This window comes from Cygnus atratus, chromosome 1 (assembly GCF_013377495.2).
Source record: "Cygnus atratus isolate AKBS03 ecotype Queensland, Australia chromosome 1, CAtr_DNAZoo_HiC_assembly, whole genome shotgun sequence".
Lineage (NCBI taxonomy): Eukaryota > Metazoa > Chordata > Aves > Anseriformes > Anatidae > Cygnus > Cygnus atratus.
In genome coordinates, this window is record NC_066362.1 from 197,901,188 (window position 1) to 197,973,276 (window position 72,089).

A 72,089-nucleotide genomic window follows, 5' to 3' on the forward strand; every position below is an offset into this window, starting at 1 on the left:
GGATTTGTTGCTCTGTTTGGATTGTACAAGCAGCCATGCCAAGCCTGTAAGTCAATTCATAGAGCCACAGAATGGTCTGGGTTGGAAGGGACCTTAAAGCCCACCCAGCTCCACCCCCCTGCCATGGGCAGGGACACCTCCCACCAGACCAGGTTGCCCAAAGCCCCATCCAGCCTGGCCTTGAGCACCTCCAGGGATGGGGCATCCACAGCTTCTCTGGGCAGCCTGGGCCAGGGCCTCACCACCCTCTGAGGGAAGAATTTCTTATGAATACCTAATCTAAATGTCCCTTCTTTTAGTTTAAAGACTTCCCCTGCTGTCCTAACACCGCACCCCCTGACCAAGAGTCCCTCCCCAGCTTTCCTGTAGCCCCCTTTAGGTACTGGCAGGCCGCTGTAAGGTCTCCCCGGAGCCTTCTCTTCTCCAGGCTGAACAACCCCAACTCCCTCAGCCTGTCTTCACAGGAGAGGTGCTCCAGCCCCTTTATCATCCTCATGGTCTCCTCTGGACTTGCTCTAATACTTCCATGTCCTTCTCATGCTGGGTTCCCTAGAGCTGAACACAGTAAATTCTACATCTGTTGCAGGAAATTCAGAGACAGGATGGTTTAGGACTGTTTTTTGCAAACACTGGTTCTCATAAGATAAGTGGGCAAACACATTTTTGATAAATCTGTTTTAAGGCCCCTAGCATTGTGGCTAGGAGTAGATAATAGGAACAAACTGATGGGTTTGTTGGTTTAGGAAGTGAGTCTGGAGCACCGTGTGTCAGTGTCTAGGGGTGTTGCTCAACCCACTAATGGAATTTAGATGTGGTACATTAAATTACAGCCTATTTCTAGATTTGAGGGTGTCCATGTGATCAAACAGTACCTCAGACACAGTGATTAAATAACTGAGATCTGAACCCTAGAGTGAGGAAAAGCCAACAGTACTCTCCCACATCACCTTGGCCAATTCAAATGAGCTCCACCAGGAGCAAGCTTTAACCTAGCACTTTCCAAGCAGCCTGCTTTCTGGGAAGAGCTTTGCTAGCACAAGACAGCTGATGTGAAATCTAGTGATTAGCTGTTTTGCATGGAAAGACATGAAAAAGGTTGTGGAGATATCCCAAACCCGCCTGGATGCCATCCTGCGCAACGTGCTCTAGGTGATCCTGCTCGGCAGGGGTTGGACTGGCTGATCCCCAGAGGTCCCTTCCAACCTCGGCCGTTCTGTGATTCTGTGAGAAAAAGTGATTGTAATGATGGAATTGGCTGCTGGAGGTCGTAAAGCTGCATGGGAACATGATCCCATGATCCGTATCATAGGGGCTCAGGTCCTTCCTCTGGGGGGCCACGGGCGGACGCAGCAGGACCGACTCCCAAATGGAGCGCGGCACAAATGGGGGCTGCCACATCCAAAACACTTTGGTGACTGCTGTGACATACCCCAGACGTAGCTCCCCCGGGGCTCATCTCATTTGACAGTCTCTGTTTATGGCTTCTTCCTCCTTCACACCGCTGTTTGGTCTCGCTGTGAATGACCGTGTGGTGGAGGGCTCGATTCTGTGCCCTGCTGCACCGCCACTAAAGCAGCAGCGAGAAGGGGATTTAGGCCCTCTTGGGGTCTCTGACCACAGCAGAAATTTATCTGCCTTTCACTGGGTAAGTTTAAGCCATTGCTTAAGTCTACACATTGGGAAAATGAGAAAACTGTGCCTGTGATTTTTCACGTTTGCCCATTTTCGTGCTGATTTGGCAGCGTTTTGTCGCTGCTGTATGCATCCCTCGCTGCACTGCTCAGCGTGCCCACGGTCTCCGTGCTGCTCCTCCCTTCCTAAATTTCCCACACAGAAAAGAAGAGAGTAAGAAATGAAGTAGGAAGGAAATGTACTAAATAACCAACTTTCACCTGAGTCACTTTTACATGTTTCTCTTCGCTGCCATTCCACTGACAGCCCCATCAGCACAGGTTTTGGGAAGCAAATAGGGCAGCGGTGGCCTGGCAGCTCATCTCCCACCAACTATTCTGAAATTACATCTTCCTGAAACATGTTGGCAACTGTGTGTACGTGACCTCTGGTTTTGCTTCAGCAACAAAAGGCTGGTGGCAGTTTGAACCATTGTGCTCTTTATTTAAAACAAGCCTTTCAAGTGGGAGCCAAAAAAATGCTTTTTGGTGAAGCTTTGAAAAATTATAAAAGAAGTCCAGCAGCTTGCAAGAATTTTCCATTGCCAGCTATTCATAAAGTAGAAACCTTCTCCATCTTTTGACTAATCCTTAGCCCCAGAACACTGCACCTTGTCCTGTCAACTGAACTTACAATTAATAATTCATTTCTTTTTCATTTTTATGGGTACTTTCAGGCGTTTATAAGCCTTGGAGCTGTATGATGATTATTTTTTTTTTTGACGCTACATCTTTAGTCCCTGTTTGCAGGTATATCATTTCTCAGTCTTTATTGTTTCTGCCGTCCATCATTCTTTAACATATTCTTTAACATCGGCTGTACAAACATAGCTGCTAGCTTAGCAACTTCTGCAGATTTGGGCCAGCGAAGAGGAAGGTGGTATGAGCAGGTGGTACGAGCCAGCCCTGTGACCCGTGCTGACTCTGCACGTTTTCGGTGGAACGTGCTCCATGCAGCGAGGACCGGGAAACAAGGCGGCTGCTCGGGCACATGTGCTTTGGGGCTTTGGTGCTTCTCACGTGGAGTTTATTATACGGCATTACACAAAAGCCAGGCTGAAACTGCCTCTGTTATTTCATTAGCCAAAGTCAGGAGCTTGGGCAGGTCTTGAAAAGCTTTAGAAAAAAAAAATCTTATTCATTTTTTGATAATTCCAATCATTCATTCTACATAATCACACAGCCCTGTATCATGAGGGGGATCCTTGGGTAGTTAGCTGGACTCAGACAGATTTCTTTGAAGCTCTGGGGCATACTGACTTCTTGCTTGTTTAAGTCTTCAGCAGCAAAAGAATCCGGCTAACTGGCTAATATCATTTTTTTTCTTCTTCTGCCCTTCTGAAAGATAACATTTTGCTGTCTTTTTGCTGCTGCAAATCTTTCCCATCTTAAAATTAAGCTTTATTTACAGAGGTTCCTAAATTTCCTCATTAGTCCTTTTAAAACACCCAGATGCCTCTCTCCTTAGACTGAGGACACATATATATTTAGTTTGTTCAGATGTCCTTTCATCATCTTTTTATTCAGCCTTTATTCCTCCAGCTGAGTCTAGAAATTTCCCTGAATTTTGCTGTAAAGGATCTTTGATGTCCTCATTTTCATTGCTCATTTTATTGCAAACTGAGCCAAACTGGTATTTAAAATCTTGGTATTTTGTGTAAGTGTGATGTAGTATATTTTGTCATAATGGAAATATAACTTCCAAAGACAATTTACATTTTTGCTGTGGTCTTGAATATTAATGAGACTTCTTTTACTCACACACTGGAGCTGTTTGACAGTCTGGCATTATTTTCATCTAGATTTTTCCAGGAAGTTGGCAACAGTACATGCTGGAAAGCAGCACTTCAGCATCTCTTTCACTGAAATTGGTGGTTCATCAACACTGTCTGTAATTTGTTTTGCTTACACAGCAACAGAATCCAGTTTGAATTGCAAATAAAAGGAATCTCAATATTATGCAGTTTTTCAGCAAAGAATCACAGAACCACAGAATGGTTTGGGCTGGAAGGGACCTTAAAGCCCACCCAGCCCCACCCCCCTGCCACAGGCAGGGACACCTCCCACCAGACCAGGTTGCCCAAAGCCCCATCCAGCCTGGCCTTGAGCACCTCCAGGGATGGGGCATCCACAGCTTCTCTGGGCAGCCCGTGCCAGGGCCTCACCACCCTCTGAGGGAAGAATTTCTTTGGAAATCTCACAACAGCAGAGCAGAGGGGGACAATCCCCTCCCTCACCCTGCTGGCCACGTTGCTTTTGATGCAGCCCAGGGTACATTTGGCTTTCTGGGCCACAAGCGCACATTGTCAGCTCATGCCGAGCTTTTCATCCACCAACATGCCCAGGTCCTTCTCCTCAGGGCTGCTCTCAGTAAAGCATATAGAGCTGAACTAACTCTGTTCAGTTTTAAAATGTTTTCCTATGTTGCAGAAAAATATAAAGAATTTAGGCCCTTTCCTAAGACTCATCACAAGTTTTCTGAAGTAAGTTTCTCTATTCCAATGTAGTTAAACAATGTGCCGACATACTATCAAAAGAGGTGCTTTTGAAGATGGGATTTAAAAATCATAAGTATTAATGTAAAGCATAGAAAGCACCCGAGATCACTGTCCCAAGTGAAGTCTATGGGTCTGGCAAAAGGAGTAATAGGGATGGCTTCAAAGTATGTTTGTGCTTTGTCTGCTTGTGTTCCTCCCACAGAATGGCATGGCTTACACCATAAAAAATGAAAAGCTCAGACTTCTCATTCCAAGCGTCCCAAGGGCTATAGAATAGCCAAGAATAACCAGAGCAAAGATTAGCTCTTTATGCTAGGAGCTATGACACGGCTAAAGGTCCCTATTATTCTTCTTCTGTGCGATCTAGAGAATTTCTCTTGGCTGACTATATTTTCGAGGGAATGATTCCACTTATTAGCCCTCTGTACATCACAGAATTGAAAGTGTCTTCATTTACAGTGCTGCAACGGGGTCTCAATTTAACTATGTGAAACTAGCCTGTGTATTTTGTAATATGTCTACAGTACAACATTTTGTAGTGTAGTCCAGTTGCAATATACCCAAATCTGCAGGATAATGATTGTCTTACTGAAGCCTTCATGTTAAAATACTTGCAATTTGTGATGTGCCTAAAGACATTAAGAAGACAGTTGCAGATTTTTAGTTCTAAGAAATTCTGGAGCGATTACGTGTGGTTTTATTTTTTTGATTGTGTGACTGGCTTAAGTATGCCTGCTTTGTTGTAGCATGGCATATTTCTTTAGAGTGTTTTCAGAATGTCTCTGCAGTTCTTCAAGGTGTGAATTTAAACGTTCTTCAAACTCTTTTGTGTGTTTCTCTTCCTCTTGAAGGAACTTTTCTGTTGTTGCAAGGACAGACATCTCAGGAGAAGACTGAGAAACACACAGAAAGAAATAGTAAAAAACAGAAAGTTCAACAACGTGCTTGCATAATCAGTTTTTAAACTTAAACACATCTTAACACAGAGCAGCTAATAACCCTTTAATGCTTTATACATCTCCAAGAAAATATGACTTCAGGCATACGTTTTTAAATGCACTCAGGTGGCTAAATAACATAATGTGAACATGATGTTTAAACACCTCTGACATTCACAGCACTGGGATGTAGATTTGCCATTAAAAAATATAAATATCCTGTTAGACAGAATTAAGCTGCCTCAGAACCTCTTAAATCTTTGGATCAGCTAAAGGTCATGTTAGTCATTTGTGTAATTTAGACCAGGACAGAGGACAATAACCTGTTCTTTGGAACTACAAAATATAACTAGTGTTGGGTACTGCTGATTGCCTCCTGTAATTTTCTCCCTCTGCCTCTCTTCCATCTCATGAGATGCTTTCTTCGGAAAGGAAGAAAAACTGTACTCAGTTCAGCACTGTCTACTTCAAGTCCTGATATTCCGGAGAATGTACTAAACTTTATTCACTGCAAGTAGTTCACTGAAAAATTTTATTCCCATTTAATGAACATTTAGTAGACAGAGACATAAAACATATGAAAATCAGTCTTAAAATGGTTGTCATGGGACTCAGAGTTGTATAAAGCAAAGGACATGAATAAATCTTTGCTGGAATGAGTTCTAAAACTGTAAGCAGCATTCTTTGTTAATTCCTTTTGCTAATATTTAAGATCCATTCATTGGAATGTCTGTCAAAAAAAAAAAAGAAAACAAAACCCTTTTCTCTGTCTAAAGATAATTTGCTTGTTTAAATATATTCAATGTTTATTTGTAAAGATAAATATGATTCTATGACATGAATTTTTAACAGTCAACTGAGAAAAAACTTCATACAGGATCTGTAAAATATTAAGAGAAAGATATTTTTCTGTCTTTATGTGACCATATATTGAGTAAGAATATTAGAAATTATTATCTTAATTAAACCATGTGTTGAAATATTTTTAATAACTGTTAGAATTGTTAGTGTAGAACCTCTACTTTTGTTTTTCCTAGAATGTAAAAAGGAGACTGCCGGTACATCAGATAGGAAGGGCCTCAAATAATTTAAATATCCAAATGGTTTATGGAAAATGCCAATTCTATTAAACCTGTAAATGTTTATTCTAGGATCCGTTATATCAGAAGGGGGTATTCCCTATTTCCACAGCAACTACAGGCAGACTCGGTTTTTGCTTCTGCCTGCTTTAAAACTGCCCTTAACAGCTTTTCAGGCCAGAAGATATTAACTAGAAAATATAGAAATGCTGTAAAGCACTATTCTATTCAAAAGGTTTGAAGCAGACCTTGAGATGAAATTTAGGGATTTCCCATAGGAAATCCCCTTACTTTTCACAGTACAGCAAGAAATAAATTCTGGATGTAATACCACCCTTCTAGGCTGAGCCAGGCTTTCTGGACATACAGGGTTCCTAAAGTGAAATTCACAGATAAAGCAGAATTTTCCTTTACTCAGTGCCTCAAAAGTAAGTGTTTTAATGGGACAGAGAAGAAAGTGACTTAATTTGCCAGGTAGGAATAAGGGACCTAAAGGTATTGGTTTACCTTTTCCCACAACACTCTTCTTGCACTAGCAGGGATATTCCAATGTTTGAGAAACTCTGGAGGGAAATCACCCGCCTTTTGTTTTTCCCCTGGAAACACGTGCATGATTCCCCACCCATAAATCACCATTGTTTTCACAGAAAGAGATTTTCCTGAGATTTCGAATGCTATGGCTACATGCAAATTTTTCCTCCCCTCTCATGGGCTAGGTCACATAAACATTTTCTTGTGATGTTTGGATTCAGTGATAGAGTTGGCGGTACTACTTTGAAGTGTTTTAAGATAGCTTTGCGTTATGAAGAAGACACTGTACGTGGAGGCTTTATTTAAAGCAACACCATGTTTCATTTACTCTAAAATCACTGAGTCAATACTGAGCAAATAAAACACTTCCAGAGAGAAGCAAAGGAAACCAGGCAGATGTGCCAGTCTTCAGAAATATTACATCAAGTTACAAGAGGGTCTCAGAGATTCATTACAACAGTGTTTACAATTGCTGACTTGTCAGTAGAAACATACCAGCCTCGCGATGAAGCTATCTTCCTAAAATGCTACTGTCCTTTGCTTCAATTGGTACTTACTTTGATGTGTTTTTCTTGAAATACCGTGTGAACCCCAAATGAGACATTTCTGAATTTCCTCAGAGGAGAGAAGAATGTTTACCACTTAGAACAAGCAGATCGTGGCTCCTCACAGCCTCTTACCCTGAGGGTTAGACATCACTGACTATCATTTTAGATAGGTCCCTAATGCACTGTGTTTATGCACTTTGAGAGAAGGTTGTATCTAAACAGGTCTAAAAGGCAAAATTGCTTGTTAGCAAGTAAGCTTTGTTTTCCCAGCCTGTTCTTTCACTATGTCCTATATTATCTTCACTTTCTGTGCCTGAGGAAGAAAAACTATAAAGAAACTGCTTTAATCCCTGTCTCAGATGAGACTCATGGTCCCTAGTTTTGGATTTGTTTTCCTCAGATAACACTTCCTTTATATCCTTCAGTTTTCTAACTGGAGCTGCACAGAAATGGGTCCATTGGTAAGCTTTCAGACTAACTGGTCGGGTAGTGAGGCAACAAGGACTCTGCTTTTTCATTACTACAGTGTCAGCTCCCCCCATGTTTCCTTGGTGTACACCAATAATGGGAGCCACCTTTTTGCCTCATCAGTTGCTGGAAATGAAGGAGGGCACCTGATATACAGATGCATATCTCCACGTGATATATGTTAAATATGTCTTTTCCTTAAACTGCTCAAAATGCTTATGAGTTATGAAACTGGATTGCTGGGCAGAAGCACTCCAGGAAGCCAGGTCTATTCTCTCTCACAGAGTACCTAGTTAACTTTACTAGTGTTAATCTCTTTCTTGCCCCATGAATTGTCCCAACATTCCTGGATGCACATTTAGCAGTGCAGCAAGAAAACATTGACATTCAGGATAGTCTAATGTTTAGTGGTGAAATCGTGCTCCCAGAGCATTAAAATCTTCTCATGTTTAGCCCTTCTACTTCTCAGGAAAGTTCTTGTCACACCAAGACGACAAATTGATCTGGCTAATTTTAATTTTCTGGGGGCAGTTTCCTCTAACCCTGCACTGCAATACATCTTAGGCAGCAAGTACAGATGACTGTCTTCTCAGAAGAATGTGCTTCTGCTTGTATATGAAAATTGAAATTCCTGGGATAACTTCAAGCCACATAGGAATGCATTTGGAAGACCTAAATACCTTAGTAAGTAGGTAACAGTATTACTTAAAAGGCATGGACCACAGTGTTCCTCAGGGTAGGATCAAGACTGTCAGAATCATTCCTAATAATGTCCAGTGCTAGAATTTCCACAACGATCCATTGTAATTTATTTATTAAGTCATTTCCCATCCTTAAAGTTAGAAAGTTTCCTAATGCCTAACTAATTTTTCCTTGCTACAGCCTAAGTCTTTTTTGTCCTACTAAGTTTTGAAAGCAAGAACACGTGATGTATGTCCATCATCTGAAGGGAAACATGACAAAGTATTTGTGACTAAAAGTCACAAATGAAGATCCAGGTTGGGAAGCACAATGAACATAACTGCTTGCTCCAGCTAATATAGAGAAATTGTATAGAAATAGACAATTCTGAACCTGCCAATAATCTTCTTGAATAAATATATATGTATATAAATGATGATTTGATTTTGTTGATCTTCTGAACTCCTACCTGCTTTTATCCCTCTCATTTGGGCTTAGACTATGCATTGGAAACATCCCTTGCTTTATAGTTTCATTCTGTACTTTGCCCACACACCAGCTGGAAATGTTTTCCTTTCAATCTAGTCAACTGTCTTGGCATCGACCCTGTCCTGAGTGCCAGCTGGGAAATAGTTTCCCAGCAGCTTGCAAAACTGTCTCAGAATGGGCATTTTCCCTGGGCTGGCTGGAAATAGAAGCTTTGTGCCCTGCTATCTCTGTCTGACACTTCTGACAGAAGAGAGGATGAGAACTGCTGTTTACCAGACTTTTCCCGAAAAAGTCCAAACAATTCTTTTTGCTACTAGCAGTTCAAAGAGGAAAACTTCCAAGCCAATGAGAAACCAAAAGCCAATTACTTAAAATTCCTATGCGATGTAAAAATGGAAATGAGGTCATACACCCAGGACTAGCTGGTTCACTCTGACTGCTGGGACACAGCTGCTGGGAGCACAGGCAGTGAAGGGCTGCACTGCAACTCCTGCTTCCCAGGCAGGTAATCAGCATGTCGCTGCTCACCTACCGGGAGCTTCTGGAGCATCTTCCAGCAGCTACATTTCTGATAGGAAAGGATGTGTGCACATTTATGAAGTGAACAAAAGAACTGGGGCATGACCAATGCAACCTGCCTGAAGATGGCCATTGGTGTCACGATGCCTCTTCTGTCCTAATTAACGTGCCATGTGGCAAGAACATTGCCTACTGGTTCTCCCCATTAAAAGCTGAATTAGTCTTCCCTTTCTTCTCTCAATAGGACTCAGGCACAAACAGTTTGGGATCTCCTGGGTACAAAGATGCATATATCACTGTTGGACAGAGAGATGGCCACAGTCCATTCCTTACTAATCTGTAAATTCTATTAAAAGTTGGTGTGGTTGTGTGGTTTGAGGTCTGGAAAATGAGTGCTAAATCTTCTAGTGGAAAAAAAAAATAGGGGCCTGTAGTAGATGCCTAAGGATGGAAAAAAGATACTAAGGAAGAGTATAAAGCTCGAATTTGAAGAGAGAGCTGAAGTCGAAGAATTCTGGAAAGTTTTTCCTAAGAAGTTGCCAGAGCCAAAGTGGGATTTATCCCACTTGTCAATGGAGGTTGGTAATCTGCACCCTATGAAGACTGAAAGAAAGAATGCTGCACTATTACTCTTTCATTTCAAGAAAAATAAGGATTACGGCAGTTATCATTTCTGTTCCTTTTCAAATACAATAGCTAACACACAGAAAATAGTTGCTGCAATTCCTCTAATTTCATCCATCAATCAAATGCTGTGGAAACCGGATTTGTCTAACAGCACTTAAAGCGTAAGTTTGCAGGTATTATGGAAAGACATTTAAAGCAGTGCCCCTACAGAAGGCAACATGAAGCAGAGTGCCCCAATATAGAAGGCAATGAGCTAAAATGTAGAAGTCTCTCCCGCAGTCACATAATGGCAGGTAATTATCACCATCGTTACTAGTACAGAGATATGGCCCAGTAGGGGATGTTTAATCTTCAGGAAAACTGTGGTTATGTTAGGATAAGGTATTTACAGTTTTGCTGGTCTAGCACTGAATAAATAACAGTGACAACAGGAATAATCTGATTTTTGGTTCCTTCAGGATTGCATTTGGTCCACAGATGGATGTGGACCACTAAAAGAAGCTTTGAAAATATCTACGTTACTGTTAAAAACAGTTACTTACTGATAATTTGATTTCTTCTGCATCATAAGCATGGCTTAGTAAACCGCCTGTTGTGCCTTTTTCAGAAAACAGCCCGCCAAAGCACAAAGGATACCCCACTGGTGGTGATGGAGATTTATCATCCAGTTCCTTTTCATGACCTCTGTCAAGTTTATAAGATAAAGCGATACCATTTTTTGAGCCAGTGATATTGCCTTGGCCATATAAAGTAGGGCTACGGTTTCTGTGGCATCCACTGGCTGTGAGCAGAGCAGTCTGTTGAGCTTTCATGTGCCATTCATCTTCATTTTGGAAAGTTCTAAAATAGCAATAAAAATATAAAATCAAAATATGAAAACCAGTTAAAACTCCAAGCTATCAGAGCAAAGCCATGCTTTTTGTTCATTTGTGCGATTTTGATTACTCAACTGTTCAAACTGCTTCCTGCACCCAGTTATGGGCATAAGATTACGCATTACCAAGCTGCAGCAAAAACACTTTCCACCTAACTTATTGTGATTGTCTGAGTGTGCATTCTTTGTCTGCTTCAGCTGTAACTTAAATCACACTGATTTAAACTCTCCCGTCGGAACTTAAGTTGAGTAACCTTGCCATATAATTTTGCAGGATAGGATCTAAACCACAAACTTGCTTCAGTATGATGGGAAATAGATAGAACTTAGCCACACAAATACTAGAAATAAAACGTCGAATTATAAGAGAGCTGAGATTATTTGTGGTCTGGATAATTAGTCAGTTTTGATCTAATATAACTTTAAAGAACTATATTTGAATAGCTAGAAATTAGAATAAATGTTTAAATCAGTTAAATAAAAAGAATAGTACAGGAAACTTTGATCCTAAATCTTTACTGCAACACTAATTTTGCTACTGATTTAATGATAACCCACTGGAAATTAATAAAAGAAAATACACTGGAAATTAATAAGGGAAATGATGAAATCTTTAAAATACATTTTTTTTTAATTACACAAGAACATGCTTTTGTAAAAATAAGGGCAATCTTCAGGTTTATTGAATTTTTAAGTATTTTATTATGATGTTCCATAACTCTTGAGTCCCGCTTATAGTGATCAGAATGGATGTATGAGCATATATTTGCGTTCATTTGTAGCTCTGTGAAGCAAAAAACTTTTATGGTTAACTGCAACTTAAAAAAAAAAAAAAAAACGAAACTCCTTGCTTCCCATTTGAAATTTCTTCTGACAGTTAACCAAATAACTCTGAAATTACATAGATTAAAGAGCAGAAAATTTTGAGACTTGCTTGCCCAGATGTCTGCTGAATTAGACTAATTTTCAATTGGATCTTTACTTGTTTTATATACCAAAACATGAAAAAAAGACAATTCAATTATTTCAGATTTTATTACATTTCTGTGACAACATTTCTGGCTATAGTAGAAATTGCCACTGTAGGGAGGCCTGTGCTTATGATGAAGTAGAAATTTCACTCTTGGGAGGTAACTACTGTACTTAAACATGATAGATGTTTGAAAAGATGCTATCATTGAAAAGATCCTAAAACGCTTTACTAATTTGAAATGCAGCTATAAAAGCTTTTAAAGATCAAGTTCTCTGCCACTAAAATGTGATTACTATTATATCTAAGAATATGCAGTGCTACTCAGATCCAAGGAAAACAGATTTTATTTTTAATAAAAAAGGAAGAATTTGCCAAGCACGGGGAAAGGGCAGTGCCGTCTGCAGAAAGATCACACCATCATTTTCTAATGTCGGTTTAAATATTTAGTGCTGGGAGAAGGTAGCTGTGCAGCCTTAATGGCTCCTGCTTGTACATAAGCACACTGGGGCTGAAACGTGAGACTGAGTCCTCTATAAATGGGCTGTGCAGGACAACCCAGAAACCTGATGAAGAACATATTTTCTCTGATTATAAAGTAGTAGTGATTAAGTTACTCCGAATGCTACAAGAAAGCAAATTATAAGCATGATGCTATAATATTATTACTATGATATTGCTGTTATGCATTCAAAGACAAAACTCCCTGAAAATATTTACCAAACCTTCCAGCTCTCTAAATGACCTAAAATGTTTATCTTTTGGGGGGCGGAATTTTCTCTTTTCTTTCATGCTTTTCATTAAAATAAATATATTCTGTCCTTCTAGGCATAGAAGAATGCATTTTAATTTTTTTTCTCCTATTTTAAATCTATTCTGCCTATTGTTTGTATGAAGGGCACAGTGAAAAAACTGACACCTTTGAAGATAGATGGTAACGAATTACAAAATTACAGACTTTTTTTTTTCATTTTGTGTTCTGACCTTTTTGGAAGTAATTTCCTCTGAAAACCCCTAGTAAAGTCTATGTGATCTGTGTTCATTTTCTTCCACAGAACTGCTTCCATATGTATTTAATAACAGTTATTAATGTTATTTTATAGCTTACCTCACTAAGACCAGAATTTTCAGACTTGGGTGCCTACAGTTATGGTAGCTTTCACACAGTAAAAAGACATACCCCACACCCCCCAGAAAAGACCACCACCAAAACCTGATTTTTTAAAGGCTCTGCTTCCTATTGTATTCCATAAAATTGCTGGGGCTGTTTGCTATCTTGGAAAAACATACCACCTACACTTAGGTTTCGATATAAATGCTATGCCTTCACTCAAGACAAATTTCACAGCTGGGGCTTAAATTTCTGCTAGTTCGGTCCAAAATAAAATCTGAAAACAGAGTTCTAGGTTGAATACAAATGTAAAGGTAGGCAAATATCTGCAAATTTGTGAAAAAAAATGACCATTTGTTAATACTGGCAATGCAAATTCACCATAACTGCAGTTGAATAACTTATGCTTTTAGTGGGGTTATAAAGCATTTAACGTATACACATACTTCACAAAAATAATGTCACTGTTGGCATGGAGACATATGGGACAAGAAATGAAAGAACAATGTCCTCACAAAGGGAATTTTAGAGAGAATAGATTTTTCCATACTCAGATATATATAAAATCAGCTAGGTCCCCATGAGATCAGCGACTTCCGTGGTGCAAAACAAACTCCTTACGCAGCTTGTGCTGCTTGACATACCTGTTCCTGAGGAAGAGAACAACAGATCTTTAAAGACCAGGATGTCTGCGGGATTAGCGTTGTTGCTTTTACCTTGCAAGAATAACTGGTAACTGGACTTTAAAAAACTGCTAATAAGTATTTTCCTGAAGAGATTGTTTTTGCTGCTTCCAATTTATCTGCTGCAATAACTGATACGGCGGTGAGTATGACTAAGAATGTAGGACTTCCAAAGGGTAGGGAAGACTTCTTTATGACAGATATGCCACTGTCAACACATCCTTTACGAGATTCCCAGCTACCTCAGAAGGCATTCAGTCCTAGCCTTTACCCCTCACTTTTTCCACATGATAAAAGTGCACTTTGGCTTAGCCAGTAGTCTAATTTGTGTATGTGTTTATGGTAACTTTGTATGGGAACTCACGTGCATGTTTTAATTTCTGAAGAAATAGGCTAAGCACACTGGCTTCATCAAAGAGAATCCTCTTCAATCAGGCCAAAATTCAAACCAACCGTATGTGTACTAAGTATGAACAAGGGATTAAAACTTTGGGGGTAGAGAATGCTTATTTTAATATTAATAAAATCAATTATCATATACGAGAACAGAAATTAATTAAAAGTGGTTATAGGTAGGATGTGGCTTCAGTCTTTTTTAGCACAAAGATGCTACTTCTCCATGTGCTACTTTGTGATATTTAGAATTTCACTGCACACCTAAAGAAAGAAGAAATGCCTCTTTCTAAATCACCAGTCTAACTTCCTGCAATTTTCTGTATTTTCTCTAGAGGTCTCCCATCTGTCTGTGCCCATGCCTAGGGTTCTAGTAGTGATCATGAGAGAAAAATATTACAGGGTACACTCAAAGACATTTTTGTCCATTGTGCAAATATTTCTAGGTTTCTGAATGCAAAAAGGACAAACAGTACAGCTTCTGAAAATTACCATTTAAAACACAACCTTCCCACCTTGCACAAACATTGCTTTCTTTTTTTTTGCTATGTAAAAAAAATATCTTTTTTGCCCTTTCTCCAGTACCATAATTACCATGGAAACAGAACTGCAAATTAAAACAGAAATAACATGGTTTATGCTCACAATAAAATAAAACATACCCCAGAGTTAAACCAAACCAACATCAATTGCCTGGTTTATGTGCTCACATTTGGTGGTTGAAAATTTCATTTTTTTTTCTGAGAAAATCTTGGGGTAGTTCCCCATCTGGGGAACAGAGAACCAACAGTATACATAGGGCTCAATCTTAAAAAGACTGCTGGCTGATGTATACATACACTGCACATGGACTTTGCCCTTTTTTTGGCATCTGTATATGCATTTTTTTAAAAATAAATAGCCTTTAACTTAGGAACTTAAATGCATGTTTTAGAACTTGAAAAACAGGCCCAATACACCAGTTTCATCAGATTAATTAGAATCATAATTTAACTTGTGTTCAGTAGGGGTGGCTGGGATTTCTGTTGTGAGATTTCTGTTTTGGTTTAACATCAGGCTTTAATGGCTATGAAATCGACATCCTGCAAGTTACCTGCATAACTCTCTTTACACTTAATTCACATGAATGAAATTTCACAGTTCCTCATGTACAGTAAGTGTAATTACTGATAAAATGGGAAAATCTTACTTTTGCTCACTTAAGAAGAGTGGAAGCATGAGCAAAAATTGCACTGGCCGATCTTTGGTGGAAGCGTGAGATCTACAGGTGCACAACAGTCTGTACCTTGATTTGTAAATCTTTGATTCAGCAAAGCCTTCAACATCATTTTAAGTTTAGTAGCAGAACAGACATACCTGCTGCTTCCATATATCTCTGTATGTGCATGTATATACTTGTATATGCACACAGATACACATTTATTTCCACGTGAATATCACCTCCATCTCTAAACATCATATTTAAAAGGAAATTTTAGACAAGAGTGTATCAACAGATAATGCAATGCTTTTCTACTATACAGAAGAAAACCACTTCATGGTTTGCCATAAACTTGAATATATGACTTTGAAATCTTAACCTGTACAATTTTGGCTGCACTTTATTTAAACTTTGCTTCACAGAACTGTTTTACATTAGTGCTATTGCATAAGTTCTTTGTTATAAATTATCAAAATATTTAGCTTTCTATTAATTTTTAATCTCCTGTACTGTGAAATATTGTTTAGCAGAGAGTTTAATTTTCTTTTTATTACTGCAGTGCCATGATTATAACACATTTGAAGGTCCTTCAGTAGTTCACTGAGTACAGGGAATTAAGAAGTAAAGACATCAGTACCATACGTTTTCTGTGAGACTGAGTATTCTTAAGTCACATTACTTTTCCCTAACAAGTTCACTGTGATAACAATTTATTCAGGGCATCTGAATTTATGTTTCTTTTAAAAATCAGATCACCCAAGAACACCAAAACTTTACAAGGCATTAAAATACATTTAATGAAACTTCCAACAAATGGAACTGGTAGGACACAAACCTTTCCAGCAGGAGCTGTAGTTCAAACTGCTTATTACGATAACCTCCTGTGGAGCAGTTTACCTCTCATGTTGGTTTGTATATCCTTTCCTTGTCTTGTTTTTATTTGGCAGTAAAAAATCATTCTGTCCTGTTTTGCAAAACCTGGAGCTAAGAATAACTTAAGCAGCATAAAAAAGGTTTTAAAAGTATTTCACATGAAAAATATTAAAATAGGCAAACATTTCTGGGACTTCATTTATTGCCAAATTCAGTTAGCCACAAAAATGTATGAAAACCTTGCAAATATACTAACTGGGTCTGATATTTAGGTTGGTGGGCGTTCTGAATGAGCAGAAAAGAAAAAAAAAAACACCTTACAAGTTTGGTCCAATTACATACTTCCAGAAAGCTTATAGAAAGTTTCATATATAAGTACAATCTAAATATTACCTCTCTTCCTTTTCCTGCATCTTTGAACCAGCTTGGTAACTGTGCTCTCTTTCTCCATATATATCCATGCCACCCAGTATTGATGTTTCTGTGTCATTTTGCAGTTTAACAAGACTATTTTGAAATCTTACATTCTCATGTTCCAGTTTGTGAATGGAAGCTGTGAAATTTCCATGTTCTTTGTTCGATAAATCTATACTCTGTGAAAGGAGATAAAGCCATCACTAAATAGGCATATTTTCCACAATAAATGGGTGTTAGTATTTTCAACAAGCAAACACAAAACAATGTTCTATGCTAAAGAAAGACCTAGCTACCACATATAATCATGCAGCACTTATAGCAAACCAAGAGAATTGCCTCCAGAAAAAAAACACTGTAGATAAATGGGAAAGAAAGGATAACAGCCTCTACAACACAATAAAACAAATTAAAATTTCTCAACGAACACTGCATTCAAAATGTTATTGCTGTAAATCCATCATCACTTGCATTGTAAAACTTATGACATAAAAGCAACCATAACAGCTATAGCTATAGACTGTATTGCTCCCTCCAGTAATGGCTGCACCAAAAATAACAAGACAAATTACGTTAAGTTCATTACTATATTAGATACGGTGTATGTCTACAGGCACAATTTAATATCTGTGTTGATAGACAGTCACCTTCAGTTTCAGAAGCAGCAGAGCCACATTATCACTGTGGTCTCCACCTGTGTTACTAAATCCTGCTTCTTAGCTGGGTAAACCCACGGAGTATACAAGTCAAAATAATGGAAGTGCAAACAGCGTGTGCACTGCAACCAGGGGCTGAAGAGGCCCATCCACTAGGATGCCAAGAGTGGAAGATAAAGATTAGCTCTGATGGTTGACTAGCAATAGCAGTAAGCTGTCACCAACAGAAAATTATCTCAAAAGACTTCTCAGATTGTACACAAAAGGCTAAAATCCCATACATTTTATTATGAAGTGCTTTCATACATTTCTAGTTTTACCTTATTCTTTTGGAACCCAGTAATCCATGAGCATTAAAGATTTGGTTTTAACACATTGCTAGCACAACTAGGGTTCCTGCACCTGAAAGCTTGCCTGTTTTTTGGATTAGTTGGTCTGATGTTATTTCTTCCTTGCCTGTCTCGGTTAGTTTTATGGCAAAATTATGAGCCAAGCTGGCACAGAAGTGCCAGAAAGTATAAAAAAAAATGACATTTTGTCCAAGGATGGAGGCAGTGGCTCAGCTATGTCTCTCATCTGGAGAGGTGAGGCAGAACAGACAAAGGTGGCTGCTAAGTCACCCTAAAACTAATAGCTCTAGAACCAGCTCTAGTGCAGTTATAATGGCATGAAGCCCACAACTGAGATGACAGCTATATATACACGCACACGTATCTGTAACATTACATATGTATGTATAAATAATATGTCCTGATATGCCATTTGAAGGGTATGGAAAAAGGTGACATTTGCCAGTTTACAGTCAGACAATTACCAGGCTATGAATCCCCCAAAGACGTATTTACAGCAGTATTTACAAACTGCATTTTGGTGTTTTTCTAGTGACACACACAATAACTACAGATATTCTGTAAGCAGGGAAGGTTTTAAAGCTCTTCGGGGAAGACAGTGTATGAAATGTTTATTACATCTGTATAAACTGTAATTCCACGTTATATTGTCACATGGTTTTATGAATTAAAATTTACATATCCCGTTTGAAGAGAAATAAATACTAAACTCTGAAAATAAGCTGGGTGGGGTAAAGTGTTGTGTCAGGTTTTTTTTTTTTACACCATTATTTAAGTGCCAGATGAACAAAAGGGGAAAACAGTAAAAACAGACATATTTTTGTAACTGTGAAAACGACAACTGTTTAAAAATAGATATTTTCTGAAATAAGCGGTCAGTTACAAAAAATAGGCTCCAAGAATTTTTTGGTATCTAGACAAAATAGCTGAAAAGTCTAGTTTACTTCTAGCTTACTACAATTAAGTTAAAAATTATTCCTAGCTATACCCATCTTCAGGCAGTGCATGAATACCACCTGTCTTTGACTATGTCATACAGTTTATTTTTATTTATTTTACACGAACCAGAAACTTCTAAATCTGCCATAATCTCAATCTCCATTTACAGTAAGTATAAGTAACTGTTCTTCCTTTTGCATAAATTAAAAAAGCAAAAATTACCATGCAACTTTTGCACTCGAGATTTTCCATCATCTCTTTTAGATGTGTGTTTTCAGATTTGATAACTTTGTACCTGAAATCCAACAACTAGAAGAAGATTAAGTTCTTAGTTAGACATATAAATATTACTGATAATTTGAAAAAATACTGACTACAGGTATGATAAGTTTAATTTTGCAAAGTATACATAAGTAATTATGAACCTATTAGAAACTTTTTTAAAAATATATCAATATTAAACCAGAAAGAAATATTAAACTATCTTAAACTATCTATGATAGACATACAAATGATCTGCTGCCAGTTTTATTTACTTTTTTGAAAGAAATAATCAGTTAGGAAAACAAGGGACTAGACATACAGTTACAAAATACCAAGAGGGACAGACCTTGCAGACCACTGAAACTGTTTGAAACCCTAGTCACGAAGCCTAGGAACCACATTCACTCTTTTAATGATACCATCTAGCATATGGCCCGGTAAAGAGTGCCACACAGCAGCGTCACATTTTCCCAAACACTAACTTTCCTATTGTCAAAAGTAAAGTATTATGTCAATCACAGTTTTTCATATGTACCAAACCTCTCTGAAAACTTAGAGATACCTTTATACCCTTGATAAATATCAAGGTTCTTTTGGTTTACAAACTTAAGTAATGGAGATAGAACATTTCCTTTAAAAAATGTAAACTACTATTTCAAAAAATTAGTATTTTACAGTTTTCAGCTTTCAAATTGCCACGCTTTTCTGAGCATATTTGTAATATTCTTTAAAAAGCTTTTAAAAAAAAGCTTAAAAATTATGAAATATCCCACATAATGTAACAAATGATTCTAATGATAAAGTACATACAATAACAACAAACTTGAAATTTTTGAGATCTTTTGCATGTTAAAATGGTGACTACAATTGATGGTCAGGGTGATTTGCAACTTAGATGTACAGTTGACATTTAGTGGTGCTTTATTGTTCCAGCATCAATTTGGCTGCTACAATATTTGACTGTACTATTTAATAAAAACTACTACATCACTGCTGATGAAGATGAAAACTACAGAAAGAAAAGTAATGTCTTTTTTAACAGATAATGTATGTCATCATCAATAGTGTGGAGTAAAACGGCCTAGGCTGGTTTTGCCTGCTTGCATACCTGTTGTTTTGCTAACAATTTGTCTTTTATCTGTAACTCCATTTTTAACTGTCTTTCCAGAAGACTAGCTTTCTCCATGATAGTTGCTATAGTGATCTCCTTCTGATGAAGCTCTTCTGTCAGGTCAGAGATTTCTGTCCTTGTTCTTTCCTGCTCAGAGCGATGGGACTGCTCCTCTCGATAAAGATGGTTTCTTATCTGTAGCCAATATGTTTCAATAAGAAAAAATGTTGTGCAGTAAATATGACTGAATCGCTAACCACCTACTACTGACTTTTTTACAGTCTGCTTCCAAGACACCAACTCTTCTAACCAAGTCAGACATTTTTGAGATTTTATAATAAAATGTCTTCATGAGGCAGTGCACAGTCTTATTTATTTTTACATCTTTTCTAACCCTTCTCATTTGCTAATTTAGCATTAGAAACGAACAGAATATAAAATATTTATATTAAAATTTTAAAAGAATGCAATAATAATAATGTTAATTTCAAGAACTGGAAATTACGACAAAGAAAATCCAAGGAAATATCTTTTCACTAAACCTAAGTATGATTTATTTATATTGCTCCAAAGTTAATTTAGGCTGCATTAAACATGTCTTAAACCGAAATTAACTCCAGAGCAATATAAATAAATCAATCTAGAGGCCTTTTAATGAGAAACTATGATAGAAATAGGAGAATATATATGGTAAACCACTTTATGAGAATTTTTCTGCCATTATATATAAAATTTAAGGTCAAGATTTCTGCATTATCTCCTATGTAAAGGGTTCTTCAAAGAATCAACTCAAAGATTGTTTTCATAATCTTTCAACTAAGAACCAAAAATTTAGTACTGATAGATTTTCATATTATGTAAGAAACATAACTATTAAAAACAGCAAAAATACCTTCAAATGCATTTTAATAATTCTTCACAGTACTGTACATAATCAGTAACAGATGGCATTTCATATTTATTTATGAAAACTACACAGAAATACTAGAATTGTAAACAAATAGATACAGATGCAAAAAATCTGAGGGCTAGATCATGATTATCATGCCAAAATTGCTGCAGCATCCAAGTCAGCTGCATCCAATTCCAGATGTGCCTGCTTACATTGCTACTCAGCAAAAAACACAGCGTGTCTGTAAGGGGAGTTTTGGGCACCCTCTTCCTCAAAGTGTTAACCAGCCAAGCCATATGTCATTCCACAGCGCCATGCCACAACTGCTTGCACACAGCAGTTTGGAAACATGCAGTGCAATATGATGCAAAATTCAAACAAAGAAGCACTGCCCTGGATTGTGCAGCAGATGACTGATTATGTTTAGCTTTGTGTGGGTACCAGCCACAGTAATTTTATTGCTTGATCTGTTAGCGTCTTATGTCTGAGACCAACGACAAACTGCTACTTACCTCCTACAGCTTATTAACTACCCATAGCCTTGGAGGACTTATTACTTGTAAGGTATTACCTAATCACAGTAATACTTAGGCCTGGGCTTTTCCATTACTTTCACAAAGTAGTAACCTCAGTTGTTAGTGCGCAGAGTCAGAATACCAATTGCACAGCTATACAATTACCTCCAGGAATGCAACCATATATGAAAACTTCGTCCACGTATGAAAACTCCATACTCTCCTAAACCCTCAATTTATCCTCCTGCTCTCTTTTGCACATGTCCAAGGTCAATACTTTGATCTCTTTTTTTTTTTTTTTTTTTTTAAATCCTAGACTGCAGTGTAAGACCTGGAAATACTTAACAATATGACATACCTTGTTTAGCACTTCTTGTTGGCTTTCTTGACTTTGTGCCACTAGTAATAAGTCTGAATTTTTATTTTCTAGTTGCTCAGTAAGTTGCACAGAAGATGACTGATGTCTTCAAACAAGAAGCAAACAAAATATGAAATAAGCACAATGTGTAATAAACTTTAACTTAAAATATCTTCTCCTCAGTGTAAAACTGGGAACTTGTTTGGGGATGAAAAAATCAAATCAAACCAAAACAAAAAACACGAGATTTGGCCTAAACCAGGTTGGATCTCGGGAGATTTCTAGAGATTAAGGACAAGGGAAGCGTGTGCAGAAAGAACCCTGAAATTTCTTGTCAGTTAGTATTTCATGTGTTCTAAGATAGTTATGGTAGATTAGATAAATCATAACACGATGAACATTTTACTCATAGAAGATTAGGAAGAATCTTAATTGCACGATTTCCAAAGTGTTTTAATGCCAAGAAATAGAAAGGCACTTTAAGCATATAAATAAAATAGGTTAAATACATTGATTTGCAAAGATCTATGCAACATAAAAGCCTTTTAACAGAGAATGCACATACTGCCTTTAGTCGTCATATATGAAAATGTTCATTCAAAAATTGTTTAATAGTCTGACATTTGAATCCCAACTATCTTTTTCAACAGACTTAATTTAAATCAAAGGCAAGAAAAAAAGTTATTAGCTTAGTAGTACTTGTTAATTTAAACATTGTCTTTAGCACACGTACTTTATTTGAATTTCCTGCATTTCTCTGATTTTCAATAATTCTGTATGCAATTGTTGGCATTCCAGATGTATCCTTCTCCAGAGAGCATCGCGTGACTGCAGCTCTTTTCTCATTTCTAAAAAGCTGGCCTCCATGTTCTAAAGAAGCAAACAAATACACAAATAGGCAAATGAGAGAGTAGTAACTCAAAATGCTGTACTTTAATGCATCATTTCTGACACCTGTGTAATGTGTATGAAAGGATTCTGAGCTTTATTCTGAGCTTTATTTCTGAGGAAGGTATTGCTTCCACGTCAGCTACTTTCTCCAGAAATGCCATCTAAAAACCAGATACTGAACATTCTTTAGTTCCGATGCATGTCTCTGAAACTGTCATAGGAGACACCACTTAGAAGCTCTTTATCACACAAAATACATCTAAAATACGTAGTTTGCTTGATTAAACAGCTTCCACACCCTTGAACATGCTTCGTATGTAAGAATTAGTGCTGTAAGTAACTTTTATGTTGCATTTTGATAACAGTGTTTCCAATTTTAAAAGCATGAAACTACAAAGCTATAGAAAGGCAGGATTAGGTGCACATCTTCATTAAACGTTGGCTGGAAGTTTGGAGCAGATACCTGTAGACTTACGTACATATGTATAAGTATGCATAAGGTGTGCGCTCAATCATCTCCAAAACAATTCTATCTCCATGTTCTATCTCCATGGAGGTAATTGCCTGGGTAGATGAACATCACCAAATTTTCACACAATCATAAAAATATTTTTCTTAGGGACTCCACAAATCTCGTCTCCAGTTTACTTTTCATTTCTGACTGATGATCTATCATCAAGTTGTCTGTCACGTTATATTTGACATCATAAAATCTACTTTCCTATAGCAATTACCAAAAAATATACTAAAATCATACTAAAGATAAGAAATTAGAGCTATAACTGCCAAATAACAAAAGTGGCAACAATAATCAGATTCTTGCAATAACAATACCCAGAGAACATTTATTTTCTCTCACCCAAGATCCAAAAGCATGTTCCAGTTAAAAGGATTTTCCAAGTATGCCGATCCTTTGCCTTTAAAATTGTTACACTAAAAACTAGTATTTATCATAATTTCTTCATTTTATTTTAATATAGTTTCCATGTTTAAAAGCAAAAATAAGGCTTTTAAACCTTTTAAACAAAAGACAACTCTAAAAAGTGAAATCCAGAAATGACTCCACAAGCAAGGAACTTCAAAGGTTTATTTCCCTTAGAGTCTCATATTAGAATGACCTTCCTTCCAAGAAGCCTGTGGTTTTCCTGTGGCTGAAAGGGCTGCTGAAAACAGATATGAAACTTTGTTGTTTTTTTTTTTCTTTAGGGGCTGCAAATACAGATTCAGTCATCACATCCTCTGTTAAATTAAGGCTGAGAGAGCTTTTTAAACTCAGAAATTGAAGTGTGGCCATATTCTAGTGAAACAAAGTGTAATAAATTGTTAAAATTCTCCGCAAAAACTTCCTTATGATCACTTTAATGACATTAACATTCAAGAGACAGCCACAATTAGTTTATAATATATAAATTTTTAGGGTGTGTGTGTGTACATCTCTGATTTGATTATGTGGTGGATAAGGGAAATGCTGCACAACTGTGTGGTGGAAGTTGAATCATGTGTGGCAGGCTGCAGTCAACATGCATATTTACATAAATTGTATTTTCTTCTATGAATTACAATAGTACCAGGAATAACAGCAGCCACAGCAGTAGCAGCAATAATAACTGAAACAGAATTTCAGGTCAAGAGTTTCACATCTCACTTCAAAAAATCAATTAGATATGTACCATTTATTATTTTCAGAAATATCTATTGCATTTTGTTAAAATACCGAAATTAAAATTAATTTTGAACCAGAAAAGATAAGGTTTTGTTTAGAAAATATCCAACAAAATATTACATTTTCAGAGACTGTTTCAAGTTGAAAAGATTACCAAATGTTCTCTTTTCTTCTGTGAACATTTTTCCTTAACTAGATTGCCATGTTTGATATCAAAAGGAAGTCTCAAAATTTTTGAGATCAGCTCCTGTTCTAATTGTACTCAACACTGTTCAACCTTTTTAATACCATCATATGCTGTATTTCTATATAAATTAGTGTCCACTGACTTAATGCAGACTTTCTGAGAGTTTTGTGTGATGTTCTCAAGCTGCCTCTCATGCATGGCTGCAATCAAGTTTGTCAGACAATTCACACGGTAAAGAAATACTCTGTAGTTTCAGTTTGAATCTTCGTAAGTTTGTATTTTCTGCAGAGCCAGCAAACTGGTCTTCCATACATTTCACTTTATCACTTCTGTCTTGCTAATCAATAGTATGAGAGAAATAGGTAGAAGCACACATGAAATAGTTGCAGGCATAGAAGACGTGAGGCGTTGCAACCAGCCTTCTCCCCACCAAGATGCCCATCTACTTCTCTCTCTTTCATCCACATCAGGTCCAACTATCCTCAACTTCCACCCAGCATTCCTTCACGCAAACCTGCTTACTCCTTCTGGCTGACGACAGGCCCTGCACTTCCTTCTTTCTCATACAGACATTCCTAAAAAAAAATTTTCTCTTAACTGTTAGCACTTAGCTCATATGGACATTATTTTCACCATATATATACTTTACAACAATGTCCCCTTCTGCAGCTGTTTGCAAATGCAGCTTTTCTAACTAACACAGCAGTTATCTCACAAGAACACCACAGTTATTCTGTACCTTTCTGCTCTTTAGCCAATAGCGTTACCTAGCTTCACTTCCAATTAAAACATCTTTACATTCTGTTCACACAATTCCAAAAATCCTGTTGCTTGAAGATTTTCTTAAAGAAGGCTACATCACAGACGATGCCATCTACTCTCTAAATGTAATCTCTACGACATCTACCCCCCTGCTCCATTCTCCATGTTTTGTTCCACTCTAAATATATCTAACCCTGCTACTGTTAATTGGAACCTTTTTAACAGCCTCAGATTTTTTTGCTTGCATACCGGTAACTTGCATGCAAGCAAATGACTCAGTGAACTAATGTGTGAATTAAATGTATAAACATCATGTGTGCAAAACTTGGTTGTTCTGACAACACCTGAAAATAATCTCCACCACGTATATGTTAATTACTGTAAAGCATATTGCAACTGAAGTTAAAACTCAGTAAGGTTGTCTATTAAGAGAAATAGATTATCTTTCCAGAGAAAGAGTTAAAGTCACTATAGTTCTCTTTATGTATTACTGAATATTGAAGTGCTTAAATAAATAAGCAGAGGTATGTGACCAGAAAAATATAGAAATGAGAATCTTATTCCGGATCTGTTTCAAACTTCACTAATAAAAAAGTCTGAAGAGATCTTGTATTATCTCAATCTTGTCAGAATTCATAGATTATGAACAAAAGAAGAGGCCCAAATAGCTGTCTTCATATATCAGTTGAAAAAAAACAACACAGTAAACTAGAGATAAGATAAAAACTGATGGGTCTTCACATGCCTGGCAACTTAGAAATTCATTGCACTGAAAAATATTCTTACAGCAATAAGGTATACCATAGACTTTTGAATATAAATATTTAGTAGGTACAGGACAGTTTGTACAAAAAGAGGTAACCAGATAAAGAAATTTTATAGAAGTAATTTTTATACAAGGAGCCAAGTGAATTAAAAAATTCACTCTCCGTCTGCTACAGGGATAGGAAAGGTATAAAAATCTAGATAAACAGATATGAATAAAATATGCTACCATATATCAAACATTTTTGTTTTCATGTATTACTTAATAAAAATTTACTGTTCACAGCTCGTTCTGTGCTCCTGCAAAAAATTTATATACGATGCACGTACATATCTTTTATATAGGCATCCCAGTACCACTTTTGAAAGTATACTTGTAAGCAGTTAATGCTCCAACATTTATACTACAGTAGTTATAGAAAAGAAAAACTATCATTACCTGGTACTGTTTTTGGAACATTTTTAGATCCTCCTGGAGTTTCAGATTTTCCTCTTGTAGTCTGTTCCTGTATATTGTTATTTCATTCACAGCTGCCTTTGGCTTTTCAGTAATTAACTCATCCTTTTCACTTCCAGGATGGCCATATGTAATTACCTCTTCTTGATTCTGTTTCTTATTGCTTATCTGGAATTGATAACTCTTGGTCTGCTTCTATAAAGCAATAAAACCCTTTAAATGAAATTAAATAATTACATCTATATTGTTATGGTCAATCCATTACTACTAAAATCATGAACCTATTTTCATCTTTTTCACCAGGTTTTTCTCAGAAAAGATGGCACTATTATAACAGTTCGCATTAATTCTCAAAAGGATATCATCTTCCTTGAGCCTCAAGTTCCTTACCTTCAGTGAGAATGTTTCAGAAACTTACGAGGTTGCAGACTTTCAAGGATTTTTCTCCTCTGTCGTGTTTTTTCCTAGCACTTAATATTAATTAGCCCCAAATGTAAAAGGGTGATTACGATGACCTAACTCAAAGCAGTTAACTATAAAAACTTTTGGGAGAAATGTTGCTCTTTGATACAGTGAACTCAGTAGGAGTTGTGTGTATGTGCCTCAGGATTGGTATTAACCTTTGACTAGAAGGCTAGTAGTACGTAGTTTATGTATAAACAGCTCAGTTACTACAGTAACTGTACTTCCTTGATATCATTATCGTTAATCTTGTGGAAAAATCATTTGCACATTTGGCATCTCTGGAAGCAGTCACAAACTCCATTCAGTTTCTTGTACTGATTAAGGAGTCCTAAAAACAAAACTTTAGAAAATTGGTCTTGGTGGTATTTGTGAATTCATGGGCATTGTGAAGAACCGAAATACCTACAGTAACTGTTTAAAAAACCCATATGGATCCTCCTGCTGGGACACAGTAGCAGTAATCTTTCAGAAGACTGAGAATTAGCTGAAAAATGATGACAAAATAAAACCTACAAAACATATATCATGCGCAGAGATCAAGTTGAGCAAGAAAACTTACATTAAACATAAGTAGTCGTGCTACAAATACTTTATTTGGGACTGCAAAAAAGCATTCTTTAGACTCTCTTGATTTCACTAAGTTCTCATAATTTGTGTTGGCTGAACACATAAGTAGAAGTGGCCACTGGCTGCATATTAAATAAAAAGCCTAAAGAAATTGGCAGGTAATTTTAATTTATACAGATAATAAATTAAGGTCCCCCGAAATCTAAATTATGGAGTTTGACATACCATAATGTCAAAGCATCCTGTGAAAAAAAGTGCAAGTCTCCATCTGGAAATCAAAAACCTCACAGAAAAGGAATCTGGGGCAAAGACACAGGACAAATTAATACTTTCGAAACACTCCCTCAGCTTTGTAATTAATAAACTAGCCAGTGTGATGTTGCAGTTACAATGAAAGCCGTCTTCAAAGAAAGTTCACTGATGACAGTCATGTGAGCTTTGAAAGAAAGATGTGATCATCTTGTGCAATCTATTTTGACTCGTCTAATTATATAATCACCTCCACATACATCAGTCAGTAGATCTGTCTAGTCAAAGCCTTGCTTTTTTTTCACACATTTGTATGAAAGTTCAATAATTGCAATATAGTGCTTTCAGCATCTGTAAATGAAACGTAACTGTCATCCTTGGAAATGCTGAATATGGGTAAAGAGTCTCATATGAATCATTAAGAAAGTGTTTCACTAGATTAAGATCCAATGAGCTTAGTCCCAGTGGAAAAGAGGATTACCAGTCAGCAACGTAATTGGCTTCCCTGTACTTCATTATTGAGCTGTCTTGTAGACCTATTATTTTTTTAGTTATTTCTTGATTTTTTTTCAGAGCAGGATATGTTATCAAGACACCATGAAATCAATATTTTGTTCTGGAATGGAAGGAATTAAAAAAATAAAAATGCGCTAGATCAATTGGCAATGTAAAAAAAAAAAAAGTAATAGGCAAATTAGCAAGTTAAAAAGGATCACAAAGCCAGCCATGGTAACTTGAATGGTAACTTGAAAGCCGAAAAATATGATCAAAAAGGGATAAGTGATCCAACAAACATTTCCAAGTGTGATTTTGGAGCAGCACATAGGAATTCAAATTTCTGTATAAATTATACTGTTTATTTATGATCTTCAAAAAGTGAGGGATACCTTAGATTTGAGGGAAATTTATATTTCAGCCAACATAGTAGTGGCGTGTACTGCTTACTTTGTAAGATACTTATCAATAACTTGTCATCGCAATTAATTGTATATTAATAGATAACATAGAAGACAAAAGCATGCCCACAGTATACTTGAAAAAGTAAAAAGGAACGTGCATTGCATTTTGCAGTTATCTTTATCAGAAATATTCTAATTTTCATCATGATATTTATTCACATTAAGTGAGAAAAATAAAATAAAAATAACTTTATGTATCAATAGATCTTTCAGTATGGATTTGACTTAAAACAATGTATCCATATTAATTTTTGATACTCACTATAAGCTTAGTAGTGTTTAAATCTTTAAAAATAAGTTTTAAATAATACTAGCTGAACTAACAGCTTGTTTAATTCTCATCTTCCTTCTAAAGCTTCTTATTTTACCTGAAATAAATTACATTTCTCAGACAATAATTTTTGCTGAGCATCTAAATAAATGAGATGATTTTGGCAGATTGTCCCTTTCTTATCCCATTCTCTTGATTTTGTTTTAAATTCCTGAAAGACAGCAAAACAAAGTTACTGAATAGAGGGAGAATTACTTCTTTTCCTTAATCTAAATAATTTTGTAGCTTGTATGGTTCTAATAAAAATGCAGTTTTATAGTTAATACATAGTCTTTCCATAATCTTGGAAAGAAGATTAAAAAGAACAATTATATGAAAAAAGCCATCCAGCCGCCAGCCACCCTCACCAGAAAAAAATTGTCTTAAGGGCTGTTAATCTGAAAAATTTGAGTGGTAAACATAATCATTGAATAGAAATGATAAAATATTTCAAGTCACTTAAAATTAGGGTAGATCTTAGAGTTGTGACAGTAAACAACCAATTTTATTGGAGGGTAGTTCCTGTGAGTTTAAAGTAAAGTAGAGTAATCAGCATTGATCAAACCCTTAATATTCAGGCAAATGTTTTGAGTGCCTTCTTTTTTGTTCTTTTTCTTGAACAAGGAGGGCAGTAGCTACAGTGAATAAATTTTACTTCCTGCTCTCTTTTCAATTGCTGCTTCAGGTTCCAAATTTTTCACCTAAGTTCACCTAGTTTAAATAAAAACTTGTTTAACAAATTCTAGTATATCAGGTCTTGTATTTTTATTTATATTCCTATTTACACTATATCTGAATTTCCTTTTATATCATATCAGACCTTGTATGTTCATGACTGGTATTTAAAGGCAGTATCCTACCAAATAAGTAGAACTCCACAATTACTAAAGTTGTTGCACTTTTTGTTTGCATGAAGAATTACCAAAATAAAAGTATACTGTTTTTTAAGCTTTTATAAAAATTTCCTTTTTCACAATGGAATTGTTGGTCCCCAAAAGGTAGATGAGTTTCTATAATTATGCCAAAATTGGCATATTCCTTGAATTTTAAAAATAAGAATTTCTTTGCAAATGAAATAAAATCAAATGCTTTCTTACATACATTAATACAAGTCTTAGCTTTCCTAATATCTGCTTTGGTATTTTAAACCAACTAAAATCTTCCCCTTTTAGCAAAATGTGATACAAAAGGACTTTCAGACTGCTAAATGAGGACTGCAGATTCAAGGCCTTACTAAAGCACTGCTGAGCTTAGTAGATTTTCAGCACCGTAATTATTTCCTGAATACTAGAATTTGCTGTATATATTCCAAGCACTCATTTTTCATACTGCATAATTAATCAAATGATAGCACTGTGTTACATTATTTTCACATTTCAATCTTGAATAAGGTCATTCTCAAATTAGCTGGATCAGACAGTTTCACAGTAGCGATATATTTAGTCAACAATGGATGTATAACCCATTTATTATTCTTGTAGTAGCACATGTTGGCAGCTATGCTGAAGTCCAAGGCCTAGCAGATTTTCTGATGACAAGGACTCTTCCATGTGGAAGAGACATCAACATTTATGTGTCCTATATCCAACATCGAAATAGAGAAGATAGGCAAGTTCAAAATATAGATCCTAAAATCCTGATTAACTGCAGCTTAAGTATTATGAAAGTACTTAAAATCTATTAGATCTTTTTTTTTTTGATTGAGAAGTTCTCTAAGTATTTAAACTATCTACAGCATAAATTTACATAAATCTAAATCATGAGCCTCTAAGTCTTCACAACGCTTAACAGCTAGGTAACTAGCTCACGCTGTTTCCACCAGTTTCCTCTGCTTACTTTCCCTACAGGACATAGCGTAGTAAATGCTTGAAGCACACAGTACTTCATCGTGCTCTCTGCAAAGGATAGCCAGAGAATTTTTTTTTTTCTGATCCTTCTATGCAACATGAGACTAGTGGTTAGACTGTTCTCCTAAAATGGGGAAGACTCGGTTTAATAATCTTCCAAAATCTCTTCAAACAGAATCTGAACCAGAGTCTTCCCAGGTTATTTTTCTACATAATAAACTATATACTAATTTTCATCAGGCTCTGGAATTCCTCCTTTTGAAGTTTCACTTTGCATAGGATATTAGACAATATATTGGATAAATAAGAAAGAAGAAAGGAAAATTAGTACAGCTAGAGATTAGATTGCTCAGTTATCAGAGGTGAGACTGGATCCAAGTTTCTGAGCCAGCGAATGTACCCATGAGTATTTAAGGAGAAGCCACCATATAGAGGCACAGCCTATACGTGCCATTTCTCTGTGCTAGCTAATTCTCCTATTGGCCCAGTAAATATTTGATTATTCCACAGATCACAATGTAAACTCAAACTATGACAAGTCACGGCTGGGAATTCTGATCAGAGATCAGCGTCTTGTTGTATCCAAGAATAAGTCCTAAAATCCCTTCTGTGTCTGGATGGATAGGGAATGTAACTGAATCCTATCCTCAGCATCACATATTATCTAGTCCCTCACTCAGTATATTGGATTCTGTGGACTGTATTTTTAAGTGCCCTATCCTTCCTAATGTGTGACCTAGGGAAATCAGATACAGAGACCTAGGCTGTGGATTGCCTCAGGTACATAGGTGCTGACAAGATATGTGTATAACAAGCAATTTTTCAATCCTAAATCCTTTTTCTATCTAGCCCTACACAATCAAAGTTGTCTCGAAGTCTACAAACCTAAATTAATGGTAGGTATCATGTGACAATATCCTGCATATGTAAAAACTCTCGTGCCTCAATGGATATTGTTCAGTTTAAATATATTAATCAGGAAGGAAGTAAAATTTATCTATGTATGTAGATACATTTATGAAGCAAATTATGTCTATTAACTCATAAAGCTACTAAAAACATTACTAAAACTTGAGTGAAGGAACAAAACCTGGATATCAAACTATGCACCTTTTCTTGCCAGTTGAAGAAAATTTCATAACTTTTGTAGAATAAGCAGAAATTTAAAGTTTTGACTGAAATCAACAAATTAATTCTAAATGGATATTAAAAGTAGAATATAATGACAAAGTATTCTTACCTCCAATTTCTTGTTTAAGTTACTCAATTCAAATGGTGTCTCTAGGCTTTCCTCACATTTTCCTCTACTTTGAAGATTTTTTTGTTTTAACTGATGTAACCGTAGCTTTTCATAACTATGTGTCAGCTTTGAAAACTAAAAATGAAAGCAGAAGTGAACATGCAGAATCTGTCAAGGCTGACCATGTGGGCAAGGTTTCATTTATGCAACTTCAACAATCTAAATTTTTAATCAATACAACAAAGAATCAATTAATAAAATTAATTTCTTAGATGAACACGGCTAAGATCTCACATAAATGTTAACTAACTGTTCAGATGGGTTCATCTGACAGATACTTCTGCCGAAGTTTTTTATGGTACTATTATCCATAGTGTCATTTCCTCTGCTGTTTATATGAAATGTTTTACACTTGTTTACTGCCATCTTGTGTTGACATTTTTAATGGGTGCTTCGCTAACCAGAATGAAGGATTATCATTAACATATTTTAAACTTGCATGTTTCTCTTCTATTGCAAAAACTGTTGAAATGTTATGGATCGGATGATTGTTTTCTTCCAGAATCAGGAAGTACCAAAGAGCGTCTATGAGAATTGGACCCTAAATACTGTTCTGCTTATTGATTTTACCATGAAAGCATGGCTTCGGAGTCAGAGAAAAAGAAGGGAAGGTACCAGCAGAAGTAGCAGCCTCTTCAGAAGGTACCAGCCTCTTTAGAAGAATGGCCATTCTGAACAGTTTGCTGCACTACACAAGCTAGTGGACATTTATAGGTTTGATATAGTAGAAACTGCCATTGTCTGGTAGGGATCATAGAATCATAGAATGGCTTGGGCTGGAAGGGACCTTAAAGACCATCCAATTCCAACCCCCCTGCCGTGGGCAGGGACACCACCCACCACATCAGGTTGCTCAAAGATATGTATATCTGCTTTTGGAAAAAAAGAAAACCAAGGACATTATCAAAGGAAACACTAAATATATGATCTTGAGGAAAGCTAAGTGAAAGAACTTTGCAAAGAATGTTGACTAGAAAAGAAGCTTACAACTATGAATACTGCTCATGTCTCTTGTTTTTTGGTTCTTTTAAATTTAGTTTATATATGACAGTTTATATTCTTGGTAATAATTAGGGCTTCACTTTAAAAATTCTCACTCTAACATGATTTTTTTTTTTGCCTAATCAAACAAAATCCATAAAACTTCATATTTGTGTTGTGCTCTAAGGCGAACTACTGTCTGGAAAAGAAATTACTCCCAAAGGGGAAAAAATAACAAAACTGAAATGGAATCCTATTGAACCAATGAATGAGTAATTGAGGTCTGCACAGAAGGCCAAGAAGGTCCAGAAAATACAGAGAACAGAAATGGGAGTTAAGAAATCATCTGGAAACCTCCTAGAGATATTTGAGATAATTTGAGGAACCTGTAATAGGGAATAGTGAAAAGAATTGAAAAGCTGACCAGCAGGTAGACAGTCATAAACTAGGAAGTGTCATGAAATGGCAAGATCCAGGAATAGATCTGACCAACTTGGAATTTCTGAACAGAAATCTTATAACATGGACTTACAGAGCTGCAAGCTCACTTTTTAATGAAATTAAAAGTCTTCCAGAGATGTTGCCTATATTTGAAATGGACCTTGCCAGAGAACACAGGTGAGATGGAAAAAGGGGTGAGATTTAAAATGTGTCAGATTATCCAAGCTCATATAACATGGAACTCACTGCCTTTGGAAGAAAGATATCTGTTTTCAACTAACAGGAGTTCTGCTTTTAAGTATACGATGGCATATGGAAACTGCCTGGGAAGAGCAAACCCACATGAAGACTGGTACTAGATTGGTCACGCTAAAAAGGCTAGGAAATGTAGGACTTCAAAACTTCAGCAAATCAATCTAAACTAGGAAATGTAGGACTTCAAAACTTCAGCAAATCAATCTAAAATGGAACACACAAAATGAGAAAAAAATGAGTTTTTATATTTGATTAATTTAATGAAATGTGGATATTTAAGAAAGATTATAGTCTGAATGTTATCCTGACCAGAAACTAGACTAAAAGCCAAGAATCCTTCAGTTTGGGGGGCGGAGAAGGAGTGAGTTTTAGTGACCTCTAGGGTGAGATTCATCTAAGTTCAGATTTCTGAAAGTTAGACATCCAAGCTTGAGCTACTCTGAGTTAGAAAGAACTACCTCCAAATGCTTAGACATTTCAGCTATCTTAAATTCTCATCAGACACTGAAATGCATTATATTCTAGAAGTGTCCAATTCCTTCCATCGATTCTGAGGTATCTCAGACTTAGACATTTAACTTTTAAATGCACTTAGTTGTTAAAGTGCTTAGAGCAAGAATGGATTCTTTTTCTTTTGCTGAAGGTTTTCTCTCATTTTCAAAACATGATTGACTACTAAGTATCTCTATAGAAAAAAAAAAAGAGAAGTAATAGAGATAACCCCCTAAAATTTTTGCTTTTTTAATTATGAAAAAATGCTGTATATTTGGATGAGTGCAACAGTGTGGCCTAAGAGTTTCAGGTTACATAGCAGGAATTATTTCCCTAATAGGAAAAAAAATAATAAAGAAAAGGTTTTACTGCATTCGGCAAGCACATAATGAATTCTGTGGGAATGTTACTTATTAAACAGCTGCTTTTATTAGTTTCAAGGGTAAAAAGCACTGAGGTCCACAGAAGCAGTGTTATCATGGAGAAATTTGTTCTGAATGGCCTTAACTTTCTTACAGCTAGAAAAAGCAATCCTCACCATTTCTATTAAGATTAGGGTGGAACAAAAATTGGGAGAGATTCTAAGAAAACATCTGCACAGAAAACACAATGCTACTGGGTAAACAGTAACACACCATAAGTGCAAAATTAAATTGTAGCTCCTAAAAATATACAGTGTAGAAGGAGGTGTAACTTTCAAGTGAAGATAAGAACCAAAAGAAAGGAGACAAAGGACACAGGGCAAAGATTAATATTCTCAGTGGAGCTCAATATTTTAGATATGAGTTTGTGCAGCCTAAAATTGGGGACATTAAAGTCATTCTATAGTGGAGACTGCGCAGCACTGTCATTTAAGAAAGAAACTTAATAAGGAGATTTGGTGAAAGCTAGAACAGCAGAGTGGGACAGTCCTACTGCCTAGCACAAGCATTTGGAATTGTTTTGACAGGTAAACTTCCTGTTTATCTCACTGAGAATCTAGGAAGGTTTCCTAACTTAGGCACCTGCAGTTTACTTCTTCAGTCACTGTGTACTGGATGGATATCTCATGAAGAATTAAGGCTGGTGAAAGAGGAGGAATAGGCACTGGAAAATGAAATGCAAATGGCATCTGTGCTAGAACCTTTGATAAAATAGGATGACTAAAAGAGAAGGAAGTGGTGGGTGACACCGGTTGGGAAAGTGATGTATATTCTTAAGAGCCAGAAGTCTAAACTTCTAGCACAAAGACAAAAGGAGAAGCAATCAGGGCACTCAAAGAGAGGTTAGGTGGTCAGTCTGGAAACTAAAAAGGAGAATATCGGCAAGAAGTGTAACCAGGTACACAGAGAGAAACTTGAAGGTTAGGAAGTGTCGGATTCTTTAAAACAATCAATCAATCAATCAATCAAACAAAAACAAACAGACACAAAGAGAAAACAAATTGTATTTGCTCCTGAGAAGGACGTGTAGGGTAAGTAACAACTTCAAAATCAAAAGCTTTATGAAAAATGACCCAGAGTTTAAATTTCATAAAGAACAGTGAAGATCTTAGCAACAACATGTAACTTAAAAGCAGACATTTTTAGCATGAGATAAAAAAAATCTAAGAAGTGAAATATATTGCAGGAAATGTGACAAAGGATGAGGAAAGAGCAATCTGCTACAGTGTTGGGGACAGTTTTGTACTGCTAAAGGCACTGTACAACTTATAAGTAAAACATCACACCATTTTTCATTGTATCTTGCTTAACTTCTCAACAACCATGTTAGACATTGTTTCTTTCTCTGTAATAAGTGCAAACTATAAAACAGCTTTTGTTTCTAGCCACTTTCCCAAATGATTAAAAGTGTTAATTACATATTAACCAAAACAGTCTCTGCTTACTCTCAGAACTGTTTGCCAAATCAGTTTCCATATATAAAAGAAAAAATAAATGAAAGAAAGCACAATCTTTAAAGTAAATTATACATTTATTGGTTTGATGGATTGTGGGCAAGAAGTGTTATCACCTCTAAATGAAAATAATGATTTCCAATTTAAAAATCTAAGACAATTCTGTGGGAAGTGTGATTGCTGGAAAATTTTAATTACTAAATGTATGGTAGGAGAATTCAGTGAAGGAAACAGTAGAATAGCAGGAAAAAAATTAGAATTTTGGATGTTAACTTGTTAAAATCTGAGAATTAGAATAGGCTCAAGCTTGCTAAGAATTTAGATTTGTAACTGAAGTGGAAAATAACGAAGAACAAAGGCACAGGCACAGAGCGAACAGTCAATAAATAAAGGCAAAACAAATCCACAGTAACAATATTCCAGGTTACTGTAGTTTTGATACTATGTTCCCTTATGGAAAATGATCAGGCCTCTTTAATAATCCCTGTGAAGCAGGCAAACTAAACCGAGAAAAAATCAGTAGCAAAGATGTGACGAGAGCAGTTTAGGTCTTCAAATCCCTGATGTGCATCCCAGTCTTATTAGCATGAATCTAATTATCTGTTCTATTAATTCACCAAGGTTTTAGGTTATTAGTCCATAGTCAGAAAATCTAATACTTGTCTTCATAACAGAAGTCATAATCACATCAAGATCTGTCCAAAGAGTTTGGACATGTCAGTACAGTAATGACAATGGAGCCAGGTAAGAAGTTGTAGTCATCATTATTAGCATGACACAATTCATCTTTCCCAAATCCATAAATGTTTTACAAAATTCATAAAATCTATACCATTAGGCATGTATCAGTTTTTATAATGCAATCAGAAGATAATGAAACTGACATTTTCCTTACTTGAGATTTCAGTGCATGAAGCTGCGTTTCATAACTCTGAGCCATTTCATACTTATTTTTCTGTAAGTTTTCCAGTTTCTGCTGAAGTAGTCCCACCTACAGTTAGAATAAGCATTCACCTTTACCTTTTCTGAAGTGTTCCAATCTACATTATTTTTGAAAGTCATTTGAAATTTTGAAAGACCGTTGCATAAAAGGTAAGTATTAAAAATATGTATTCATTCAGTAACTTAATAATAAATCTGGACACCATAAACCCAGATGGCAGCAACATCAAGACAGGGATTTTACAGTAAAAAATCTCATTGTATGCTTACATTATGATTTAATGATAATACGGTAGAAGTCTGTCAAGACTCTTTAATGAAAGCATTTCTGAACCAACCACATAAATGAACTGCTGTGCCCCAGTGTGAAAATTTTGTTTGAATGGTTTATATAATCATATAAATTACTTTCAATTACTTATGTTCAAATTATCAGGAGACATTTTAGACCTATTTCATTTCCCTAAGTACAGTGCTATTTGACATATCTTGAATTATCTGAGATTTTCACAAAGATCTGAGAAATATGACAAAGAGCACACATGACACCTAAGTTTTTCTGGAGAGGCAGCTGGAAGCCAGTTGGAATATGCTAAAATATTTCAGATAACATCTGTGCATGGGCAAATAAATTGATGTTTTGAGGATTGGCTAGCTGAGTTATTCTCTTGGCTCCTCTGACTGCAATGACAAAGGGCAAGTTCCTGTAATTGCTCATTAGGGAGTGAGATAGCATTTTCAAGACTTCCACTGGCAGTTTAGACAACTAGCTCACAAGAGGACACCTATGTGTAAACACTTAACTTCAGACGTCTTGAACCAGAGCTGAATGTCATGTTAGGATTCACAAATACTTCTGAATGAATATTCAGCAGACATGACTGGGAAGTACAGATGATGTCGGGTACGCTGGGGTTTTCAGTTTGATAAGCAATTCTAAGTGGTGATAATTCAAATCTCCATTATTAATAATAAAATTAACGTTTAGCCAGTACAGAATGCAAAATGATAAAAATGGAGTATAAACATGAATTACAAAGACATAATTTTGTCAAACTTTTGAACTGTACATTTCCTTTTAAAATTTCTGATAAAACTAGAAGTATTAGAAAAAAAAATCACATTATCTTTTTACAACTAAACTATTTGATTTAGACTTTAGGGAAATAGAAGAATCACGGGACTTTCAATGACATTTTTTACAAACACTTTTCAGAACTGAAGCACACTTTAAAACAAAACAGTAAGAGTAATTAGTGACCTTTAAAGGGTGTTTGGTATTTTTACATGATAGAACAAACAAGCCTACTTATAGAGCATTTTGAGCGTACTATTAACTACCTCTCAGAATAAATACTTTATAGAATGTGACATTTTAAAATACCTCTTGACCTTTTTGATCCAGTTTGCTTTGGGCTCTTGCTAGTTCTTGATCCTGGATATCCATCTTTGCTTCCAAAGCTTTCATCTTCCTTTCCCATTCCACTTTTTTGCTGTTTACTGTGATGTCAATTTGATGAAGTAACTCCTGAAGTTGAGTGTCACATGGAGGGGCTCTAGTAATAATAAAAAATAAATTTATTTTTTCAAATACAGAGTAAGGCAGAAAATAAATTTGTATTTATATTGCTAAGACTTGATTTTACTTCTGATAAAAATCATCATTTTTCCACATCAGAAAGAAAGAAATGGAAAAGCTAAATGATGCCTTCAAAAATGAAATCTTAAATTTGCCTGAAGTCCAAATCAGAGTATTTGTGGATCACTTCATTGTGGATCTTTTGCCTAGCTTAAAGGCTGTTTGATATCCTCTCACTCTGTCAGGTAGGAGCTCTCAAATGAGCATAAGTTAAGTAGAAGGTTTCCAAGCTTAAACCTAAAAGGACAATAGTAGGACAATCTGAATATTAAGCTGCACATGGGCACAGGACTTTCCACTAAGGATAGAGTAATGATGGAGGCAGTTTGCTGGAGGAAGTTATTAAACAGTTGACTTGAAAGCTAGCCACTGTTCTTGATTGCTAGTTCTACTTTTACACTCTGTTTTCCCAATCTCTTTGTGGAAAATGGACTTAAATAAAAAGACAACTTCTATAATACTAGTAAGGTTTAATTCTATTAGGAACCACAGAAGTGAGAGCATTTTGAAAACGAACTTATCTTTGGGAGACCACGTGCTGGTTTTAACATACACATTAGAATTTTTCCAAACTTCTGAGGTTAAATTTGGAATACATCCCTTACACCATAACTTCATCACCAGTGACAGAATATTTTTATGTCACTCCTTTAGGAATATGATGTGTCAAAAGCATCAAATTAATGGTATATAGTTAATATATATATTAGAATATATACAGAATATACAGGTATATCAGAAACATAAAGCAGTCAAAGTTGCCCTCTTAAACTTACCCTTATGGAGGCACAGCATATTAATCTTAAAAAATTAAACACTGGACAGTGTCAAACTGTTTAAATCTGATTGCGTACACCATTTAGCAGATACATAAAAAGCATCTGAATAATATGAAGCTTTCTTTATTCCATGTAAATTCAAACTTTGTATTTGATGATGAATATAAGAAAAAAAATGAAGTAAGAAAGATATACATTATAGAATATTTGGTTCTGGATACTTTTTATGCAAGAAATTGCACAATTATTTCTGCACTCTAAATTTTATTTGTAGAAATGACTGTTTTACGTCTAAATTATACTGTTCTTCTCTGTATATGAGATTTTTTTCTGTAAGTATTTTGGAGACTTTATTGCCTAATAAACTCAATTGTTTTCTGAACTGAGAGTTTCTCTGAATCTGTGAATTTATAGCTGGCATTGCAGAATTGTAATGATTTCGTTAAAAGTCAGAATTTTTCTAGAACTCACGGTTCTATAAAACTTGCAGTGAAATACTCCAGTTAGGAAAAAGAAAATCACAAGATAATTAAATTGTTTATTGAAATGTTCCTAGCTATTTTATTTTTCTGACTTACTGCTTCTTATCCATTTAACCTAGGATTCTAGGGTTTGGGAAAAAGAAATGAGACCACGTACACTCCTGCCTAATTCCTCTCCATATAATAAAGCAGGGGAATTTTATTCCATTAACACTCAGGGCTGGTTTTGGACTGCTATAAAGAAGACTCAGCTGTTGAACAAATTCCTTAACTATGTTTGAGTGCCTATTAAGTTTCTATAAAACTTAATTTTCATCAAGTTATATAGGACAAAAATAATCAGATTATCCTCTATCACTATGAGTAATCACACATCACCAAAATCATTATTTGTAAGTCATTAAAAACTTCATTTTGACCTCAGTTTACTTAAACTGAGATACCAGATCAAAAATAGTTAAGACAGTATTTTGATAAAAGTCTTTGGCAGACTTACTCACCACTGTAATGCTCACTTCTTGTCATTTCTTGAAATGAAATTATGTTTATCAACCCTGTATTTCTTTGAAAATCTCACAACTTCTAAGCATTTTTATTGTGTTCAGAGCCCATAGGATGTGAGACAGAGATACTTTTATACTAAGTACAAAAAGTGGCATTTATCTCACAGGAGTGAAGGAAAATCTTTCGCTGATTGTTTTTAACCAGTGGAATACTGTATTGAATCGTTAAACTTTTCAGGAACAGCATCTCTTTCATTTCACTTTCAGCAAGTAAACATCTACTTTCCTCACAATTTTCTTTAGTGGCATCTGTTATTTGCACGTCCTTCTCATATTAGTTAATAAACTTTCTTTTCTGCTTCTTCTTATAACATTTTAATACCTTTCTTGTTTCCTGTTCTAGTTTTAATTGCTTTTAAGTATTTTTGTTTGATTTGATAAGAGATTATATTCATAAATTGCCCCAATACACAGCTCTACTATGTTCTTTAGAATACCTACCTCTATCTTATCTTTATCACATACTGGAAAGTACTGAAATGTGTTATCTTTAGTCACTGCAATCTTATCTTGATCATGAAAAAAAAAAAACAACTCACTTAAAATCTTCATTATTTTCTAGTATTATCTGATCATTGTGAAAATTTCTACATTTTCCCTCCGCAACAATTTAGAGATTGCTGTATCCAATCTATATCTATCATATCTACATGAAGTATGAAACTGCCACACCTACATGAAAGTACAAATAAATTACATCGTGCTGTTTCTTCAGTGTCAACCGTCTCCCTCTTATCTTAATAGATTATGCAATTAGTAAACAGTGGTACATCTGTTTTCTCTTCACCTTTTTTTTTTTTTATTATTAAATCTGTCACAGTGCTTATTCATTGCACAATTAAAGTTTAATCTAAATGTAATTTCAATTTCCTCATACCGTTGCATGATTTTCAAGACTCTTATTGCTTTTTTGGGGGGTTGGCTACAAGCCTACATTGAATTTCCTGTTGATTAAACCAGCAATTGTATTCTTTCATAAATTTGTTAATCTAAAATGATGTAAAAGATGTACTGTAACCTATTACTTCTCATGATAATATATTTAGCCTTCTGATAGACATCTCTTCATTTAAAATAAACTAATAATGTTGTGTCATTGTTTTGAGTTTTGCCATGTTCTATTTTCCTCTCAAAAATACTGTTTATCTCACTGACCTGTTCTGAAAAAAAACCCTAAGAGTAATAGCAGTTATAGTGCTTTCATTTATACAGTTTTAAAAGTTATATATTCCCTCGACTGCTGATGGTACATACATCTGTGATTGGCAAATTCCCTCATGATTACATATCAGTTTGCAGTCATTCTAATACCTCTATGGCATGATGGTTTGCTAAAGTGACCTTAGCCATTTATTTTATTATTTCTTCAGTATTTCCTAGCTCTTCTTCCTCTCCTTCTGACTGGACCTGTAAATTGATTATTTATGAAATAATTGTCATAAAGATGGTCACACAGAGACAAAAGAGAGTGCACCATCTGCATAATGTAGCAACAAAGTACAACAAGGTTAATGAAAAACACACGGCAACGTGCCTGTAACTGCTCAATCCTAGAGAGTATCAAAGACGATTTCAGTATCCAAAATTAGCACAGGATGCTCTTTCGTGTCATGTATGTTACAATCTGGCATATTTTTTTGGGGGGACATCGCAACCACAAATGTGCCAAGTGACTAGGAATGCTGTTTTAGCAGAACCTCACATATTCAAGCACAAAGCAAACCATGACTCAGAGGTAACACCCCTAATGCCAGGGAGACTTCAGCTGCTGGGTGTGCTGCCAGCACATCGCTGAAGAACACGGTACGTGTACTCACAGGTTTTACTCCTGGTGGTTGATACCACCGCCTCAGGTAAACACCAGCATTTGGTTCAAGTTAACAACCGTGTTCAAAATGACAAATGCCGTGGATAAAAATGCCCCTGTGGAAGATGTTTTCTTTCTTTTCTGGTAATCTTCCATATCCTAGCTGTTCAGCCAGCTTCCCAGTTTCCTGCCCTCCCAGTGCCCATGCAGACACACTGAAGTCCCCTGTCTGTAGGATCTGCTCGGGTGAAGTGCTTGCCCCACACATTCCACGTATTATATCTTTCATGCTCAATTTCTAACTGCAGTACAGTTAAAAAAAAAAAAAAAAAGAGTTCCTTAACATGGAAACATGTTTATTGAACATATTTTCTTGGCGCTTAAGTGATGCATATGCCATGTTTTGATAATTATTACAGGAACTCAAATCTGCAAACCTGTTAAGCTTGGAAAGGTTTTATAAATACACAAAAATCTTAATGCCTTTTAATGTTAAAACTGTTAACAATGCCACTTTAACATTTAATATCAACCATAGAATAATAGTTACCAAAATGCAAGCCAAGTGGTATACCATGATGTACATATCAGAAAACAAAAACATTTCCCCCACATCCCGAAAATGCCTGAAACTCATCTCAAAATTGCATTAATGATGCAACAAACTTTGATTCCTTCTGCAGGGAATTGGGGAAATATGAAACGGGATTTTAAAAACAGAAGATGAAGCTGTACTGCGTCAGGACTACCTTTCATTTGATACTGCTGTTTAAGCACCAATGCCCTTCCAGGCTCACGTATTGTGAAACACACCGGTGTGCAATGAGCAGTGACTCAGCTATCTGATTTTAGCCTTCAGAAGTAGGTACTTTCTTCATTGTGTTTTATATGGACCATCTAAACACTGCTGTGCAAGAGCAAATGCACTCTCCATCCCAGATCATCAGATTACCACTTTAGATCCACCGTGGCTGACATCTTTCCCTCTTGAGTTGTTTCACCTGTTCTTTTAGATCAACCCCCACAAGGCAAGTTCTGCAGCTGTTCAAGGACAAATTTCTCTCAACAGTTCTTGCACGTTTTCTGAACTTAGAACCACCAATATATAAAAGGGAGCTCTTATTGGAAAATCCTTTCTGAAACAGCTTGTCAGCTCTACTGTTTTCACCTTCACATCTTTGCCTGCTTCCTTACCTAGCTCCTCTAGGCTAAAACAGGAAAGCTGTTCCTGAAGCTGTAGATTACTGCTGCTGTTCTACTACCAGAACTGATCCGTAACATGGCTGTGGCATTACACATAGTTCTGCATAAAGATTTCTGTGGCTGCTATCCCCACCTACCACCACAGAAGTACTAAGAGCTGATGTGACTATTATTTTAATCCCTTCAGTGCTTTGAAAATAGTGCTTACTATACCCCTCTCAGAATATGGTCAGTCATATGGTATGAAAATCACGAGAATTTATTTTGATCACTGGATATAGAATGTGAAAAACTCTGGCATCTTTTGCTTAATATGCCATCAGATAAACACACAAAGAGTAAGTTTTCCCATGAAGTGAAAAAGTATGGTAACCCATATGCATTCAGCATTCCCACATTGCTGAATGCATACATCAAATGCATCCTTCGCACATGGAAGTGATGGCTTGTATTTAACAAGTGGCATGTATTCTTTTTGTTGCATTGATTTTGACACAGTTCAAACACTTTAAAGTAACTCATTTTTAAAGTGATGTACACAAACTCTTAGCCTTCTTTTACTCTTATTTCTGTACTAGTGAAGATAGAGGTGATTCATATTCTGTGGTCATTAATAACTATCTGCATAAAAAATCTGTATGTCTCCAGACATGGACAAACCAAAACCCAGACAAAAACTTTAACCAACTCTAGTCCTTCACGACAAATGATTTTTGCATTAGTTAGATCTTTCTAGCTCTGTTTATCCACCTTTTGCTTTGGATTTCTGCACAGACCTGAATTTTAATGATTGTATCTTAATAGGCATAGAAAGAATATTCTTGTCCATACTCTTTAGAAAAAAATTGTAATTTAGAAACTGAAATTTCAAGAAATGTTTAGTTCATACTGTCAGTCTCTAGTTCATGCATCTAGTTCATGCTCTCAGGTTTGCTGACAAATAGAAAAATATGTATGAGCATATTTCTAAAAACACATGCAAAACTTATGCAGAACAATGTAAACAAAGATTTTCATCTTCAATAAAATACATTAATTTGTTTTTGATCCTTAACCCAGCTTCTAGATCCAATATTAATTCCTTTTCCCTTCTTAAAAGTTGCTTTAAAAATAAGAAATATATAAAATGATTGATACAGCACTCCACTAATACATTTTACCCTGTATATGAACTACAACTAATTTATGTAACAATTATCAGCCATACACAGTCATACATGTTTGGATGGATGATTTGTGATTTATGGGATCTTGCAGCTGGCAGATAATTGTCATGATTTCTGCCACCATTATTCAGCTCTTTTCCCAAATTTTAAAGCTATCTGCATTATCTCTGCAATACTGTCAGCACAGACTGAAACATTAGTCTCCTATCATCAGATGTGTATCCTAAACTATTCTTCCAGATTCTTTGTATTGGTAATGGAAATAAAGAGCTGTCTAGAATACCTGTTTTATTATAGGACATATCACTCTCTAGATCCATCTGCAATGGCCTGAAATTTCACGTATGTCAATTACAACTAAAGCCAGCAGGAGTTGAACTCTTAAAATGAGCTTTGGATTTGTTAAATAACAATATTTTGATCTTTTTAAATTCTAATTTTTAATTACAATATTTACCAATCATATCACTAACAAAAAGAATGGCCCTCTAAGCCAAAAAAGGACCACTTTGTTCAGAATATGTTTTAATGCTGCATGCTATTTCTGTTCCATTATGAAAACTGCACACATTATTCTTCAGTACAACAGAGCACACTTTCAAATCATATTAAAGCCTTCCTGGGCCAGGTCTGATTGAATATGTGTGTCTCTATTATTTTAAGTTCTTTTACACTCAATATGTGCCATATGACCTAGGGCTGCTTCTTGGTAATAATGATATATGAAACCATTTTATATGAAAAGGAGGTATTAAGTTTATTCATAAATTATAATAGATAAATATTCTATTCAGTTTATATCAGAACGTACTCTTCATATCATTGTGTTCCTTGAAGAGGCTGGATGGTATGAGGCCCTCTTTTAAATCTCCCCCATAGTTTGTGCTGTACTAAAACACTATAACAATTAAATTTGGATTATGTAAAAAAAAAGTTGATTGTGTTGTGAGGAAAAGTGCACTTCATACTTGGTAGATCAATTTTGGTTATTACATATGAAAAATAAGACTATAGCTTTAACAATTAATAGCCTTGTTTTTAAGGCTTCAGAATGTTTTAAGAACTGTGTTTATACTGCTGTAGCCTAGCAACTACTTTTGAAAAACATTTAAAATAAAATTGCTTAACATCTTAATAAAACCCTGCATAGTTTCATTGTTTCTCTTTTGTTTAGATATGCACATTAAAAAAAATTAAATAAATAAGATACAGTCAGTAGGGTATTACTGTGATAAGCCATGTTGTCTTAGTTATTAGTAACCTCTTCACAGTTTGCAGAGAAAGCAGCCAAAGAAATTGAAAAATAATGTTTGCTTCTCATATCATTAATATTTTGTTTTACATCTTTAATAAACCCACAAATTCAATTCTGTTATGTATTCAACTCTCAGATATTCTTTACTTACTTAGCGAGAGCTTGTTCCTGAAACACTTCCAAGCACTGTTCCATGTTATTGATAGTCTTTTTGACCTGTTGAAACAACAAATCAAATAATTCAGATTCTTACACATGCACATTTGCATAGTGAAGTTGTGTATACCGAATCATTTGGTGCTTTCCCTTCAAATTCTGTAATTCTTCCATTGCAAACAACAGGAGCAGGGAAATGTGGCTCTACATTACATCCTGGAATGGGCAGGATGAAAACTTCTGGAGTAAGCTCAGCTCTCTGTCAGCAGCTTTTGCCCTTGCTGCAACAGTGAGATGCTAGAAGTGGTGCTAGCTCGAGGATAAACTTGGATTTCCACGAGGAAGAGTTTGTTTTGGATCATTCTCTGTCTCATAATATCAATGATTTACCAAGACGCTCTGGAATATATGAATGCAAATTTGTTGTAGATCCATGGGTGCAGTAAGCAGCCTTTTCTCCACTGCCATGGAGTGGAGGCCAAATTCCATACCTTCATACACTCTAATTAACCTATAGTGGGCTACAATGGTTCCCAAACACACTTTTAGACTCACAGGAACTATTTGTTCCCTTGTCTGGCAAATGCAGCACGGACTCGTGGAGCACTCACATACCTTAGCAGCAAGGAAAGATCAGACTGAGCCTGACCCTGGAACAGGTCCGTGGGGCTGGTGGGACAGGGATGTAGGGCATGGACAGGGGGGTTGGACCAGATGATCTCCAGAGGTTCCTTCCAACCTCAGCCATTCTGTGATGGATGGCTGTGTGTGAGGGCAAAGCACAGGAGGGAGGGTGCCATGAGACAGCCCTAATTCCTTGGGGGGCAAAAAGCATGGCTCTCAAGGAGATGGATACCTGCATGCACAGGTGTGTGGACACTGCTGTGTGGCACCTGAGGTGACACAGGCGCAGTGACTCCACAGGGTACTGGCACCTGAGGTGACACAGGGCCAGTTGTGGCTCTGATGGGGACAGACACCCCAGGTGACACAGGCACGGTGGCACTGGCTCCACAGGGGATGGACACCTGAAGTGACACAGGGTCATTTGTGGCTCTAACGTGGACAGGCACCCCAGATAACACATGCACAGGGGCACCGGCTCCACAGGGAACGGACACCTGAGGTGTCCCAGGCACCGGGGCGGCACCGGGGACCGATCCACGCCACGCTGCGACGGGCACCGACGGACCCCCCTCGCCCCCTCCACGCCCGTTACCTGCCGCGCTCCTCCCGCCGCTCCCTCCGCACCCGCCATGAGCAAGGCGTGCGCCCTCTCACCCCCTCGCCCCCATCCCTCCCCCCTTCCCTCCCTCCTTCCCTCCCGCCCCAGCTCCCGCCCGCCTCGCCCCGCGGCGGTTGCGGCCAGCGCCCGGCGGCTTCTCCAGTCGCCGCGGCAACGCCGAGGGCCGCGGGACGAGGCGCGGAAGCGGGCGGCGGCCATGAGGGGACGGGCGGGAAGCGGTGGCGGGCAGGCTCCGGGAGGGTGCTGCGGGGGGCATGAGGGGGCAGCGGGGGGCATGAGCGGACCGGAGAGGGAAGGAGAGGGTGGCTGGGAGCGGGCTGGGGTGTGACAGGGCTGCCAAGGGGGTGAGGGAGCGGGGAGACCCCGCGGGACCGGCCCCGGGACGCCCCGCAGTCGCTTCTGTGAACGCAGGGCACCTCAGCCCGGGCTGAAAGCAGCCGGAGGGAGCTCCTTCTCAGGCAGCTCCGGGATAAAGAAAATTTAACTTAATTTAGGAAAACACTAGGCAGTTTTATTTATTTATTTATTTAAATGCTATTATCACTACACGAAGTGATCACTACCCATTTCTTTCTGACTATGCTTCCCTCAAATGGTTTCTCTGCTTATTACGTGAGTGGTGCAGGTTTGGGTGACACCTTTACATCCTTGTGCGCTTCAGTGTGTCATATTCAACAACAAAACATGAAGAATCGCAGCTGTTTCAACTTCTTTCAGTAGTAGTTTGCTGTTCCAAACTTAGGGTTTATAGATCCCTTCAGACCCCAAGGGTAGCACAATTCACTTTGGATTTATTGTCCTAAAATCACATGGAGCATTTTCAGGAGCTGCTAGTCTATTTATTTACACCAAATTTTGACATTTTGTTTTGTTTTGCTTAGACCGTTTACTTAAATTAGCTGAGTGAACTGCATTTCTAATATCAATTCTAGGGAATAATTTATTTTGCTTGGTTCCTACTTCCTGTGTTAAGGCAGATGGTTTTCATGTCAGCAGAAATATTGTTTCAACCTATGAATTATGGAAAATGTTTTTAAAATGGAAGATTAAAATAAAGTTATACAGAGAGTTTCAGGAAAGTTCCTGATAAGTTTGTGTACTAGCTAAGAAAATGCTGCCGTAATTTTCCTTTGTGGTTTCCTTAAAGATTAATAAAATGTTTTTATTTTTGCTTTACATTTTTTCTTTCATTGCTGTATTTCATTTCAGAACTGTTCCGGGAACACTTCAGTTCTTTATTCGCCAGGCAGCAGCAGCAGGAGCAGGTGAGGGCAGGTGAGCTGGGAGCTGAGGGTGATGGCAGGGAGCAGGGCAGTGCCCTCGCTGCCACGGCACCGCTCAGATGGTGCCTGCAGTCAGCCACAGCCCAGAGGTGGCCAGCCAAGCCTGCAGGGATGGGTAGGTCTGAGGTGACACCAGAAGGCAAGTCAGCAGCAGGTCAGGAGCAGTGAGGTGCCATTCTGAGCACAGACACAGCTACAGCATTGCTCAGACAAGGCTCAGGGGCATGGCCTGGAGCTGAAATCCTGCTCCTGAGCCAAGGGCAGAGGCCCCCAGCACAGTGTCCCATGGCTCTGTCTGGTAGCAAGCAGCCTTGACCCCAGGTTATCGCTGCACCGTGTTAGAGCTGGCCTTGAGGACAAGCAGCCAAACCCAGGAGGATAGAGGGGGAAGAGGTTGCAGAACCTGTTACTGCACTCAGAGCCCTGAAAATATTTTCTTCATTACAAGTGGCATCTTCAATTACTGTGACAGAATGACTGTGAAGAAGTCATGCTGAAACATTTGATTATTAATACCTGAAATATTTCAAATATAATTTCTTCTATTTGGAATGCTGTTTTAAGATTTTTTAATGCTGAATATTAGAATGTTTTATTTAAAATACTTAAACTTAGAATGATTCAATATATTATGTTGTAGAAATAATTTGTAATGTAGCTGCCAGTGAATTTCCAGTTGTTCATCTGCAGCAACTGAAGTTAACTTTTCAGCCATATTCCCAGTGCATATATTTTAATTTTCTCCCTATCTCATCCTTTCTCAGTGGTAATCAGTTATTCAGAATTTTAGCTTCCATCTATCATGACCAAATAAAATTTGGGGGTGCAACTTTAAAAAAAAAAAAAAAAAACACGCAATTTTAAAATTACATATAAATGTTTTCAAAGCTTTTTAGAAGGAAAATTCCCACTGCAGTTAACTAGAGTTGTGTTTCTAACTCCTTGATGTGCCTTTGAATATCTCATTTGCTATATTAAAAAAAAATGCCATATCAAATTGTTGACATTTTCTATTTGCTTTTGCTCAACAGCATCTATCTCTTGACTAGAGTTTGTCTTATGAGAACCAAATCTTTTACTTTTTGACTTTAGAGAGGCAATTAGTAATATTCAAAGCAGCTGGAGAATAAGCATAATAAATACAGAATAATTAAAGATTTTGTGGTGGGTATTTACACATGCTTTAAATTACGATAGTCAGCAAAAAAAAAGAAAAAGTAAAGGAAACTACTTTCAAACCAGTTTACAGATTAAAATTAGTGGAAAGCTATGAACACAATTCTGTAGAAACAAAGGAGGTAAATCAGGGCAGGGACTTGGATATGAGCAAACAAGATACAACATTGATATTTTTCTAAAAACAAGGGGAATTAGTAGCAAGCCAGGGGGTGTAAGGTTGTACACCTTCAACAGAACACCCCTTTGCTCAGTCTGGTTGTGGGATTCATACGCCAAGATGAGACTAACAGCTCTAGTAGAAAAATTGCACGAAGCAGTATAAAAAGAAATGTTGATCTTTCAGTATCTGCAACTCTGAATTTATTTTTAGCTTTTTTTTTTTTTTCCTTTTATGTGGCATTGCAACACATTATTGGTGGGAGGGTGTCCTTTCTGTCCATCTAACAGAGCATATGCCACGAATGTTCCTGTTTTGGAGAGAACAATGGAAAGCGAGTTTCTTTGTAAAAGATGTATTTTGTCAGTGGTGTGGGCTTTACATTACGTTGTTGAGCTTTTGTCAGTATTATTTGAGAAGCGTGTAGCTAGTTTAGGAGACATTGCTGAAAGAGAGGAAACCTAAATTGCATTAACAAATCCAACAAATTCTAATAAGAGCTTTTAAGGAAGTCCTAATTAAAGTAATGCTTTTAGTCTAATAATTATTCTGAGAATTTAGAACCCAGAATCGTGGAATCATAGAACAGCCCAGGCTGGAAAAGGGTACCTTTCCTGGGAAAGGGTACCTGGATGAAATTATCTAACACCCCATCCCGTCATGCCTTGAAAACCTCCAGTAATGTGGATTCTACCACGTCCCCAAGGAGGTTGTTCCAGTAATTGATTGTTCTCCCTGTTAAGATTTCTGTCTATATCAGGACCTGTTGCCCCTTGTCATCTCCATGTGGCTCCTTGTGAAGAGAGAGCCTCTGTCCTCTATGCAGCTGTCCTCTAAGCACTGGAAAACTTACATGATGGATTCATCATAGCTCTAAAATAGTTTAATAATGACATTCTATACGTTAGTCAGTTTGGATATTTATGAACTTACCAACTAAATTTACAGAAACTCTGTTAGAAGAGACAGATGGAAAGGAAAATGAATGGCTCAGTATAGGCCATTTGTCAACAAATGCACAAAAGTCACTGAGCCAATAAAACCTGTGGCAAAATCCCTAAGACATAAGCAATAGGAGAAGAATGACATTTTAAAAAAGAACCTTTGCAAGGGGGATTTTTGTTTTTGAAAATTAGGCATAAAATCTGGCTGAGAATTCTGACGTTGCCTACCTAATTTAGTGGCAGGAGGTAATAGAGGCAGCATAATAGAGACATAGAGGCAGAACGCTGTTTCTAAATGTTTTGTTTCAAGTTTAAACTGAAAAGTACTCTGTTCTTAAGCAGCTTATGAGATCACTGAAGGGAAGAACAGACAGAGCTTGGATTTAGTTGGATTTGCCAGGTAAACTGGTTGATAAGCCATACCGTAGGCTGGGACCTGTTCTAAAAGTGGAGAACTGTCAGAATTTATCCAGTGACATATAACAGCAAGAAATCAGATAATTAAGGGTAGTGCTCCGAGAGAATGCAGAAAGGGGTTAAAGGTGCCATTTGCCCTGTTGCTGTGACAGTTCGAATTTAATCTTTTTGTGTCTGATGAAAAATAATGCTAGGTAATATATGCACAAAAGAAAAATCTGCTTAAAGCTTTCCGCTTATGTGTTTTTCTAGAAACTCATGATAATGTCGAGCATTACTGTAACATCTTTTAGCATGCCATAGTCTTTCCGTTGTAGTTGTTGCTACTGCAGCATAAAAATAATCTTGATGTTTTAGCAACATGGGTATGGTTTCTAGCACTCTATAGGCAGGAATATTTCTTGGTTAATTGGTTTTTATTTTTAAAAATGAAATGAAATGATATCTTGTCTGTGATCAGTGGCAATTAAAAAAGAGAGAAGACTGAAACTTCATATGGAACATTTCATCTCTGTCTATGTATTATGCCACAGTTGCTTCAGTGCTACGATTTATTAGATTTTTTTTAGTTAAAATAGGCAAGTTACAGAAAAATATCACCTACCCAAGGCATAATTTTCAGTTTGTACTGTCTGAAGAGATTACAGGAAACAAATTGTACATTTTGTTTCATCTTAAATTCAAATTATTTTATATCCCTACAATTTTGTTTTTCAGTGGTATGAAATGCGATGAAGATTGTAGAGGTAGCTTCTGGTAGCATTTGAATTTGACAGCTGAAGGGTGGATAATTGGAACTTTTGTCACCTTGCATTGATTTTGGGGCAAGCCTAGTATTTTGACTCAAGCACACGAAGCGAATATTCAGTTGAAATAACTTGCAGAGGAATAATTAACAATGCTGACATTTAAGATGTCATTCCAGGGTTTCAGAGTTAGCAACTGAGGAGATGACATGGGAGCTCACATTACTCGCTTGCGTAAGAATGCACTCAGATAGAGTGCAATACTTTATTGGTTATATTAAGATGGTATTTTCAGGTTATGCTTGGATGATCATGCACTCTAACCTGGTTTATTTCTTTTACTATTGACTCATGCATTTAGTTTTCTAATGACTTGAATGTTTCTATTTTTAGAATTAGTACTGGGGTACAACTGTAGAGCAATTAAAGCATATTGCTATGTTGCCCTCTACAGAATCCCATGATGAATGATTTGGTTTGTCTGTCAAAGTTAAGTCCTCTTTTGACGTGACTGAAAAGGGGTTTTTGGTCAGTCGGCTTAGGGAGACTCGGTGGCAGGCAGATATGGTAATAGCTCTGTCACTCTCTTGCTTGTCTCTAGAAACAGAAAACAGTGCTTTTTAACAATCCAACATCTAAAGCGAGCCTTTTGACCTGGAAAGTCATTATTTTTATAGCAGAAATAACAGCGCAACATTTGCTTTTCTCCTTTGCCTTTTGCAGGCTCCTGATTGTCTACAGGCTCAGGGCTGTGTTTGGGCTGAGCAAATACAGTACCTACTTGTATATCAAGTTCTGCTTAACCGTTGACAGTTAATGCTGATGAAACTTCAGTTAATATGAGTGCTCCTCGCAGGGCTGACTGCGTTCAGATATAACTTCAGCACCTGCAGTGGAAATTTTGCTTCAGCTTGCTGGAAAAAGCAAGTGCAAGCAAGGCTTTCAGCTAACAAATAAGCTACATTTTCTAAAAGCTGAAAATGAGGGTTAGAGTGCTCTGCCACTCTTCAGCAGAAGAGCCAGACATCTTCAAAGCATGGAGCCTTAACCTTGACCTTCCCTCACGACCTGGACGCCACCATCTCATTAAGACCACATTACAACTACATCTCAGATATCACTAAATAGTATATTGTGAGCATTATACTGTTATCCAAAAGAATAACTGGTTAGATATGAGCCACATTCCATTTATTCTTTTGCTGAGACTAGCTGATCAAAGTAGAGGGAAAAAAAGTATAGGATTCATGGAGAGACACACAAACACATGTGTACAGACACACACAGAAGTGCACGCTAAATCTTACACCTGTACACCTGGGCTATTGGCCACAGCAAAATATAGCTGGAGAGGCATGACTCCCAAAGGATCCAATCTTCCAACTCTGTAAGTGCAGCAAAACAAATTCTACACCTGATTCTGGCTTCTGCCCTTGGATAGCTTAAGGGTTGCTTGGCCAAGCAACAAGCTGGACGCTTGTGGGATGTTAGGCGGAGTTCTCCTTGAAGCAGCTGCTCTCGCCAACCAGATGCTCAGTTTTTCCTGACTGGAACATTCAAACCTGCCTTCTGCCTTTTGCATGTTCCAACCCAGCCTTGGCCAGGTCTCCAGACAAAACAACAAGGATACAAAGAGCAAAGACAGTGTATATCCAGGGAACAGATTTCTTATACCACTAGTATCAAAGGCTGACTTTACTTAAGCATTGGCATTTTTTTTTTCCTCCTGAATGGCAAGGATTTGAGCCAGTTGTTCAATAGCATGAGAAGGAGCATCACTGTTGAATTTCAAGAACTTCAGCCTCTGGTCAGTTGCCTTTTCCATTGCCCTTTGTAGGAAACAGCAATTAGATCTGTTGTTCTCTCATGTGCACACTTTGTAAGCTGATAACATTGCTGAAAAGAGGTGACAAGAAAGCAGGAAAGAACTCAGCCCTGTTTTTATTCTCTCTGGCCTTTAAGGAAAGAGATTTATTTTCTGCTTCCTCCTCCCTGTATGGAACACAAGACTTGAGAAAGAAGATGGACCTGTATCAGCCTCCACAGACATCAGAGGGGTATGTGAAAAACACCAGGGTTAAAGGTAGAACTGAGAAAGGCTGAGGAAAAACTGGGTAGGTGAAAGGATAAGGGGAATGGGAGCAGAGCTGGCATAGACAGGGTAGACAGAATATATTTAGTACAGACCAAATTCATCTTTGAATATTTGGGGCTCTTTGGATGTTAATTGCTAGCTATCCACACCTTGGGGCAGGGCAAAGGAGCATTAAAAAGACAAATTATTTCTGTAGTAAAATGTTTTATGTTTTGTGGTCCAGTTTTATGATGTACCTGTTACGTTATTGTTGAGTCCTTAGTGCATAGAGGTACACTGCCTCTGGAGCATGAGAGGGTAATGGATCAGCTGAAACAGAGGACTGAGCGCTTACAAAAAGGAAAATCAACGCTCATTTCAAACTTTTGTAACAGGTATGGAGGAGAAGATTTGAATGTTGAATACTCTTTATTTCCAGAACTTCCTTAGCTGCTCTCATAGCATTCCATTAATAACAGATGTACTGTGGACATAGCTCTGCAGGGAAGATCGTGGTTCATTAAGAACTTAATTGTTTTCTGAATAGCTAGATAAAAGTTGTTTAGTAACAAGGGAACCATCATGTAATTGCTCTGTAGCAATCCTTTTACAGACTTCTTGAGTGCTTTAGAACAATTCCAGTTCCATCTCTTCAACATCTTCTCTATCAATCCCTCACAGATTTTTACACATTCTTCTTCAGGTACATTCAGATCAAAAACTACCTTTGACTAGGATTGCTGTATTCTGCATCCTCTACCATCTCAAAAGCCTCCACTTTTGTTCCTTTTCTCGTGCCACTTTTTAAATCCAACTATAGAATAATTAAGCTGTTGACTTTAAATACTGTCCGATGATACTCCATAAGCACAGGATTTTGCATAAGATAATCAGTGTCCGAAATGCCCTTGTTTAGTTTCTTGTGCTGTTTTTTGCTCCCAACATCTGATTGCTGCAATCTATGATTGAGTGAATATGCTTTCCTTTATGAATAGTTTGTAGAGGTCCTAGGGATCCTCTGGGACAAAGGCAGCTGCATACATATAAGGTGATATTAGTATTTTCCATCTTATCAAAAAAAGTCCACAGCTGGGGAGATATTAAACCAATATTTTCAGCTCTCCACATTCCCAGTAGTTTAAATTGAAAAACCAAATATACAATTACTGACTAAAAATAGCTTTCCCCCCTCGATTCACAGCATTATAAAGAACTTGCTGCATTACCTACTTCTCTCAAGACCACAGTGATCTTTAAAGGCCATTTCTAATGATCTTTATATCCAGGCTAGATTTTATTGACTGAAACAATGGCACTCTAGTGCTCACTAGTAGTAGAGCTCACTGCTGTAGGTATTTTTTGGTTCTTTGTCCAACATTTTCTTCGTGTCACTTCTCCCTCTTAACAAATTCCTCTTCCCACATAATGTATAGACCAGTGCAGTAGGGTCAGCCGCACCTTCATTTCAGCAATTTTTTTCTGAAGTATTTCTACAGTGATGGTACGCCAAAACCATTCACTTCCCGGAATAGAACTGTTCAGTAGGATAACTGATCTCCTAAAGTATCAGGGGAAGCTTGAAAGCAGTTGGTCTGTTCAGACTCTAGGACTTGTTATATGTGGTTACTGCAAATGAAGAAAGAAACTATGAAGGCCAGCTCTATCCAGCCGTAACCATTAGCATGTAGAGAAGGAGGGTGGTTCTGGGAACTCATGAGTTCTGGATTCAGCTCTGAATGTTATCATAGGCTTCATAGGCCTTTCAGCAAATCATTTGGATTAATTTTCAGATATAGAAAATCGATTACAATATTAATTTTATTCTCATTAAAAAAAAAATCATGTTGGCCTATTGCAGCAATGACCATGTCCTGTTTATTGTACATGAAGTATTCAGGAAACAGAGTTCTGGCTTGGTTAGCAAGTCCTGCTATGTGCAAGAATTCTCTTGGCTGGGATTTAATAACACAGGGGCCATGACATTAATTATTCATATGCATTCTTCATTCACAGATTGTTCTTACTCACTTCAGTGAAAGTAGTTACATGAAATTTTGTCTTGCCTGATAGAGAAAGATAAATCTTCTAAGACAAAGTAACATTTCTGTTAATATGTAGTAATAAAAAGGTGTTCCGCAGTCTCATTCTGTTTTCCACAGGGGTTCACACATTTCATTGATCATTTTACAACACAACTGCTAGAGGTGTATTGGGATCCTATGGATTGCATTCACATTATCAGAATCAGTGGGATATTGGAATTTTTCATGTGGCTTTTAAGCATTGCCACATCTGGAAATTATGTTTTTAACATGCTTTTCCATTTCTTTATTTAAATACTAGTTCATTTCTGTGGAAATATTGTAGATAGGTCTTAATTGCTGTTTAGCATCTTTGTGTTTGTAAGCAGCCAGTTTGGACCATTTAGGATTAAGCTGCTTTGATGGTTCTTCTTGTAGAGTGTAAAAGTTTCTTCCCTTAGAGATTTCTGCTGGAAAAAATCAAAGAGTCAACTGACATACTGATAAAGATTTTTTTTGTGTTTTCCTTCCATTTTTTCAAACCTTGGGAAAAAATCTGTTCTTTTGAGGTGTTGAATTCTTTATCAGCCCATAGAGAATAACTATATTTGCAAATTTACAGTATGCTGTCCAAAAAGATTCACAACATTGCTCTCCTTCCCTTAAGCTTTGGGAAGTGAATGTTATTTTTATTTTTTATTTTTTTAAGAGAACTCCCAAGCCACATGGCTAGTCATCTGTTACTGCCACATGCAGCCAAATCTGAGAGCATTTCTGTTTCTGCCTCCTGCCTGTTTTCAAGGTCTTGTAGGTTATTTTTCAAATTTATAAATCTTGTCATATGTTCATGTTCAAGTGGTGCATTTTGAGTTATATTCTATCACTTTTAGTACTCAGGCTTAAAGTTCTGCATCCTTCTTACTGTGTGAAAAGCCAGCTACTGTTGTTAGCATGTTTGATACCTGCATAGTTTGTGTAAGTTATAGCGTGCATAGCTGGTGTAATGCAGAGAGAAGCTGCCTAAAGTGAAATCTCTGAATCAAGAAAAGCAGTTTACTCAATTGCAGTTGAAAAAAACATGTGTGAAAGAATCCTGGTCACTTGCTAATACGTTCTTTCCTTATTAAGGAGGTCCCCGTTACAAATCCCTTTTTGTTATCTTTCATTTTCCACATATAGCCCCTGTACCATTAGCTTCAGTAAGGATTTTTCCATATCACTTTTTGTACCTCAATAATCCCTTGCAATGAAATACAGGAAAAAATAATTTTGCAAGTAGCTATTTAACTTGCACAAGGCCAAGCATAGATTTTTAAACTGTTTTATGGTTCTTTGGAGCCAAGTGTGTGATCATTTTTTATTTCAGTCAAATCAGGTTCAATTACATTGTTTTTATTTCATTAAATGTCTTTTCTACAGTGCTAGGTTCTGGGTGCCAAGTTGGGTTCTAGACATTTCAACAAGGTAAGACCTAGTGTCTGTTTCGTCATATAGCAACTGGTTCATTGTATAACAGCTGTTTCATTGTAAATTCAACTTTTTTTTGTTCTTGATATGCTGCATATGTGAAGTAATTTAAGCTAGTTTAACCCACAATTAAAGGAAGGTCCTGGTAAGAGATTTTTCCCATAAAAAGTTACAAAAAATTACAAGAAAAGGAGGAAAAAAAAGAGATCATAATGATAATACACTCTGTTAATTCCTTGTTTTTCCACTATCTTTTTGAATCTAAGACAAACAATATTCAGGAAGTAAAGAAGAAGAATACAGTCAAACTGTGTACAATTTTTCAATTATATCAACTTTATAAAATATGTATTGCATACAGCGCATGAAGATGTTCTACATAAGTGCTTAAGGTACCTATATATACCTTTCAAACTCCAATTAACATAAATACCTAGATGTCATTTAGGTATGCAATAGTAATCATATGTTCTTCAAATCTGATTAAATAATGCTTAAATGATTAAATTATTCTACACCAAATTAAGTTGATCGAGGACTCAAGACGATACAAGTCTCTTTGCAGCAGTTGTCTATAGCTGAATTTTATGATTTTCTGTCCCTTGGCAGTCCATAAGAAGAGGCAAGCATTTCTAGGCCCAATTCATCTCTTCCTAATGCATGTATCAAATATGGGGTTGATGAATTTGGCCTTTAGAGTCCTCATTTCTGTCATTAATTGTAAAGAAAAGTTAGGATGCTTAGTCCACGCATAAAACTGTGTTACATTTGTCTAAAGTTAAGTGAAATGATTCCTAAGCTCAGGAAACACCCTTCACATCAATGTGATACTTTCTACCAACTAAAGTAATTAGAATAGCAGCAAATACTGCGCAGGCAGTTTAAATATATAGTCCTGCTATTTAATGTGACATTTCTTTCGTTAAAAATGCTGCTGCTAATGAAATGATGTAGGGAAGCTTGTCAAAACAATGTCTCAGGCAGGAAGAAATGTGATTTAGTAGAATTTTGATTCCCCGAGTTACTGGATTTTTTAAAAATACTGCTTTTTGAATACAGGAGAACAGGCAGCTGTAACTACTTATCCCAGTTTGAAAAGTAACCTTGTGATGCTTCTAAGAGCAAGTTATTCATTTATTTGGTTTAACTGCAGAGAGCTGTAACCTCTCAAAGGACCCTGAAGCCAGATAATTATTGACATTTTATTTTTACACATGTCCTTTTGAAATCTAAGACTACTGGATGGTTTCAAAAACAGCAGATAATGAAGTTTCCCTGCTTAGATTTTTTTTTAGAGATCACGCAACTATAGTTCTGATTAGAAAAGATAGTGTTGCAGTTAGGGTTGTGTGACTTTCTCAGGGGTATTTTTACATTCTATCATTTTCACATTCTCTTTTCTGATACTTTCAGGAAGTGTTGGTATGTACCTGTTGAGTGTTTGGCAAACTTGGTATTGGTTGCTTTGAATGATATGGACCACGTCAAGATGTCATTGTTTCCAGAACAACATTCTTCATCAGAGAAAAGTGGCTGGTGAGTGGGACAGTGAGCTCTATCTGTTGAAATTTCATGTTCACTCTGAGGCATACATTCTCTATGTAAAAAGAACTTTCAGCTTTTTTATCCATTATACTTGACTTTGGAAGCTGAAGGTTTTATTCTTGTTGTATAGTTTTGGAATACTTTTAATTAAAAGAAAAATGGAAATAAATCCATCAGAGTTCTACAGTTCATTGCTCTGTGTAAGTCTTCACTTGAAAATTTTCAATAATAGCTTTGCTGGTGAGGTCACTGGGTCACTCTCTTTCTGTTATATTATCGTCAGATCTTCTGCCAAGTTTGCAGTCATACCAATAATCATTGCCTTAGATAATTCTGTCCTAATCCTTAGGTTCTTTTTCAAGAATTGATATGAGTGTTTTTCTACCATCTTGAATAATCATTAGCTTCTACAATATTAAGGATTAGGTTTTCCTTTTGGCACAGTGTTAATGTGAGTATATACTCCTTTCTCCTATTATTATTCCTCTTTGACTGCCCTGCTTATTACACAGGAGCTCTGCGTTACATTGTGAAGCTCTGTAGTACCAAGAATATAAAGGTGTGTGCCATTAACTGATTTCTTCTCTCACCTGTATGTGTTCCTCTTCCCCTGATTATTTTCCTGTATGTTTCATATGTGCCAGCAGATATCTCAGTGGTGTCTACTATGGTACTAGAAATTGGTATTTAGGCACCTAAACCCTACCCCCCTTTTTTTTCTGCTTGTTCTCAGCAAACAGAACCAACTGTATTTTGCTGTTTCAAGTTGATAGACAGATCACGTCTGCCTTCTGATTTATGGTCTCTACAGCTCCATGGCTTACCCTGATATTCTGTCTTGGGGCTGAGCATACTATGGCTCCCCTGAGGCTCGTTCACCAGCCTGCCATTCCTTTTGCTTTTCCTTTTCCATCCAGAAGGACTGACTAAACTTCATAATATTCTTTCCTCAAGGCAGGATCTAAGAGAAAGAGGTGTATCTTCTATACAGTATGTTATGAATTGTCTTAGATATGTAATATTTTTAAGAGATTTTCTTCTGAAATTAATTTTTACCTAGAAGTTCTGTGATTAACTCACATAAATTTTATTTCCATTATTTCTTTCTTCTATCTCCTTCTTACCTTGTCCCCTCCATGCCATAATTACTTATTTGTGTTGTGGTGGCTTCTGAAGGATACACACAGGATCTGAGCCCTCATTTTTCAGACAATATACAGAGATCTCTGCTATAAACCTTTAAATCAAGAAACACAGAAACAGAACCAGAAGGCATAGAAATTCTTCCTAGTTCACAGATCAGACTTTTTTTAAGTTTGCTTATCTAAGACAAATATCATAGGAGGTTGATACATTAAAAATGGATACTTTTTAGCATTCTTCTCAACCTGACCATTTTCATTTGGCAGTTACCATTAGGTGTCTTTCACTTCAATAATAATACTTTCTTTAAGCTTTGAATTTTCTTAAGGCTTTCTTGAATGAGAATGTAAGGCTTTTAAGAGAGAGCAGAATTTGCACTTACTTTGATTTAACAGTCTGTTATCTTTTCTCACAACAGTATGTTCTAAATGTGATTCAAGATGACTGATGCTCATAATTCTACAGAGGAATTTGGTTTCCAGAGCTACAGAGTGTTTCTGTTGAAACATTGTGCTTTTGTTTCAGTCCTCTGCAATACTAGGTTTTCTGTAAGACCAAATTGGTCTTTAATTTCACCAGAACAAAGAATTCAGCGTGTTTTACTATGTCTTAATTCATGAACTTACTCACTTTTGGAGAAATTTGTTGATTTTTGTCACTGTTTTGTCACAGAATCACAGAACCTTTTAGCTTGAAAGGGACCTCTTGAGATCATCTAGCCCAACCCTGTTGCTTAAGCAGTGTCAGTGATAGCAAGCTGACCATTTCCAGTTGTCTTTGGAATGTTTCCACAGATCACAGGCTCTGTGACTTCTCTGGGCAACCTGTTTCAGTGTTTAACCACACTCACAGTAAAAAAAAAAGTGTTTTCTCGTGTTTAGGAGGAATTCAAAGGTTTTTTTTTTCATGTTTTTTAACTTGTACCTGTTACTTCTTGTCCTGCCAGTGGGCAATACTATGAAAAGCCCATCTACTTCCTCTTCGTTCCCTCACACCAGGTATTTATACACTTTGATGAGATTACCCTGAGTCTTCTCATCTCCAGGCTGAACAGCCCCAGCTCTGTAAGCCTCTCCTGGTATGAAAGGTGCTCCAGTCCCTTAACTATCTTTGTGGCCATGCAGTGAGGATGTTATGGGAGAGTATATCTTGCCTTATTAAAGTTGAAATATGCAACACCCACTGCTCTCTCTTCACCCACCAAGCTAGTAACATCATTGTAGATGGCTACTGTGTTTGTTAATCATGATTTCCCCTTTGTAAATCCATGCTGATCATCCCCAATTCCCTTCTTGTCCTTCGTGTGTTTGAAATGGTTTTCAGGATTATTTGCACCGCCACCTTCCTACGGCTAGAGGTGAGCCTGACTGGCCTATAGTTCTCAGGAGCATCTTTTTTTGCCCTTCTTGAAGATTGGAGTGACATCTGCTCTCTTCCATTCTTTAGGAACCTCTGCCAGTTGCCATAATCTCTAAAAGATAACAGAAAGCGTCCTCAGACTGATGTCAGCCAGATCCCTTAGCGCGCATGGATACAACCCATCAGACCTGATGGACTTTTGTATGTCCAGTTTAAGTGTTCCCTAACCTGATCCTCATCCACTGAAGGTACTTCTTCCTTGCTTCAGACTTTCCTTCTAGTCTCGGAGGCCTGGGATTCCTGAAGGCCAATATTACCAGAAAAGACTGAGGCAAATAAATCATTGAGTACCACGGCCTTTCCCATGTCATTTGTCACCATTTTTCCTGGTGACCACCCCATTCAGCTGTGCTCCCACATTTTCCTGTTTTCTTTCTGCTGCTTATGTACTTGTAGAATGCTTTCCTGTCACCCTTCCCATCCCTCACCAGATTCAACTCTAGGTTGTCCTTGGCTTTCTTAACGCTATCCCTATGTGATCAGAGAGCAACTCAGTACTCCTCCTTGGTCACTAGCCCCTGCTTCCACCTCTTGCACACTTCCTTTTTACATCTGAGTTCAGTGAGGAGCTCCTTGCTCACTCATGCAGGCTTTCTGTCAACTTTGCTTGATTTCATGCTTGTCAGGATGGACTTTTTCGTGAGGTTGAAGTGGTAACCCTTGAATAACAACAAGTTCTCTTAGACCCCTCTTCTTTCCAGGCCCATATCCTATGGCATACAGCCCACTGTCATATCTTTGTGTTCAATGGCTGCCACATTTTATTGCATTTTGAAGCTTTTGGTAATAGTTTATTATCTCCAATTTCTGACGAAGAAATTCTGTGTACAAAAAGACTGATAGATATAACTGCTAGAGGATTTTAGAAGTAATTTAAAATTATCCTTTATCACTTTTATTGGAGCTTGTTCAAGCCACTGTGAGTAGAAGAATTCAACATCAATGAGACCGAAGGAAATCAAAACCAGGAGCTGGGTTCTGCAGACCTGTGAGAAAAGACTGCTCTGAGGAGAAAAGTCTTGTATCCTGATCCTTGCTGCTTGTCTTAATACATTTTAACAAATTTCACTTAAATACAAAAATACTTCCTAAAATCTAATCATTGGATTACAGAGCTTGGAATATAAATATTCTTTAAATATAAAGAAGTGACAGTCCAGTGGTACAGTGCAATCTAAACAGGTGGAATAGACAAAGATGTGAAAGAAAATGACAATTAATTAGTATGACAGTTACATGGAGCCTGTTGATTTTAGCTCCTGTTTTATCCACCTTTGAATAAACTTTTCTAAAGAGGAACTCCGGATTTCTTCATTTTACTTGGGGAATGTGGCAAAATTATAGGTAAATGTGTTTGAACGTGTGGGGAATATTTCTTCTTTATAAGTCATTAGTCTGTCTAGTCTATATTGCCACCCAGCTGTGATCAGAGAAACTAAGGCAGTACAGAGGGCTTGAATGTTCAGCTTGTGCTTCTGTTCAAAAAAAAAAAAAAAAGAGAGATTACAGGATATTCTTTATTTGTAGTAGGACAGAGTATGAATAGACTGCAACACAAAGGATGGCAAAACAGGACATTGGTAGCATCAGCAGTCACAGTCAACCTGTGAAGAAAGAATTCCCTCAAAGGCTGTGAGGATCTTTATCTTCTGTAACATTGTGCACAAACATGACAACTGTCTTTTGCTGATTATGATAGCTCCTCTTCCCTTTCCTTGGAAATATCCAGGCTCAAGTCCATAACTTTAGTTTGCATTTATATTTTAGTTTCCCTAAATCCTGAAGGCATCAAAATATTCAAGTGTTTTGTTCACAGTGGTGTATAGTGGACCACACTTTATATCAGTACATCTGATTCTGTGTTCAGCACTGAAATAGGACTGAAAAGAAAAAAATGAGCATATATATATATGTATATGAGGAAATGAATACTAATTGCTATACAAGTAAGAACATTGTAACATTTGCATCCAATTCCCAGCTTTATGAACATACAGGCATAGTGAGTATAGAGAAAAAAGCATTACCCGTTTTTGATGAGTAGGTAAAGTAAGGAATACAAATCAAAGAAAATTATGAGTCCACATTTTGCTTAATGTTTTTACTGTTGTTGTTCTTTTTTTTTTTTAATTTTGTAAAAACTACAAGGAAAAAATTTTCTGTAGATTTTACCACTGCTGCAGAGCAGAAATTGTTCTGCCACAGAGGTATATAAGATGTAGGACCTAAATAAACGTAGCCAAACTACGGAAGTGCATTTTCTACCTTGGTAACTGTGTTGTTTTGTCATGTGTTGACTTGAAAACTTGAAAAATAATGATGTCCTTGTGACACCAAATTCTAAGAATGCAAACTCCAGTGTTAGCAGCTTAGTTTTGCACAGCTTCTCCCAGATCAACTGCTCTTTTCAATCAAGTGCTTTTTCTATTTGTTCTTTCAGGCTCTCTTCAAAGTTTATCCCCATGTTAAGTTTGTTATATGGCAAGCTGATTTCCTTTTCCAAATTAACCGTGTATTGACTCTGAGATTAGTAGCTCTTGTGTTGTGAGATGCCAGGATCTCCAGCACAGGAAAATGAGTCATGCTGTTTCGGAATGTGTCCAATGCAATATAAAGAGTAATTCATCAAGGAGCTGCGAAGTTTGAACATGGATGCAAATGGTAACCATGTAATGAGTTTTTCCAGAGGAGCCTTGGCTCTTTTTATCTACGTTTGTTACAATTTCACCTGAAGTATCACTTAAATCTTGCAGGGAATACGTGCAGGTAGATTTCTAGACCACACAATCTTGAGTCTTCCTCAAGTTTAATTTCTTAAAAGCAGACTCGAAGATTTATAATTAATAACTTATTAAAACTAATCATTCTAATTCTGGTGACCTGATTTTCAATGTGAACATTAGAACATTGTGTCTTCAGCAGTCTGAACATGTCTCTTTCAAAGACTACTCTGAAAGTACAGTGAAGGTTAGAAAAATGGACAAAATGGAATGGTTGCAGAAGTGTGAACGCAGAAGTACACCATCTAGGAACCATGCTGAGTGTTTCATAGCACTTTCTGGACACGTAACACCAATAAAATTCTTTCACTCTTACTTCTGTGAGCGCTGCACAGCAAGATGCATTCCTTTCCTTTGCTGCTGCTGATAAATGAGTTGAATTATTAGGACTGAAGACATCAGAAACAGAAAGGACTTGGCATGATTATCAAATCAATCTACAGCAAGTTTTAGAACAAATAACAACGCAGTCTTTCAAATATTCCAAAGTAAACAGCTTGTATTAGAGGGACGAATGAGACAATAAAAGACGAATCCACACTGTGCCATTTGAGGTTTCTTTTCAGAATATTAGTTTTCAGGATGTTACCACGCTTCAGTCATTATGACCACGCTCACAACTCAGAGGTGAATTGTGAATGCACCAGGAATGCACCAGAGGGCATACAATATTGGACACAGGAAGAAGAGTGAATTCCTGAAAATAGTAGAACGAGTGAAATTCTGTTTCAACAGGGACATTTAGGGATTCAGGGGTCTGTTCATGCTCTTGACAAGATCACAGTATCCAAATACCAAGCTGGGTATGAAGAACTGGAAATGCATGGCTATCCAGTAACTAAAATCACAATGTAAGGTAAAAGGAGTCTACAAATAGGTTGAAAGCTTTGCTATAAGCCCTCCTGTCTGCAGCAGAGAAAGGATTCACCCTCTCCCTTTGCTCCAGGATGGACTGCCTTTTCCAGGCTTGCCTTTTCGTATCATGTTTGTAATTACATATACAGAGTAGCTCACCTGTTGTCAGAATTAATTTTATTGTCTGTCTTCCCCTGTATAATAAATTTGGCATAAATTATTTCCTATGATTAGTTTGCACTTCCTCTTATTTACTTGTCTTATCTATTGTTTCCCCCCTTTTTTTTTCTAGATAATAGGTTCCATTATTTGTCACGCATTAGCGGAGTGCCTACCAGGATGAAGCTGAGGCAGTAGTGTTCCTGCAGTACAACTAATGAGTGCTAACAGTGGTGGCAGTAACAGAAGGGCCAGTTTGTTTAATAAATTTGGAAGAGAACTGGTATAGTTGATTTACGGTGGAGTGAATGCTGCCTGACATTTCTCAAAGAGACGTTAATCATATTGCTTGCTAGAAAAAGTGACCAAAAGATGAGAAAAAGAATGACAGACTACTTAAGGCCTTTGGGGCAGGAAGAAAAAATAGCTCTGACCGTGAAAAGGTACAGGATACCAGAGTGCACAGAGATGTTAAATGGCTATTAGATATTAGAGGCTGCCACAACAATGAACTGTTCTGAGCACCTCAATATCAAAAAAGAAGTCACAAAGAATTCAGAAATGAAATAATAAACATCAGTATGTGCTTAAAGATACGTTTTTAAAAAAGTATCACAGAGTTAGCTCGCTGCTCTTGATTTGCTACATTTTCTTTTGCAAAGGAATATATGGATCTAGTTTAATTGTCATGGTTTTCAACTGAAAAGTTATCAATGAAGCAAATTTAAGACACTTAAGATATATTTGCTTAAGTATCTTATGTGGATCTCCAAGAAGCTGTCCAGAGATGTCCAGGTGAGTACACATTGAAAACCATTGATCTCATGTAACTGTCTATAACTATTTTGCACATTAATTCATGTCAACAGAGGCAAAGCAGAGGTGGACAAAGCCTCCTGTATGTTTACTGATAGGCGGACAAAAGGCACTCAGCTGCCACTGAGGAACCAGGTTCTGTTCCTGTCTGCTGTGGATCTGTTCCATCTGCAATTATATGATAGGCTGATGACACAGGATGAAGCACGATGGTTCAAGGTCAGCTAAGGAAGGCAACAGGACATGGCTGGCTGAATCTAAAGGAACTCAGGTATAGCTTAGAATATGTATCTTAAATTGTCAGCAGAAATGTTAATAATTATGTCACTTATATTGAAATGTTGTCCAAGAATTGTTATACGTTCATTGTTAGGGCAATTTGGAACTGGAGTTGTCAAAGCATTCAGAAACAGAATCACTCCTGAGTGACAAGAAATTTTAAACATACTGAATGACAAATGCAAGTGTTAGGCTTTTAATCTTTAATTTTTATGCTGCAATAGATATAGATAATGTCTAGCAACAGTAATTCAGGAACTTAATATAGTTTGAAAACTGTTCAAGAGACAAAAAGATGTTGAAGTCAGCTAAATGGAAACTTAGTAAAGATTGATTCGCTAGGATTCACCAAAATGAAATTGTGGCTGATACACTTTCATTTATATAAACCTATTTGAAAACAACCCTGAAAACTGTTTTGAGAAAACTATTTTCTATTCTGTCATGCATAACACTTTGTATGTCTAGACTGGCAGTGTAACATCCCAGGTAGTAACTGAGTACATTAATAAGAGCATTCAGTGCGGTGTTTTATCTTCTGCATGGAATCGAATGAGAGCCAAAGAAGTCAAACTTGCAAATCACTGTCTCTGAAAAGACTCTTTGCCATAATGAGTTTTCTACCTAACCTGTGGATAATACGTTTCTGTTTCTCTAAGCATATGCAGGTGGACAGCAAATAAATCATTTTTAAATCCTTTCTATTCCTTAATTTTAACTAAAAAAAGCAGGTGCTTCATTTAATGAAGCAATTGCATTATTGAAAGACAGTATTAGCACAATGAGGTTTCTATATAGTTACCTCTTTAAATGGAGATCCATCCTATTACGCTACTGCACAAGTAATATAATTTCCACATGCAGTTTAGAAAGTAAAATACCTTTCAGGTGACCTTTTACTGTTTCCATTTAGTCTGGGTCTCCCTAGTGAGGCATTCTACTTTCAGCTTCAGTGAACTGTACGGTCTGGAAGCTCAATCTGATAAGACACATATGAAACACCAAATTTGTATTTATAATTGTGACAAAGGGCAAATGGCAACAGAAATAGAAATGCCACACTTGATGGACTACATTCTCATTTTATTTCCATCATTTATTGCAAGGCAGTGGAATTATTTCAACACAGTTCTGACATAAATGAACAAACACAAAATCATAGAATGGTTGGGGTTGGAAGAGACCCCTAAAAATCACCTAGTTACAACCTCCCTGCCATGTCTCAGTAGATCAGGTTGCCCAAAGCCCCATCCAACCTGGCCATGAGCACTTCCAGGGATGGGGCATCCACAGCTTCTCTGGACAACCTGTTCTGATGCCTTAATACCCTGATAGTAAAGAATTTTTTCTTCATATCCAGTTGCAATCTATCTTCTTTCAGTTTAAAACCATTGTTCTATGTTCTGTTACTGCAGGCCATATCTTTCTCCATCTTTCTTATAAACCCTCTTTCTATATTGAAGGGCCCCAATAAGGTCTCCCCAGAGCCTTCTCTTCTCCAGGCTGAACAACCCCAACTCACTCAGCCTGTCTTCACAGGAGAGGTGCTCCAGCCCTCTGATCATCCTTGGGGACCTACTCTGGGTTTGTTCAAACAGGTCCATGTCCTTCTTGTGCTAGGGACCCCAGAGCTGAATGCAGTACTCCAGGTGGGGCCTCATAAGAGCAAGGTAGAGAGGGACAATCATCTCCCTTGATCTGCTGGCCATGCCTTCTTTTGATGCAGCTCAGGATACAGTTGGCTGTCTGGGCTGGAAACTCACATTGCCAGCTCATGCTGAGTTTTTCGCCCACCAGAACCCCCAAGTCGTTCTCCTCAGGGCTGCTCTCAATCCATTCATCTACCAGGCTGTATTGATGTCTGAGATTGCCCTGACCCAGGTGCAGCACCTTGCACTTGGCCTTGTTGAACTTCATGAGGTTCATGTAGGCCTACCTCTCAAGCCTGTCCAAGTCCCACTGGATAGCATCCTTTCCACCTCTCGTGTCAATTACACCACTGAGCTTGGTGTCATTTGCAAACTTGCTGGGGTGTTCTCCTGCTATCAGTGTAATCAATCCTGCTATCAATGTATCAATCCTGTATCAATGTATCAATCCTGCTATCAATGTAATTAATGAAGGTATTAAATAGTATGTAGTAATAGTACCAGTATGGACCCTTGAGGAACATCACTCATTACTGGTTTCCATTTGCACATTGAGCCACTGAAGCTCTTTTGAAGTGGCCATCCAGCCAATCTGTTATCCATCTAAAAGTCCATCCATCAAATCCATCTCTCTCCAATTTAGAGGCAAGGATGATGTGGGGGACCATCTCAAAGGTGTTACAGAAGTCCAGGTAGGTGACATCTGTTGTTCTTCCATTGTCCACTGGCGCAGTCACTCCATTGCAGAAGGCCACCAGATCAGTCAGGCATGATTTGCCCTTGGTGAAGCCATGTTGTGTATCTCTAATCACCTCCCTGTCTTCCATATGCTTTGACTTGACTTGCAGGAAGAGCTGTTCCATGATCTTACTGGGCACTGAGGTGAGGCTGACTGGTTGGTAATGATGGTGTCATCACAGTTAAAGAGGAAGCAATATCTAGTGAGTAGAAAAGAATTATTTTATACATCATCTCAGGAAAGTGGCTTAATCTTTGCCATTCAATCTTCTTGTGGTTTAAACAGATCACTACTACTACAGATTTTACTACTCTATTGGACTGTTTGTGAGGATAATAAAATTTTTGCAAGCACTTTGATATTTGCAGCTAAAAGGAGCGTATAAATACAACTACATGATTTTTTTGAGGTTGCATTGAAAAAAGGAGTTGCAATTGGCAAAAGTTTACTTATAAGCTAGGTACTTGACATACTGAACCCTTTATTTCAAAGTCTTGTAATGCAACTGTTTATGTGAAACTTCTGAATGAGTGTATAAATTAGATCTTGATGTCTAGAAGGTTACTGGATCAGTGTGGTTCAAAAAGAGAGTGTTTTTTTGTTTGTTTGTTTTTTGTTTTAATTGAATGGAAGTTGTACGTTAATTCCTCTAGGACGTGGGAGCCTCTGTGGTATGGACGGATTATGACAAAAAGCACACTTGAAGGATATGGAAAAAGTGTCTGCAAGTCACCAGTTAATTTCTACTTTTCTGCTTTCTTGGTCTTTTCAGTTTTGGCAAATCAAAGAATCTAGGTAATTATTGAAATTTGCACTTGAAAGCCTTTTTTTTTTTTCTTTTCTCCTGTTATCAAGAATATGAAGAACATCCACCGTACACATCCTCTTTTCCCCTTAATACACATTCAATGGTAGGATTGTGATGGACACGTCAAAGAGCCATTATAAAATATTCCAGTATCGAAAGGGGGCCTACGAGAAAGCAGGAAAGGGACTCTATATCAGGGAGTGTAGTGACTGGACAAGGTGTAATGGTTTAAACCAAAAGAAGATAGGTTTCGATTAGATATAAGGAAGAAATTCTTTACTAAGAGAGTGGTGAGGCACTGAAACAGGCTCTGCCAGGAGAAGCTGTGGATGCCCCATCCCTGGAGGTATTCGAGGCCAGGCTGGATGGGGCTTTGAGCAACCTGGTCTGGTGGGAGGTGTCCCTGCCTGTGGCAGGGGGTTGGAACTGGGTGGGATTTCAGGTCCCTTCCAACCCAAACCATTCTGTGATTCTATAATATAAAGAGAGTATAATAAGACCTAAAGACCTAAAGTGATGCACACAACCTTAACAGTAACCTTAACAGTAGTTCATTGCTGGTAAATCCTAGTAGTTACGATAAATATGATTTGGGATAAAAATCCCTACAGGCTTATATACATATATATTTTTTTGTCCTTTGGCACACTCCTTTCTCTTTAGCTCTAAGGATTAGAAACTTAATTTGGCTGGGATGCCTATGTTATTATTGTCTTCAAAGCATCCGGAACTCTAAGAAAAGCACTACATTTCATAAAATTTATGATCAAATTTAGAAAAATGGTAACATTAGTCATTTTCCTAAAGAATATTAATCTGACAGCTGTTGATTTGTTAAGTAAGTCTATTTTTACGTAATTGTTAGTAATCTACAGAAACATTTTAAAGTCAACCAGAAATAGCTTTCTCTCTTACAGACAACAATAATTTCTTTGTCTTTTGTATTTCATTCAGAGTATTGAAACAATAAAATAAATTTCTTACCAACTTTCCCACTTCCTTTCAGGCTGCTATGTTTCAAGTTGAAATAGCCTATATATAAAATGCAGGTAAATAATAATAAAAAAAAAGGATAAAATATGAAAAATGTTGATTTCTATATGCAGATTCAACTGCATATGTAGTTTCACTCATCAGAAAAATGTTCATAGCTTGTACAGGATAGTTTTCCAACTGTAGGAGATCTAAACCAATGAAGGAAGATTGAGATTGCATTTTGTGGTATTTTCCATTTACTGTTAATCTGTTTATCATTCTGAAAAAAAACTTGTTCAAAAGTCTATTAAAATAAATGGCACACTTCCACAGGCTTTGGATCCATCCTTAAATAACTAATAACGCTGATGATGTATTTTCACTTGAAAGCATAAGGTTGGCGTAGTATTTTTTGTTTCTCATATGGGAGAAGCACTTGACTGAGAATTGCAGTTTGTCTAAGCCAGCTCAATTTTAATAGAAAAATGAAATTTGTGACTTACAGCTCCTCCAAGAAAAGCTCTAAAATTTATTTGCCAAGCATTAGCCAAACTGTCTTAACTTACAATTTATGAATTCTCATTAAAATATTGAGACCTTATGTGTTTATGTGAAGGCAGAATTTGGCCCAATATCTGAAAGACTATTTATGTGTTCTCATAGACCGCTTTCCACTCATCCATGGGAATCTACGTTTGCAATTTTTAGGAAACAGCAATATTTTGCTAACAATTTGACAATGATTTTATATTTTAAATATCATCTAGGCTCTAAGGCACAACCTTAGAACATCATTAATTTTCATAATATATAGACTATGAAAACTCTAATCTAGGGACCGTTGTCCTTTGTTACAGAGCACTTTTCCACAGAGATAAGAAATTAACTTCATAAATGTTTGTTTTCAATATGCAGAGTGAGAAAACACATTTGAAATCAGCGGAATTAGATGCCTACAGGCCTTTTTGAAAATCCTATTAAGTGTCCTAATTGCAATTTTGCAAATCTAAAAAGCTTGAAAATCTTGTAGTACGGCATCAAAGAAATATAAAAACTCCAGTGAACTGTGCAAGGTGTCTATTTCACACAGTTTGCTGAAAAAGCAAATTCCACATCCATGAAAAAAAAAAATGTTTTGAGAACTGGGACATAAAGTTAATACCCAAGATATTTTCATGGAGCCAAAATTCCTCAATATTTAATTGTAGGCACACTGCAGGGATCCCATTTCACAATATACAGCTTGGTGACCTATGAAAGAGTCTGAGAGCTTTGGA

The 72,089-nt window shown here is 37.0% G+C and overlaps 1 protein-coding gene across 1 annotated transcript; it reads right to left on the reverse strand.

Annotated features, from left to right (window-relative positions):
• Positions 1-3,468: 3,468 nt before the first annotated feature.
• DEUP1 (deuterosome assembly protein 1) lies at positions 3,469-46,150 on the reverse strand. Its single transcript, XM_050713752.1, has 14 exons — positions 46,107-46,150; positions 38,446-38,617; positions 37,015-37,110; positions 32,015-32,149; positions 28,986-29,099; positions 26,360-26,545; positions 22,386-22,522; positions 21,653-21,758; positions 19,885-20,082; positions 18,735-18,821; positions 16,547-16,746; positions 10,591-10,888; positions 4,904-5,061; positions 3,469-3,541 (listed from the first exon to the last, which is right to left on the reverse strand). Exons 1-14 carry the CDS (start codon positions 46,148-46,150, stop codon positions 3,469-3,471), a joined length of 2,004 nt encoding a protein of 667 aa, XP_050569709.1.
• Positions 46,151-72,089: the final 25,939 nt, after the last annotated feature.

Coding starts and splice junctions, on each gene's coding strand:
- DEUP1 (XM_050713752.1), bottom strand. CDS start 46,150: ATGGAACAGTGCTTGGAAGTGTTTCAGGAACAAGCTCTCGCTAA. Junction 38,618..46,106: donor CAGGAACAAGCTCTCGCTAA/GTAAGTAAAGAA, acceptor TATTATTACTAG/AGCCCCTCCATGTGACACTC. Junction 26,546..28,985: donor AGAAATGTAATTTATTTCAG/GTAAAATAAGAA, acceptor TATCAATTCCAG/ATAAGCAATAAGAAACAGAA.